This window comes from Carassius auratus, chromosome 15 (assembly GCF_003368295.1).
Source record: "Carassius auratus strain Wakin chromosome 15, ASM336829v1, whole genome shotgun sequence".
NCBI lineage: Eukaryota > Metazoa > Chordata > Actinopteri > Cypriniformes > Cyprinidae > Carassius > Carassius auratus.
This window is the reverse complement of record NC_039257.1, coordinates 23,044,192-23,116,280: the sequence shown is the minus strand read 5'-3', so window position 1 is coordinate 23,116,280 and position 72,089 is coordinate 23,044,192. Positions and strand designations below refer to the sequence as shown.

Sequence of the window (72,089 nt, the reverse complement as noted above, 5' to 3'; positions counted from 1 at the left end):
ACTCAAATGCCACTTAAGAAGTTTTTGACCATAGAAGGCTAAGCGTAGGGCTACGTAACAAGGTCTTCTGGGTCATAATTTGAATCAGTCTATCAACTGGTTTAATCAATCTGCCAGCCCTAGTTCTGACCGTGTGAGTCATATCAGACGAAGGCTGAACTACTTCTCCAGGAACTCCGTCAGTTGGTTTTGACTTTTCCATGTCACGTTCAACTTCCTCAACATTCATATCATGAGGGTCAGATGCGGGACTCTGAACTTTTTCCCAACTCACAATTTCATCATCTATTCCATCAAGGACATGCTCCGATCCTGATCTGAAATCTGAATCTCTGGTCTCCTCTCCCATTGAAGGGCTCAATTGACAAGCTGGAGGATGAACTGCTCCATTGGAAGTGTCAGATTCTGAACTCTGAACTTTTTCCTGAGTCTCACTTTCAACGTCCGTTCCATCAAGGACATGCTCCGATACTGGTCCGAAACTTAGACCTCTGGTTTCCCCTGCATTTGATGGGGTCGACAGACAAGCTGGAGAATGAACTGCTTCATCAATCTCGTTTCCAACATCCTCTAATTCATTTATAGCTTTGTCGTTCATAGAGTCATCGGTCTCAAAGTCCGACCCGGAGTCTTCGGAAGCTGGTTCAACACAATCCTTCCTCACGTCAACAGGTAAGAAATTTGCACGTAAAAGCAAGTTCCTATGAACCACCTTCTCCTGATTGGTCCTGGTGTTCCTTACACGGTAAGTATGACACCTTGTATCCACAGAAACCACAACATGCACAGTTGAGTCCCATTTGTCGGCCAGCTTGCGCCGTCCACGCTCTCCTTTATTGTCAAGCAACACATATTCTCCTTCCTCTATATCTCGGCCTTTGACGTCTTTGTTGTAGTGCTCAGATTGCCGTTGTTGACTCGCAATGTTGTTGGCCTGAGCAAGTAACATAGCTTCCCTCAGATCATCCTTCATTTTTTTACGTATTGGTCATAGTCTGTGACGATGTTATCCCGATCTACAGACTGGAACATCAAGTCAACGGGCAGCCTAGGAATTCGACCATACATGAGGAAAAATGGGGCAAAGCCAGTTGACTCATGGGCAGTACAGTTGTAAGCGAACGTCAGGGTTTGCAGCATTTGTGGCCAGTCCTGTTTGACTCTCGGAGGCAATGCCCTGATCATATTGCCCAAGGTGCGATTGAACCTCTCGACTTGGCCGTTACCCATCGGGTGATATGCCGTGGTTCGGGACTTCTGTACGCCAGCAATCTGCAACAGTTCCTTGATCAACCGGCTTTCAAAGTTAGCTCCTTGGTCCGAGTGGATTCTTAGTGGAAATCCATAAACACAGAAGAACTTGTCCCATAATTGACGAGCGACTTGGGATGCTGACTGGTTCCTGCACGGAAACGCATTAGCCATTTTCGTGAAGTGGTCTGTTACCACAAGTACATCAACACTCTTGCCAGAAGAATCCTCAGCAGACCAGAAGTCTATGCAGACTAGTTCTAGTGGATGGACAGTTCGGATGCTCTCTAAAGGGGCCCTTCCCTCAGGTTCAGGGGTTTTGCTGACCACACAACGTTGACAGCGTCTCACATAATCACGGGTGTCACTCTCCATTCCAACCCAAGAAAACCTCTGTCTAGCCAAAGACAACGTCCTTCCTTGACCTTGATGGCCTGCCTCATCGTGGATGCCGCGCAAGACTTCATTGACCAGTGAATCAGGGACTATGAACTGGTAACGTGTAAACTTAGTCACTGGATCCTTGCAGACACGGTATAGGATGCCATCCAACAGCTTCAACCTGTCCCATTGCTTCAACAGTTTCAAGGCCTTGAAAGGTTCCTTAGCTCTTTCTCTCCGAGACGGTCTCTTACCTCTGCATACATAGAAGAGAACTCTTGAGAGCACATGGTCACCTTCTTGCTTCTCCCGAAGCTCCTCTAGTGAGAAGACTGGTAAGGGGTTCTGACCAGCAGGCATAATTTGTTTTTTTCTTGAGCAAGCCAAGAAAGGACTCTCCCCTCTGCTCCCACATCCCACTTTGCATGAGCTTCGAAGATAGCAGAGACCTGATCAGAAGACAAGGAACATTGTTCTGACGAATGTCCAATACTTTGGCTATTTGCGCTGAGCCTAAAGGAATCCTGCACTGTGCCTTTCCTTATTTGTTCAGACTGTTCAAGCAAAAGGCTGTAGGGTTCTGTCACTAATCTATGGCTCACAAGACTGGGAACAAACGGCTGACGGCTCAGAGCATCGGCAACCACATTCTTTGTACCCGGTATGTACTGGATGTCAAAGGTGTACGGGGCCAACTTAGCTACCCACCTCTGTTCACATGCGTCTAATTTCGGCTTTGTTAAAATGTAGGTCAACGGATTGTTGTCCGTCCAGACTGTGAAAGTATTCCCCTTTAGCCAATGGCTAAATTTATCGCAGATGGACCATTTTAATGCCAGAAATTCAAGACGGTGTGCAGGGTAGTTGGACTGAGCTCGTGTAAGAGCCTTACTTGCAAAGGCAATAGGTCGTGCCTTGGACTCTCCTTCAAGGACTTGTGACAATACTGCCCCTATACCATCCAAGGAGGCATCTGTAGAGAGGATAAATGGCCGGGCGAAATCGGGGTGTGCTAACACTACAGAGTCCACAAGAGCCGACTTAAGCTGTTCAAAGGATAAGGCACATTCTCTAGTCCAATCTGACGGGCTGAGTTTTCTAAAGACAGCACGACCACTTGAAAATCCCTTTTTCCCTTTGGTTGCAGCGGTTAGTGTGAAGAGCGGTTTGGCGATGCTGGAACAGTTGGGGATGAAGCGTTGGTAATACAGGACCATACCCAAAAAGGACTTGATCTTTTTTTGGGAAGGCGAGACCCCATCATCCATCATGAGATCCTTTTCAGTGACAGCCGTAATGGCAGCAACTTTGTCAGGATCAGTCGCGACTCCATTCTCATTCACAACATGGCCAAGGAACCTGACGCTCCTTCTAAGGAAGTAGCATTTATTCGGTGCCAACTTCAACCCGTGAGCACTCAATCTCCCGAGGACCATCTCCAACCTTTCCAAGGCCTTTTCTTCAGTGGGAGCTACAACCAGAAGATCATCCAAATAACAAAGCAGAGTAAGGAAGTTTTGGTCACCAAATATACTCATCATAAGCCGCATGAAACTCGCTGGGCTGTTGCATAGTCCCTGTGGAAGACGATTGAACTCATAGAGCCCTAGAGGTGTGGTAAAGGCTGTAAGCGTCTTGTCTTCCTCACACATGGAGATGTTGTAGAAGCCGGACGTAAGGTCCATTGCGCTGAACAATGCATTCCCTCCCAAAGCAGCGAGGCAGTCGGCTTGATGAGGAAGAGGGTGTGCATCCTTAATAGTGCGTGAATTTAACCAACGGTAATCAACGCAGATACGTAGGTCTCCACTCTTCTTCCACACGAGAACCAAGGGGGAGGCCCACTCGCTGCTGGATTTACGAATGAGATCACGCTCTTCCATCTCTGACAGTACTTGCCGTAACTTCTGATAGTGCCCTGGCGGCACACGCCGATAGGGCAAACGGAAAGGCCTGTGGTCAGACAGGTGGATGCGATGCACAAAGTCTTTAGCTCTCCCGCAGTCTAGCTTGTGTTTTGAGAATACGTGTTCATACTTCTGGACCAAGCGCAATAGCTGAAATTTCCATTGAAGTGACGCTTCGCAAGAATCTATGTCCAAATCACTCAATCCCATTTTCTCTAAGACATGCTGGAAGTCTGGGTTGTGTGATCCGTCATGCACAGTTTGACTCTGGGCTGTAACAGTATCAAAGGGTTGCTCCCCATCCATTTCCAAATCTTCTAACGCCACACATGGAGAGACGTTGACTATTTTAGAATTCTTCCTCAAAGTGATTGACTTGTCGGTTGGGTTAAGCATCCTAACTGGCACCCACCTGTCAGCAGTCATAGAAACCACCACACGTCCCATGATGACATCCTTCTTATGGGTTGGTGACTTAGTCGGCTCAATCAACACCGCACTACCCTCTGAAATAGGTGTTGTAGGAGGGAGCTTGGCCCACACCAGGTGCTCCTGCCTTGGCAGCAACGTGACAGCTTGAACCAGTTTGGCCGTGCCAATGATGTCAGGCATCTCATCACCTCTCCATCTATTAAGACCAGAAAGTACATTAAGGAACTGCTCAACCTCAGCATCTTTTGTTGATTCAGGCCTATTTACGACACGCCAGTATGTGGGTCTCTGCTTAAACTGGCTCAAGATGAATTTAAGGACGTTGGTGCCCAGTATCAAATCTTCCCGCTGTCCTGTAACAACCAACGTGGGTACACTGACTTCATACTCGTACACTCTCATCTTCAGCTGATATATACATTTCGGCGTAACCTGAACACCACCACATCCAATCAGCATAATATTGGCCTGCATCTCACACTGATCCAGAGACATACCTGCATCCAATAAGCGAGCTTCTGCAACTTCACTGATGGTGCAAGCCATAGAGCCACTGTCTAACAATGCTCTCAGGGGAATGCTGTCATTGACTAGAACGTCGGTGTAGAAAAGGCTGTCTGCCCATGCCAGCTGCGTCACATTCTGAAACAGGACCATATTATCACTAGTAACTGTTTTACAAGTAGACTCATATATGTTTGATGCATCATCTTGGAGGGTCTGAACTTCTTCACCCACACTATCCCCTCCCAAGTGCAGGCGTGTCAGTTTCCCTGAATCTGGGAGCGACTCCCATACTCAGCACTTTTCTTAGGGCAATCCCTCCGCAGGTGACCAACTTCTAAGCAGTTTAGACATCTTTTCTCAGACATGCAGTGTGACCGTGTGGAATGGGTTCTCTCACCACAAACACGACATTTGGATGGACGAGACCAAGAAGGTATTTGCGGTCTATCAGAAGCAGCCTGCGCATTAGTGCGTTCGAGCACTCTTTCCAGCATGCTGAGCACTCGCTCTAATGTACCAGTGTCAGTCAAGGCTGTGTGTGGAGGCGCTGTGGCGATCTCAGGCTTTGTGGCATGGGTACCAGGGATACACGCTGCTGAGTTAACTGCAGTGTTGTCCCCTGTAGAGGCCTCTGTGTGCCTGACGGCGGCAGTTGCTACCTGAATCGAATTGCCAGGGAAAGAGTAAGGATGTGGATTCTTGGTTCTCAGCTCCCTTTGATGCTCGTCAATTGCTTCTTGCACCTCTGCTGATGACCACTTCGTGATAGGCTTGTACCTGAACATACTAGAAAGTTCAACATTAGGGCAGTTTCTAATGAACATCATTGCAATTTCCTGTGAAATGTTTTCTGTAGGTGATTATCAGCGATTTCGGCCGCATTATTGAGACGGACCCAATAGTCAACAGGGCTTTCTTTGTCATATGGCATTGTAGAATAGAAGTCTGCCAGTGGAAGACAAGATTCTGGGGTCTCACTGAAATAGCGTAAGAGCATTTTGTAAATGGTTTCAGGGGTAACAACCATGTCAGGTGAGTGATTACTTTTTAGCCCCACTTTTACAATGTTTTTAGCTCTACCCAAAAGGTGGTTCAAAATCTCAATGGAATGCTCTGCTTTCGGGCGATCACACTTATGTAAGTAAACCTCCATTAATTCTATCCACTCATGAACAGTATGTTTATCCGTACCATCACCACGGAAAATAGGAGGGCTTCTATTGTCAGAACGTACAATCTAGGGCTGCAACTAACGATTATTTTGATAATCGATTAATCTGTCGATTATTTTTACGATTAATCGATTAATCGGTTTATGTACTTATATTTTAGTTTTTTCCATTTTTTCCCCAAGTAAATTATTAATAAAGGGTCTTTATCATTCAGCATAGATCTTGAAGAGATTTTAACCATTTTGCATCATCATATCCTCATCAAAAATATACCTGGAGTTGTTTTATTATGTTAGTAATCCTTTGTCGAACTCTTCTGCAATCAAAACACTGACCCATACTCTAGCAAAATTCACAAGGAGATTTCAAATATTGTTTTCACCATGGCAGTCCTTAGAGCTCCTAAAGTAGTTTAACATCCCAAACAAAGCTTAAGGAATCTTTGAGAACATATTTTCAAGAAGTATAAGGATAAAACAGAATAAAATTGCAGTGCATTGTATTTTATTATTTACTGGGAAAAAGCTTCATAGCTTATGCTGTGAAATTGTAAACAATCCTTCGAAAAAAAAGTGCCAATGGCATGAAACCTGAATGGAACTCCCAATTTAAAGTAAAATCCATCAGAAGGTTGTCCAGAAAAAAAAATTGGGACACACAAAAAAACCTGCTGTGTGAAAAAGAGCAGTGAATACTTAGAAAAGAAGTGCATTTTAAATGTACTCAAACATTTACCTCTCTCATTCAGTCATAATTAGGCTGCAAGTCTGAATTATGAACTGGTAAACGACAAACTGATCACATAACGTTTGTAAAGCTTTAAATGTTAACTGTTAAAAAGCAATGTTATCAGCTTTTACGACTAAACCTTTGCAAACAACCTTGTACTGGAGAATCTGCACAAATAAAATTCTTAGGGGCCGTTCACATATCGCACCTAAAAACGCGTGGAAAACGCTAGTCGCGACGCTTTCTCCTTCTTTCCAAAGCGCTCGGGCAGAAGCGCCCCTGAGGCGTCTGCCTTTGCTAAGCAACCATGACGTGCCCTCTCCATGAAGACCCGGAAATTTCAGCAAAGGATAAATGGATGCGGTGTGGACGCGCCTGGAAAAACGGGCGCATCGCACCGCGTGCGTGTCGCGACCGCGTCGCTTCCATTATGAGAGTGCATACTGCGCGCCTACATAGGAAATAACGAACTTGAGCACGCAAAAGACACGATATGTGAACGGCCCCTTAAACAGTTCAGTAGTGCAGAGTTTACAGGTTACCCTTCATTTTGAAGGCTCAAAGTAAAGTACTCCCACTTCCCGCTGAATGCTGCAGAGACGCTGTTCGGGAAGCACGTGACATAAAACGAGGCCAGCTATTGGCTATTCGCTACTTCACCTGCTGTACTGGCTGAGTAAAACCTCCGGTGGCTCATTACTGCCACACTTTGGTCACCGCAGATTTGAAATATGCACCGCTTATGGCAAATAAAATTTATTTAGCGACGAATCGATTACTAAATTAGTTGACAACTATTTTAATAATCGATTTTAATCGATTAAATCGATTCGTTGTTTCAGCTCTAGTACAATCAGATTCAACCTGGATAAGTCAAGTGTAGTGCTAGCTAGATCGCTTTTAACTGGTTCGGGGGCAGTCCGATGCCCCAGAGCAGAAGCACTACGATCAGCTAAGAGCCGGTCCAAAATACTATCGCCAATTTGGCTACCAAGCTCTTCAAGTAGCTCTGTTATCTGCAAACGAGAATCATCACATATTGGGGCAGTTGTAAAAGATGAAGCACCAGCATTGACTTTTCCTTCCATCTGTGAAGAGCCTAAATTAATATCTCGAATCTGATCATTTTCTCTACGTCTCACAACACCATCTGAGCTGATGAAACTTCTTCCCCTCCCCAAGACTGGTGTAGACATATTGTACATCTTACTGTCCAAATTGGTCACTAACGCATAACAAAATAAATTGACTCGGTGTCTTAGTAATACAATGTTCGAAAGTCAATGTTAAGAATGTAAGAGAGCTGTATGCAACAAGGAAAGTTCATTAGCTGACACTGCTATGGACGCATGAGAAACAACAGGGGCGTAACCTGCTTGGGGCGTATATCTACCGGCTCAGTAGCTCTTCTGATTGGCTGAAATTCTGTAATCTCTAAACAGTCCCGCCCACTACCTCTACAGATGCACAAATCACTTTTGAACCAAATATCTCTGTGCAAAAGGGAGAGCGCGAAACTTGTCACTTGAAAGCGAAAAAACAGTGTTTGAGCTTCATCGCAGCAGATTCAAGAAGCTGTAGTTATGTACTTTGTGTTTGTGTTAGAAAAATATACAAGACATTTCTGAGAAAATATTCTACAAGTGTGCAACTCTCATTTGATGAATTCACGTACTGATTTGCGGATGTTCAACATTTCTCCACGACTGCACATTTCTTGATGCGGGTGTGTAAATGCGTTTTGCACCACATTCACTGCAGCAATTGTTTCTAAAATGTGAGCGTACGAGTTTCTAAATGTGTGATTTGTAGAATAGGATTTGTGCACCTGCAATGAAGAATTTGAGAAGGTGTAACTGTTGTGTTGTGTTTGTGGGAGAGAAAAAAAGTCTACAGGTTTGCAACTCTTAAAACATTTCACTCTGTGACTTCAAATTTACTGATACACATGTGTGGCTTTTCTTTACAACTACAAATCGCACTGCCACAGGTGCTCAGTTAATTTGAATCAAAAATACCTTCATACTTCTGGTATGTACAGTACTTGGGCTGTTCCTGAGCACACTCGGAAGGAGATGCTTACGTCATCAAGCTGGGGTTTCCCTACGTGGGCGTTGTACAGCTCAAAATGATGTGGCATAATACGGATTTATTAGTTTGCATTCCTGACATAAATTACTAAATAACTGTCACTGTAACAATGTTTTATCAAAACATTGGTCAAATATCGAAGCTAGGGTCTTTAAACTTTCAATTGATGCACGGTTTGTCCAGATCAAGTAAGAGAGTGATGTTTAACGTGCTGTCAAAGTGAAACCATAGTAAACTGAGGCGGTCGGCGATGCTTGCAAGCAAATGAGTTCATTTACATAACGATATGTACTGCGGTTTAATGTGCATAAAATTGCACTGTTTATTCATATCCAAAAGAAATCTAAATATATATGCGTGATGCAGCACACCAGGGCTAGTAGGGTGAAAAGAGCAATCTCAAACTTATGTAATATAATATTTTTTAGATATTTGTTTTTATTAGTAGGTGTAGGACACTATTTTGCTATACTCACTTTCATAAATGAAAAAGTCAAACTGTGACACATTATACCCAAAAATAAACTTTAATAATGTTAGAAATGTTGATGTCTGAATAGATTTTGGTTTGACTGTATATTTAATTTGTACAGTGAAGACTATGCAGTGCTATTTTACCTTTAATTGAAAATCTGAATCTAAAACTGTTAAACAGGAATAGTAAAACATTTAAAGAAGCACTTCAATACATTTCTCCTATAAAAAACATTAAAAACCATAAAACTCATATAAGCATTATCAAATAGAACACTGTCAACAAAACTAGCCGTTCAATCAAAAACCTCAAAAAACAGAAAATCTGAGAGCTGACACAGATCAAAATGAAGCACAAAATAATTCTTAGTACATATATATATTTTTTTTTTTAAATCAGATTTTTTTAACGTGTTAAGGGTTAGACTGCAAATATCCAGTTTTTATTTTATTTTTTATTTTTTTCAGCTTCAAGTGTTCAAGAAAAAGAATAAATTTGAAACATCAATATTCAAAATGTAATATGCAGACATTCTAATGGAGAAAGTAGGTCAGAGGTTATCCACAGGGAAGAGTAGCCCCTACATCAGGTGTGTTCAACTAAAATTTAAAGAGGTCCAGATAGAGAAAATATCTTGAAGCAAATGTCCAGAAGGTCATAATGCCTAGTGATTAGTGAGCCTGGGACGATATTTAGTTTTGATTATGTTCATTGTGGAGAAAGCTCATCAGCATTGGCGTCAACTTCGGAATTCCCGAAGTATGGGATGCTGGTAGGAAGAGGATGCTTTCTGGTCTGTTTTAAAAAAAATCTGACATAAACACACAACTGAACATTGTCACTACCTGTTTGTTAGTGAGTGATATATCAGAGAGATTTATTCTGTGTAGTGAATCTGTTGAGTGTCTGTCATTGTAAGTTCAAATACTGAATCTCCGTTTTCTCTGAACATTGCCTGTTTTGACTACAATTTGGATCTGATTCTGCTTTGTGTACGCCTAGAAACTTTATAAATAACTTTATTTCTGTAAATTATATTTTGCCATGCTATGGCATGTATGTATCTTTTTCTCACTTTGTTTATGGTTAAGGGATAAGTTGGTCTGTATTTTTGTTTTCTTTATTTCCATTTGAGGTTATTTAGTTTCGAAGCAAAGCTTTGTTTAATGTTTTGGCCTTGTCTAACCCTGAAAAGATTCCCGTTAAAATAAATTAAAAATTATTTATATGGCATCTCTCTGGTGTGATCTCAATTCTCTTTTTCTGTTACGGCAAACCCCTAGGAAACGATCTTTTCTTTGTGGTAGATGATGCTGATATGGGGTTTGTTTTTATCACATAGCTGTTGTTTTTGTTTTCCCTCAAGTAATGTTTCAGCTATTTATGCATTCATTGACAACTCCTCATGAGCTCTTAATTGTCTTATTGGCTGATAAAACCGCTTTATCAGATTTCTGATACACAGAGAGAGAGAGAAACAAACAAAATGAACCATACTACATACACAAAAGTGATTTCGTCACTGGACGTAACAATGCACATATATACAATCATGGCAGTAACACTTATGAGAACTTATGTTCAGCTGTTCAAACTATTTTGATATTTTTCAGGTCATCAGAGTCAATCAAGTTTAAATATTAGTCACAGACACAGGGATTTACTTTAAACTTCACCAAGCTGATTCACAAATCTGATAAAGCTGTTCTATTGTTATCATTGAGGGCGGTCTTGGGAGAGGAAATCCTGTTGTCGTGTCCATCAAACATGAAGATGCCACACAGAGCAAGACCCAGGTGAGAAATACTTCAGATGGTAATCAGACACCACACATACAGAAGCAATGGCTCAGTTTACTATAACTGTGATTATGAGGATGGTCGTGGCTTTCATAGAGGTCTCATCTTTGTGTAAGTGCATCTTTAATCTCTTTCCATCACCGGACTCATAATGAAGCTGTTTGCACAGTCATGGTTGAAGTTTTAGTGTTTTCTATATTATCTGAAATATCAAGGTTTCAGCTGTTTGCACTGTGCAGATCGATCGTTGTATGGCATTATTTCACGACAGCTTTAGAGCAGATCAGACGCTCCTTACTCTTCCGAAACACTCTGGAACGAACACGTGCGCGTGCATCACTTTGATCCTCCTCATCTTCTCACGCGCGCGCCACGATTGATCGATTATGAACAATAACTGCGTGTTATTGATCAATGGCGAAAGTACCATTTTTCAGAAAAACATAATTTTAAAAGATAATTTTGTAGACATGTCTGCTGTGGCCAGTAACTCAGAAGTGTGTCCTGGTCTATCAGCATTAGGAGGTATTTTGTAGAAATGTAGAAAGACTTCAGTATAATTTCACCTTGAACATAAGTTGCACATTGTTACTTTCGACCCCGTCGGTTGGGTTTCTGTTACTCTTATTTTTATTAAGTAAACATTAGGCCTATTCATGTTTCAATCAAGTTGTTTTTATGCATACACTCAAAATGTGCATTAAAACATCTGGAAACAGCAAATTCATAGGTGGAGGTGTAAAAGCTAAGGTATGGCTAAAACCTAAATATAACGGAGGTAAATGCCAAAAACGCCCTCTCATAAACATCTGGATAAAACCAGACCTCTGCTTTTCTGACCCTCACTCTACACATATTCTTATGGTATAATATGACATAAACATTTTTAATAAATGAAGACAAAGAAATGCCCATGCACCAGAACAAAATAAATAGGCCTACTTCTTGTCACTGTAGAGGGACAAAAGTAAAAATTTTTATTTTCGTCCCGACAGAAACTCCTCTGACATTTAAACCCGATTTACTTTTATTAAAAAAACTCTGAAAGTGCTAACTTTAGCATGTGTTAATGCAGTAAATAACCTGTAGATTGATCAATACTGTGACAAATGAAACAATAAAAACAATATAACTCAATTGAAAAAAGTACCGCTTCAATAATTTACTTTTTGTGCTTGAAAACAGCTTCACGGGATTACAGTTGACGAAATCACGTGATTTTCTCAGCTCCGTCAAGGGTTGCGTGTTGAACATTGTAGTAATAAGATATAAAGCGTAGGAGTGTTTTCCGCAGTTACAGCAACAGACATCAAACACTCCTACTCCTTCCACCTGGCACATCTTCTTCCACCCCTCTTTCCCAAAATAGAACCCAACAACTTAGATATACATATTCGCTTCTGACACTTTAAATCTGAGCGTGCAATGCAGAATTTTGTTAGAAATTAGATACGTTACGAACCGTCCGACAGAATCTGTTCGCGGAAATGAATCATAATTCCAGTCACTGTTTCATTGAGGCAAATTCATGATGAACTGTTGATCTGAATCTTACAAAGGAGTCGGTTCTGGTCGATGGAATCGATTTCCAGTCCTTGTCAGGCGCTCACTGTCAAAATACTAAGTTCAAGAAAAAGTAAAGAAGTTTGTCAGTCAAAGAGCAAGCGCACTATACTACAGCATTGTTTATTATGTTTCAAAATAGCTACCTCAACTCTCTGTATATCTTCTAAAAACGCAGAAGTTTAGCCTACATTTACTGCTCGATCATACTTAATTTTTTTCCGTTTTACAATCATAAATACTGTTGCCATATTTATTGAAAATAATTTTAAGCATATGAACAAGCACACCCGATACAGTTGAAGAAACGAACTAGACTTTTTATTTAGTAGTTTATTTCCATCACTTCCACTAGCAGCTGATTGGTATATATTCATATTAAACGTATTTCTCTACAAAACATTATGACATATTTAGTCTATCAAAAACAAAACTGTTCATTATTCCAAATAAGGGGTTAGTGTGTTACTATAAAGAAATTACTGAACAAATTACTGAATTTTTTTTAAATAATCCTGACTAATAAAACAAAAACTGTCATTAAATGAACATTAAGCAATGAGGAGTTTTTGTAATTAATTATTGTTTATATATATATATATATATATATATATATATTTTTATATATATATATATATATATATATATTTATTTATTTTTATATATATATATATATATATATATATATATATATATATATTATTATTTTTTTTTATTTTTTTTTTTACAGTGTAGAAAAACAAATTTAGCCTCTCTATTGACATTATTTGTTTTAAACATTACCTGTTGTAGGATCACTGATGAGGACTCGCACGGCAGATTTCTTATGAAGTACACAGCAAAATCCCCAGTGTTAATTTAACACTCTTGAGTGTGGACTCATATAAACACTGAAGCGGTGTTAAAAGTAACACTGAAGCAGAGTTGAAGTTAATGAGGTAATTAAGAAGTTAATTGAGTTGTGATTGACCATTATAGAAGACACCTGATGTTAACAAGCAGAATCACCAACTGAGAAAAATCACAATTTGTGTGTCACCATTATAGTGGTCATCAATATATATATATATATATATATATATATATATATATTTTTTGTGAAAATATGCATTGGCAGAATGTTTCAGAAAGCAGATGGTGTAAAATACCTCTATATCTCGCCTGTGTACTTACCTTTGGACAGAAATGATTATAAATAGGGCTTGGGCGCCGCGTTGTATTCTGGGACGTGGCGGTCCTGCTGGTAGCTTCGCGAATGTAAACATTCAGCAAGTCAAACGAGAAGATGCAGAGTTGGGAGAAAGAGAAAGGATGGTAAAATCGCGAAAAGGTTGTGGGATTTAAAGGGATACACAAAATAGGGATGTCAGGGACCGACCGGTATATGCAAAAAATCGGCACTATTAATGGTTTGGATCAATATGAAATTCCCAACAAAGAGTGGAGCACCGACGATTACTTGCTGCCACACTTTTGCATTTCAGATATCCTCGGCTACATTGTTTGTTTTATCAGAGCCTACAATTCATTAAAGTTCCGAAGCTACAAGTCATTGGAGTCTCATGTGCAGTTCACAAATGGATATGTTCAGGAGTTGCAGATCATAAAACCGGCAAACAGTATACGTTACAGTAATCTGGACAAAGGTAAGCTGCGCTACACCTTGCTGTTTGGTAAACGTTAGTGCTAACAACCATTCACACATGTACTTTTAACAAAAGTGTAGTTAGAAGCTGTCAACCCTCCCGTTTTTATCCGGGGTTCTCACGTATTTGAGCTCTTTTCCCACTGTCTTCCCGTTTTAGTATTTTCCTGTAAAATATCCCGCTAGCCCTTCGATCGGACCTGTCAGTCTCTGTACTGTTGTGCTGTTGCTACCCCTTGCCCTTCCAGCGAAACATATGTTTTCAAAGCATCGTTTTGCTCACTTGAAAGCAACCTTTAGCGTGATGTTGGGCTTTTTAAGATAGCTTGGTTGTTGTGAGAGCACAATTTCACGCAAATCTGCAACTAAAGTCACGTTAGACCTAGCTTCACAAATCGCTAGTCTATGCAGCAGTTTTGTTTTTGCTGTCAGCAGAGGGATAGCAACAAAAAGATGAATGTTGAAATTTCCCGTATTTTGGATAAGTAACCCGAGAAATTTCCCTTATCTTCAATGTTGACTTAAGCTATATAAATTAGTATTCAGATGTTATGGTCTCCGTTATCGCGCCTTCAAGCAGGAAAGTGGTGTAAAGTTAATCCATTCTCATTTTATTTTCCCCATGGCGATTATGTGTTGCGCTATTACACCTCACAATACAGCAACGGTTTACCATGGTTGAAATAGATTTTTAATTAATCAAATTAAGACACACGAATGAGAGGGAGTATGTCTAAACACTGCGCAGTAGACCGAGTAGCAGTAAAGGACGCTATCAACGTGGCGGCCACGCCAAGTAATGACGTCACGACGCCCAAGCCCTATTAGCTTAGTTACTCTTCTAATCTCAATTTATATACAGTGGGTATGGAAAGTATTTGTTATGTCTTCATGTAGACAAGAAGTACAAGACTGTGTATTTATCTTAGTAAACTTTAATAACTATGAACAAGCAGGTTAACATGCATGCACATGCTCAGCAGTCTTTCTTCCTCATCTCACTTACTATGTATAAATCTAACTCAAGAGGCTTGAGTTCCATCTAGTGGTGCATTAATGTGAGGACATCACATATTCCCCTCTTATGCTGTGTTCACACCAAACGCGAATAGAGCGTCAAATTCGCGTCTACCGCGTCTAGTTTGCCGCTTGACCATTTTGAGATCATTCGCTTCATTTGCACGTGAAATTAACTTCACAACAGAAGCGAATTCGCGTCATGGGGGGGCTTCTGCCAGCTGAGTTCACGCAGCATTTTCAACCGCCATTTTTATCCGGATAATTGTCAAAATATTACTTTTATCGTGTCATGATATGTCGTTTTAAAAATATTTCAGGCGAGAATGTAGTTGTTTTAAACTAAAATATGCAGTTTTATTTATAATGACAGCGTCTATTTAAAACGTGTTTCGCCGATCTCGGAGATGAGCTCCATGTGATCAGCGGGAGCTCTGTCATCATGTATCCGCCGAGAGTAGCCTTACCTCGGCTAGATCTTTTGACATTTGACGCTGGCTCTGATGTCTCTTTAGTGGTTCAAGATAAAATATAATTTGTTTGGGGTAAAACGAAACGTTTCTTATCTTTGGCCATTATTCAATTTATCTATTAATATGTTATATATTAACATTGGTTGACTGCTCACTGAAAACATCAGTCGTTCCTCCATGTTGAATGAGTGACTCCTAGATTTTGCCATGACATATAGTATCATATGCTGGTATGGCTTAATAAGTAAATAGAAACTATCAGAAATACAGCTCCGTGTTTTCTAATAATTTTCTACAGCTACTTCTAAATTCCAGATGCCCATTCACTGTCCCTCACGCCACCCAAAACTAAAGGATTGACATGTCTTCTGTATTCTTTAGTTTAGTCATTGTCTGGCCTAAATATACTCTAGAGACGGTACCCCCACCCTGAGTCTCCCTGAGCCATCAATTCAAGATTCCCTGATCAACCTGACCATCATCCCATTCCCTCGACCCCTTCATCCTCTTTCTACTCTTCCCCAGTTGCATAGCTGGTTTGTGGCGTGGTCCTAGCTAGTGAATTCAGGTTTGTTTATCAGAACCATAGCAATGCCAACTTCTGCTGGAATTGTCGGATAGGAACCGTCCGTAGCCTTTCGCAAGAGTTAATTTTTTGAACGCATCCGGATGACCAACGGACACGATTTTTTTGTAGGACACGGACACGACGTTTCGTAGCCGTATCGGAGCTGATTTCAACTGCCAGTGTGAAGGCGGCATCAGTTAAATGAATTATTTCTGTAACTAACAACAACTGGCATGAAATAGAAATAAAGAACATTAGTTCTGTAATGTATCAACAATTTTACATCTATATGAACTTGGAGGAAGTCAGTCACTGTTGTTTTCCATGGTGCTGATTGTAGGATTGCTGAATGAATTGTACTTTTAAAAACTCTGTGGAAGCGTTCAATAGCTCCATTTGCAGCAGGATGATACACTGATGTGGGAATATGCTTAATGTCTCTCTCTTTCAGGAATGCAGCAAACTCTGGGGAAGTGAACTGAGGCCCATTATCACTGACCAGAATCTCTGGTCTGGTCATTTTCTCTGCCACAAGTGTGTCCATTTTGGGCCACCAATACATTTCAAGCAGGCGTTGCTTTGTTCTAACAATTCCCTGATGGCCCTTATGTGCAAAGCGGACCAATGACTTCCCCAGGTCGAGGGAATCGAGACCCTCTAAACACAAAATCAGCTTGCACACTGAACTCATGTCTAAGTTACGCATGAAGAACAGGATCCAAAGCAGCAACAGAAGAAGGCCATCCAATTGCAATTTGTGTGCGCAGTGCAGAGAGTTCAGAACAGCGAGCAGAGGCAGCAGCGAACTCATCCTGGGATATAGCAGTCAGACCAGGGGACAGTAAAGCAACAAACTCAGGCTCTGTGTCCGACTCAGCATCTGAAGTAAGAGGCAGAGGCAAGCGAGACAAACAATCTGCTGTGTGGTTTTCAGATCCAGCACGATACTCAACTGTATAGTTGAAAAAGAGCAACCGAGCAGCCCACCGAGCTATGCGCATACCAGCTCTATCAGTCCCTTTTGTGGTCAGCAGCGTCGTTAAGGCTTGATGGTCAGTCCGCAGAGTAAATGTACGTCCCCACAAGTATGTCCTCCACCTTTCCACTGCCCAAATGCATGCCAGAGCCTCCTTTTCAACAGTGGAATATTTCTGTTCAGCTGAGGTGAGTGTTCTGAATGCGAAAGCAACAGTACGTTCTTGACCATCTGTGCATATTTATGCGAAGACAGCACCTAGTCCGTAAGCCGATGTATCAGTAGAAATTACCCCTGGCAGCTCCGGGTCAAATAGTGCAAGAGCAGGACTGTGTACAAGTAGCTTATTTACATCATCTAAGCTTTGTTGAGCTTCATTAGACCAACGAAATCCACTCTCATCTCTCAGGCATGCACGCAGGGGCATTACCACAGAGGCGAAATTAGGAATAAATTTGTTGTTCCATGAGAGGAGGCCTAGCAGAGAACGCAACTGAACAGCATCCGCTGGTGCAGGTGCATTGATTATTGCAGAGAGATGTTCCTGATACAGCTGAATACCCTGCCATGTCACCATGTGTCCTAAAAAACTTCAAGCTCTGTTTTCTGAATTGACATTTAGACTGATTCAGCACCAACCCGGCATCTTTGAGACGTTGCAGCACATTCTCTAGCACTTGATCATGCTCTTGTAGCGAGCATCCCTAAACGATGATATCGTCCAGATAATTTGCAACATTCTGGAGTCCTTTTAGAATGACAACCATCATCTTTTTTGGAATGCAGATGGAGCAGATGCCAAGCCGTAAGGTACCCTGCAGAACCTGAAGGATGCTGGCTGTCCTCGTGAAGAGGTACCTGATGGTATGCACTTTCCAAGTCAATAGTTGAAAATACAGATGCGCCTTGCAGTAATGTCATCATCTCCTCCATGTGTGGCAATGGGTAGCTATCTACTATAACTGCCTTGTTGGGCCCTCGCAGATCCACACACATGCGGATCCCCCCTGTTTTCTTCTGTACCACAACAATCGGAGAAACCCATGGAGAAGAGTCAATCTTTTGAATTACACCTGCATGCAAGAGTCATTCCAGTTCCGCAGAAACAGCATCTCTCACAGAGAAAGGTAAGCGAAGCAGTTTGTGTCTGACAGGAGGTACAGATTCAGAAATTTTAACCTTGTGTGTAAAAATTTTTACACTGCCCAATGTAGCACGCTGTGATGGAGGAGTGGAGAGGGCACAGACTGAAGCAGATTGTGGTGGTGGCAGCACAGTGTGTCCATCAAATCGAAGCTGGAGTCCCTAAATCAGGTCAATGCCTAGCAAACCTGTGTCATTGTCAACGATGAAGAAGTAAGACAGGTAAGGCCATATTTAGATACTGAAGCAGATAAATATCCTAGTACTGAAATTGGTTCTTTTAATTAAGTAACTAAACGGGCAGTAGGAGCATGTAACGGCACAGTGTGAAAATGCTGCTCATACAATTGTTTTGGCAGGATGGACACTGATGAACCAGTGTCCACTGTGAGCTGTAGAGACACAGGGATGGCAGCAGGTGTGGCATCTATGATCACATCAAACCGTCAGTTGCTCCAGGTAGATAGAGAATGCACACCACTGCTAATTCAACTGAATGCACTGAACGCGTAGGAGCAGAACGGCAGACTCTTGCAAAATGTCCAGTCTTATTGCAATTCTTAAATATAGCAGATGCAGCAGGGCAATTCTGTGCATTTGCAAGATGTCCAGCAGTGCCACAGCGAAAGCATGTCCGAGCTGACGAAGCAGGAGCAGAAGCAGAAGCAGAGGGTTTTGATGAGGTACGTGCCTTGAATTTGGTCTTTGAACGTCGCCGTCCAAAAGCAGGAGTGGAATGTACAGCTTGTACTGGAGCAGGGTTGCTTGTAGCCATTGATTGTGCCAGAATATCAGCGGCTTCTAGCTGTGTGGCAATTGTAATCGCAGTCTCTAGATATAATTTAGATTCCACTAATAATCTTTCACGAATGCGAGGGTTAGCAATGTTTTCAACAAGCTGGTCACGCAGCATATTGTCAAGATTGTCAGCAAATTCACAAGTAGTTGCCAAATCTCTCAGTGCAGCAATATATTGCCATTTCATCTGTCCACTGCACTTGTTTCCTGAAGGCATGTCTTTCCATTACCACATTTCTTTTTGGAATGAAGTGCTCTTCCAAAGCTTTAATAGCATACTGATACCATCTTCAGGAAATCTTGTAAAAAAAATCTTCCTTGTCGCCAATTTTGTTATGTCTTCATGAAGACAAGAAGTACAAGACTTAGTAAACTTTAATAACTACTATGAACAAGCAGTCTTTCTTCCTCATCTCACTTACTATGTATAAATCTAACTCAAGAGGCTTGAGTTCCATCTAGTGGTGCATTAATGTAAGGACATCACAGTATTCAGATCCCTTTAAATGTTTCACTCTTTGTTATATTGCAGCCATTTGCTTAAATCATTTAAGTTCATTTTTTTCCTCATTAATGTACACACAGCACCCCATATTGACAGAGAAACACAGAATTGTTGACATTTTTGTACATGTATTATAAAGGAAAAACTGAAATATCACATGGTCCTAAGTATTCAGACCCTTTGCTGTGACACTCATATATTTAACTCAGGTGCTGTCCATTTCTGCTGTCCAGACTGACACAGTAAGACAAACTCAGCTCCAGTACTGAGCTTGTGAAGCTGTCAGCTGTTTCTCAAGTGTGTGTCAGGCAGGTTTACACACACCACACACACACACAACCTCCACAGCATCCATCTCCAGCGCATGAGAAGAGCTGCATTCCAGCGCTGATACCTGATCTTAACTGATCGTCCGACACACTGAGATTTCTTTAAGCCTTCCAAGAAAAAAAAAATCAGAAATGATTTTAAACCTTTATTTTTGGACAAGTAGGTTGGAAAGTGCTTGTAAAACATAAACCTTTGCTGTTTTTTTAAAGGGACAATAAGTAACTTTTTAGGTATTTTATTATCTAAAATCAATATTTTTATTCATAAATATGCCCTCAATGGTGTACAAATACCTATGCCAATGTTTAAACTAATCCTCGTAAATGAAGAATTTATTATCTTTATATACATGGGACGGGTAGGTCGACGGAGGCTTCCATGTAGTTCCGCCATCTTGCAAAACTATAATAGCAGAGAGGGACAAAAAGTACTAAGCCAACGCGTTTCCACAACGCGTTTTCGGTCAGAGCCAGAAACGCAGGTGCAGAGCAGTGAGAGGCGCTTGAAACTGCACCGGCAAGTTTAAAAGTCTGGATTGCATTCTTATTATGGACCATACATATGCCGCGCCACAGGAGAAGAAAACATCGTCGCCAAAACAGTCAAAGATAGAACGTAAAAGGAAACGTGACCGTAGATTACAGAAAACAAGAGTTAATGTCGGGGAAGCTTTTTCTAGGTGGAAAGAGCTAATGCTGGATAAAGATTTCAAAAGAGACGCTGAAGTGGCCAGTTTTCTTCTCGACAGGTAAGTCAGTGTTACAATCTGTATTATAATATATTTTTTATATCTAACAATGCACATTATTCAGAAAATATAACGAATAAAGAAGACATAACTACTACAATATTTCACGTTTTCCACAGTCAGTAATTCATACTGTAACATTCGTTTGTTAGTTGTCATGTTGCAGTTTGTTTGAAATAACACACCTGTTCACCTGAAGGAAAACTCGACGAAGTGCTATTAGAAGACATCTCGTCAAAGCTTTTTGGTACATATCGCCTACCGTAGATGCAACGCGCATTTGAAAAAGCGAGGCGCTGGAGAGCAAAATTAGTTTGAATGCAAAATACAATTTCACCACTAGATGGGAGTAATTCCTACTTAGTGTCCCTTTAAATAAATAAAATCTTGTCTTGTCAACAATTTTCTAAGGAATGCTTTCTTATTGGAAAAAAACTCAACATGCTATTAAACATCAAACAAAACTATAAATCCTGGCAAAATTAACTTCTATAAATTATGTTCAAATATCCAAATGATACTGATTACCCTAACCTCACCCCTAAATCTAGCAATCACAGAAAACTTTCTGCAGTTTTAGATTTGAAAAACAAAACAAAACAAACAACAATAAAATCTGTTTAGAAAGAGTAAGTGTCCTCTTAAACAATGTTCATGTTGTAATTCCTGTCATCATTTATATGCGTCCTCATAAACAGTATAAACCTGCACACACACACACACACACATACACACTTGTTGACAGCACTAATATGTAACAGTTAGTCCAGTCACTTTACATGCATTCAGGCCAACATGACTCCATGTACACACTCGTCACAAAAATCACTTCTTCAGATATTATCTGCTGTTAACACAAATGTTTGTTTGGATGTGTGTTCATTTATTCTGTTCTGAATTCTTCCACCACAATCACAGACTTTTGTATGGAAGCTTGTGTCTACCACAGGTTTAAAAAAATCAATAATGGTAATTGCGAATTTCTATCTCACATTTCAGATTTTTTTTCCTTGCAATTCTGAGAAATTCTTAAGAAATGCAACTTGTAAACTCAGAATTGCTTATTTCCTCCTACAAATCTGAGAAAAATGGCAAGTGGAAAACTCACAATTGCGAGAAATAAGACAAAATTGCGGTCAGGAGGGGCTTTGAGATGAGCTTCTTTGATGCCATCACCATAGGTAAGAACAAGTCTTCTGTTTCTCACTGACATCAGTTTTCCTGGAGCTGTGTAAAGCGGTGTGTATCTATCTGCAGATGAGGATGGGACAGTGCTGGTGTTTCTGGACAGTGTCTAATGGCAGCGTGAGCTCTCCTCTTCCTCTTCAGTCGCGCTGGACAAAGCTGCCATTGGCTATTGAAGCAGCGGCTTTCCAATGCAATGTATTCAGTTTTAAATTCAAAATGACTTTTAAATTTGTTATAATTTCCAAGTGAAAAAAGGATATTCAACCAGAAAACATATAAGGCTGGACTTGATTCTGTGCATTGTGAAAAGTGTACATGTGTGATTGTGAGTTTTCCAAGTTATGTCAGGAGCAATGTAAAGAGTAAAGAAGAGCAAGTTTTACATGTAGTCGGTTATTAAGGAAAAATATTTTCTTTAAAATAACACACACTGATGGATTGTTCACAATAAGACCAGGATCCAGCCTTACAAAAGTAAAAAGGTATGTAAACAAGTTTCATTATTACGTTAAAGTGCTGTTCATTATGATGTTGCTGCTGTGAACAAGTTTTGCTTGTGAACTCATGTCTTAAGAGAATCTCTCCTGTAAATAACGCTGGTGATAACTTCTACTGTATATAGATGCTTTTATTCAAAGTGGCTTACAGATAAGTGATACAACAAAGCAATGCATCCGAAGGAGGCAATAACACAGAAAGCACTTAAAATACAGAGTTCAGGCATTGTCTTGAAGAATATAATACAGGCTAGAGCAGAGATATAGATTTATACAACTCTAGTTAGATAAAAATCTAGTTGAATTTGCTGTATAGTTTGTAACGAATACCTGAGTGCACTGCATGTGTTTGTGTAAAGTTGAACACACTTGCAACAGTTATGTAATATGATCATTATTAATGAATTAATAAAACTTGAGTGTGACTGAAAGATGACAGAATAGTTTTTAGGTACATCAATAAAAAACAAACAAATAAGTTAATAAAGTAAATCCCCAAAAAGTAATAGAAGATTATAATTATGAAAAATGCACATAAATACTCATTTTAAATGTTATATGAAATATATATTTTCCAAAACCCGTTTTACTCTAAAACTGCTAACCATTAGTTTCCAGTGCAGTCATTTTGACCTTTGCAAATCATGGCCAGGATTTTTATGTTGTTCACAAAGCAAGTGGTAAAAATGTACCAAGTTTTGTTTGATTCGGTAAAAAAAAATGAAAAGTGAAAATGAGGAACCAGCAGAGGGTTAAGCTGCATGTACTGCACTCATCTCCATGTTGTTTTCTCCTGTCAGGACGGCAGATCTGGCATCTCTCAGGCTCTGATCTGGACCCTGGGCCTGGGGTTGTGGAGGATGACAGACCGATGGCACACACTCACGCACCACTGACAGGACTGACTGGATTTAGGCTCGCACACTCCTGGAGAAAGGATCTTGACAGACAGGGATCGTCAGCGAATACTGGTAAGTAAACACAAGAAGATTTGATTAGTGACACTTGCAGAGAGAAGCACTATGAGTCCGCTTCGTACAAACGAGCCGGGACAATGAGAGGTGTGTGGTGTGTGCTTATAAAGCAGAGTGGCTGATGGAGTGCAGGTGTGTAGTGTCAGAACTCAGGTGACTGTGATCGCTGCGTGATTGTGGTGGAGGAACCTGGCCCATTAATGACATTACCCTCCTCCCCAGGGCCTGCTCCTGAGGGCCGAGATCTCCGGCGTCATGGTGGTCTCCCTCATCCACGAGGTGCAGGGTACTGAGGATGGTTGGAATGGAACTCCTCCATGAGTGTGGGATCTAGGATGTCGACTCAAGGGATCCACGATCTCTCCTCTGGTCCGTATCCTTCCCAATCTACAAGATAGGAGTAAACGGACCCTTCCTCCACCATCAAGGGGGGAGGGGGTTCCTCTTCGGGGCCAGGTTCTGTATATGGAATGAGAGGTTTGTGAAAGGGTTTGAGCAGAGATACGTGAAAAGTGGAGTGGATTCTGTATTGCGGTGGTAGCTGGAGTTTAAAGGTGACGGGATTGACCTGTTCCAGAATGGTAAAGGGGCCAAAAAACCTGGGACTGAGTTTTTTGGAGGGGAGTCGCAGACGAATGTCGCGAGTGGAGAGCCAAACCTTATCTCCCAGAACATAGACTGGGCCAGAAATCCTCCTCCGATCAGCGACTGTCTTGGATCTGCGAATTGCCCTCTGCAGATGGTGGTGAGCTTCGTCCCAGACTCTATCGCTCTCCCAAAACCAGTAATTCACTGCGGGGACCTCAGATGGTTCACCATCCCTGGGAAATAGATGGGGTTGGAATCCAAGGATACACTGGAATGGTATGAGGCCTGTCGTGGGTTGCCACAGTGAATTTTGGGCATACTCCGCCCAACCTAGAAACTGGTTCCAGGAGTTCTGCAGAAGGTCCTGAGGAACTGTCCCACTTCCTGGATTTTCCTCTCCTGGCCGTTGGTCTGAGGGTGATAGCCAGAGGAGAGGCTGACTGTCACACCTAGGAGTTTAAAAAACGATTTCCATACCCGAGATATGAATTGGGGTCCTCTGTCTGATACAATATCCTCTGGGATCCCATAATAGCGAAAGACGTGATTGAAAAGGAGTTTGGCGGTCTCCAGGGCAGTGGGGAGACATTTCAGTAGTAATAGTCTGCAGAACTTGGAGAATCTATCTACTATGACGAGGATGCAGGTATTTCCATCCGACTAAGGAAAGTCCGTCATGAAGTCAACTGCTAGGTGTGACCAGGGACGGTTAGGGATTAGCAAGGGATGGAGCTTTCCTGCAGGTAGGTGTCGGGGACTTTTGGACATTCTTGAGCCTCTTGAGCACACTCCTTACAGCCTAGGACATACATCCTCCATCCCTTGCCATGTTCGGCCACCAGAAGCATTCGGATAGCAGCGAGAGAGTGTTGTTGACCCCGGGATGCCCAGTGCCCAGGGAGGTGTGAACAGTGTGAATGAGATCTACCCGTTGTGTCCTAGGTATGAACTGGTGGTTAAGAGGGCAGCCCGGCGGAGGTTGGGGAACAGGGGTGGCAACGGCTGGACGAGCGGACCATTTGATGGGACTGACGATGATCTCTTCGGGTATTATGGTGGCCATGTTCTCTGGAGAATCATATAATCTGGATAAGGCATTGGCACGGACATTCTTAGGGCCAGGAACGGTAAGTAATGGAGAAGTGGAACCTTGAAAAAACAATGACCACCTAGCTTGACGGGGACAGAGTCGTGTGGCTTCACGGGGATACTGGAGGTTTTTATGGTCAGTGATCACCTGAAATGGATGGATAGCCCCTTCCAACCAATGTCGCCACTCCTCCAGAGCGAGCTTGATGGCCAGTAGTTCTCGATTTCTGAGATCATAATTCCTCTCCGCCGGGCTAAGCTTCCGTGAGAAGTAGGCACATGGATGGAGTAATTTGGGTGTCCCATGATGTTGAGAGAGAACGGCTTCCAGTCCAGAGGTTGAGGCGTCCACTTCCACGACGAAAGGGAGTTCTGGGTCTGGATGCGTCAGGAGTGGAGCTCGTGTGAAGGCGGATTTGAGGGATTGGAAGGCTGCGGCTGCTTCAGGGGTCCACAGAAGATTCTTCGGTTTACCTTTGAGTAAGTTGGTGATTGGAGTGGTGATGATACTGTAGGCTCGTATGAAACGTCTGTAAAAGTTGCCGAATCTAAGGAACCTCTGGAGTTTTTTAACCGTGGTGGGTTCTGGCCAGGTAATGACTGCAGCCATCTTCCTCTCATCCATGCGGACCCCGTCGGTCAGTGACGTAACCCAGGAACTGGACTGATGGGAGATGTAGAATGCCGAATATACCCTTGACTGAGAGCCTCCTGAATATATTCCTCCATGGCCTTGGTCTCCGGAAGTGACAATGGCAACTGGGCATTAGGAATCAGGTCAATGGCGCAGTCCCATGGCCGATGAGGTGGTAGCTGGGAAGCTCTCTTGGGGCAGAAGATGTCTTGAAAAGATGAGTAGATAACAGGAATCTTCGTGGACTGTTTATCGAGTGGACTTTCGACTGACGTGACATAGACTGGAACAGGATTCGGAATTGGTCGAGGAAGAATCGGGAAACATCTTGGTGAGCATTCCTTGCCCCGCTTTATCACCTCTCCGGAGCCCCAAGAGATGATGGGATCATGCTTCACCAGCCACGGCCACCCAAGTATGACATCAACGTTGGCTCCCTCCAGAACCAGCAGCTGAATATCTTCCTGGTGTAAGGCTCCAATTTGAAGTGTTATGGTCTCATTTTTCCGGTGAATACGTGGACGTGCTGTGATGAACTTGGTTATGGGTTGGACCTGGTAAATACTGGACGAGGCTCCGGTACGGAGCTGGAGCTGGCAACAGAGGGTCCTCGAGATTAAATTTCTTGCTGACCCGGAGTCGATGAGGGCGTAAACTGAAACAGAGGATGTGCGGGTGGTTAACTGGACACACACAGTGCCCCTCACTGTGTGTGTCCAGTTAACCACCCACACATCCTCTGTTTCAGTTTACGCATACTGATGATCTTTTCATCATCAGTATGGAAAACACTCACCGATGTTCGTATGGGACGGATTGGACAGTTCAACCGAACATGTCCACTGGCTCCACAATACATGCACAGACCCCGGGTCAGCCTCCTCTGTCGTTTAGCGGCGGTAATTTTGCCAGATTCAATAATCATGGGTTCTGGTTCTGGAGGGCTGACGGCTTCAGATGGGCGGAGGAGTGCATTAACATTAGAATGGGACTGATAAGATTGTATACGGTCTGAACATCTGATGGATTGCTGAATGAATTTTTACATTTTTCATGAATTTGTCATCCAACGCGGCCAGCTGTAGATGGAGTTGAGGTGCAAGACCCAGCCGGTAGTTGGTTATTAAGGATCGCTCGTTCTATCCGCTAGCTGCTGCTAGGGTGCGGAAACGAAGGGCGTATTCATGAGTAGACATCATACCTTGAGAGAAATGATAGAGTTGCTCACCGGCTGATATCTCTCCGAATACTTCCCTGAAGTGGGAGACGAATGCTTGTATAGAACTGATGGCTGGGCCGGCTTGTTTCCAGATTGTTTCGGCCCATTGGAGAGCTGGACCGGTGAGGAGAGATGTGATGAATGCTATTTTGGACTGGTCGGTAGGATATAGAGTTGGTTGCATCGTGAATATTAGGGAGCATTGAAGCAAAAATCTGTTGCACTCCTCCGCCCCACTAGAGTAGGGCGCCGGTTGGGCCATGGGACTGGAAGATGCGGTGGCCGAAGAAGTGCTCGGTGGTGGTGGTGCCGGTGGCGTGATGGGAGGAGAGGATGTTAAAACCCTCTTCAAAGTATCCACCAGCTCTTGGAAGGGATCTGTAACACTCATGCTGTTGTGCTGTCGTTTTTAGGTCCGGGCTTCTGTTAAGGAAGCAGACGGACAACCAGGTAAACACTAGTGAAGGTGGTTTATTTTGAACAGCTGAGTGGCAGATTGAAGGGACGTGAAGGAATGGGTGATTGTCCGAGTTCTGGTGTGAGGAATCCCTTGAGTTTGACCCGTGAATGGGTGACAGTACTTTCCGTAGAGGGAACAGCGAACGGCACTTGCCAGGATAGGTTAGGACTGGGGTTGTGGAGGATGACAGACCGATGGCACACACTCACGCACCACTGACATGACTGACTGGATTTAGGCTCGCACAACTCCTGGAGAAAGGATCTTGACAGACAGGGATCGTCAGCGAATACTGGTAAGTAAACACAAGAAGATTTGATTAGTGACACTCGCAGAGAGAAGCACTAAGAGTCCGCTTCGTACAAACGAGCCCGGACAATGAGAGGTGCGTGGTGTGTTTATTATTTTATTAAATCCTCTAAATTGAGTCGAATGCTATGACAAATATTATTTGATATTTTTGTTTTGGGTAATTTATTTAGAACAAAAAAATAATACAACTTATATGGCTAATATAGCTAATTTATGTTTTAATAAAGCAGTTACATGTTGACATAAGCATTGTCCATTAATTTTTCATTTAATACATCATGCATCTAGAGATTTGCATTAATTAAAGACATTAAAATAAAAGTGATGCGTCACTGAACACATATACACACACACGCACACACAAACACACACACATTTTTATTTTTATTTTAGTATGTCAGGTTAAATTAAATGAACATGTGAAATGCTGCCTTGGCAACTAGCTGAAATAAACCTTTTTATATTTGATTTCATGTTTTATTTCAAGAAACAATTTTTTTTATTATTCTTTTAGTTTGTTAACTGTAATTATCCTCACATGGAGTGAATATGAAGTGAGGGAACAGAACAGAAAAAAACACTCATGTATATACACGGAACAAAATTATAAACTAAACACTTTTGTTTTTGCCCCCGTTATTCATGAGCTGGACTCAAAGATCTAAGACATTTTCTATGTACATAGAAGGGCCTTTTTCTCTTAAATACTGTTCACAAATCTGTCTAAATCTGTGTTATTGAGCACTTCTCCTTTGCAGAGATATCCATCCACCTCACCGGTGTGGCATATCAAGATGCTGATTAGACAGTGTGATTATTACACAGGTGTGCCTTAGGCTGGCCACAATAAAAGACCACTGTAAATTGTGCAGTTTTACTGTCTTCCATCTGCAGTGTACAATGCCCTCCTCTGATGAGGAAGATGAGCAGCAGATGAACTTTCCTGAGACGGTTTCTGACAGTTTGTGCAGAAATTCTTTGTTTATGCAAACTGATTGTTGTAGCAACTGTCCGTGTGGCTGGTTTCAGACGATCTTGGAGGTGAAGATGCTGGATGTGGAGGTCCTGGGCTGGTGTGGTTACATGTGGTCTGTGGTTGGATGTACTGCCAAATTCTCTGAAACGCCTTTGGAGACAGCTTATGGTAGAGAAATGAACATTCAGTTCACGGGCAACCGCTCTGGTGGATATTCCTGCAGTCAGTATGTATGCTCTCTCAAAACTAGTGACATCTGTGGCATTGTGCTGGTGATAAAACTGCACTTTTAGAGTGGCCTTTTTTAGTATAGAGAAAAAGGACTTTTGTGTTAATAGAAAAAGTCTTAGATCTGAAACAGCCCTGCTTCTAAAGCTTTAAGATTCTAAACAAATAAAAACATGAATGTTTACATTTCCAAAACTACATTTCAATGAACTCTGGCTCAGTGCTAACACTCACATTATTTCTATTTATTGGAATGTGTGCAAAGGATTGTGGGTAATGAAAGAAAGTGAATGATACATTTTATGAATCAATCAAAATGAAGGCCACAAAATGAACGAAGGCTACTCCTCCAAACTGACAGAGGACTGATTTATTTCAAACATCCTTTCTTCATATTACTACATAATTATTAATTTAGATTATTATCAACCTATATGTCATTATTTTACAAATAATAATTGTACATACAAAGTACTATGTATTTATTACATTGTCAAAAGTCAAAATACTCAGACCGTCTCGGAAATTATGCTGAGTTGAACATTTTAGTACTAATAATTTAGTGGAAATACAATAAACGGTTCTGAGACAAATACAGTGCTTTCTTGAAATCAATTTGACATCAAGTATTAGTCGAGATTTGATCAAGATGCTGTAACATCATTTTTAATTCAGTTTTAAAGTCAAATTGTTCCAGTGGTATTTGGGTGCAAATAGGATGTTAATCCCACACTGAAATATGTTTGATGTTCAAAATACCTCAAATCAACATCTGATTTGCATATTTGACCTGTTTTGTTTTTAGACATGTCAATTTGATTTGAACCAGACCCACTGGTTGTGTCTGGAATAACATATACATCGGGTTTACTAGTATTCATCAACTGCACTCATTATCTTTGCCTGTTTAAAATGTACTGTGTAACATATTAATCATTTGGCTCATGCTACACTGTAAGAAGATGTGTGCTCAGAATACAGTTCTAGCATTACTTCTATTTCTGTAGGTGTTCAAGAGAAATACTTTAAACAGAAAGTTCATTCCAAATGCTGCATCATCAGACAATACCAAAGTCACTAAAAGACTATCCACAAAACACTCATTGGTGTGTCTCATTCTGAATGAAGAGTCAGATGAAGAACTCGTCTTGTGTCTCTGCTAGGACACTCTTCACGCTCTCGTCAGGCTCATCCAGACCGTGTCTCAGCAGAGCAGACGCTCCTACAGCGGCCTGCAGCTTCACAGCACAACCTGTGTCCACATCCGTCTCCGGCTCCTCCTCTTCCAGCCGGAGGCGTGACAGGGAGGTTTCGGAGGTGAGCGCTGGCTCGTACCAGTTGACAGACAGGCCTGCGGGGCTGCTGCGCAGGGACGAGTAACAGGAGGACCCCGGAGGAGAGCTGCGGGTGTTGTCTGAGCCGGCGCTCTCTCTGCCTGACCCCACGCCGCGGGGACAGCGGTCCTCGGCCTGCTCCTTCAGATGGGACGTCCTCCTGCAGGGAGCGGTGGAAGGGGGTCTGGCAGCTCCACAGCTCCTCAGCAGCATCCTGGGACAGCTCAGAGGAAACGCAGACCTCAGGAAGCCTTGGGCTTGTGCTGGAGCTTTAACCTGTAAAGACCAGACTTATCAGTTCAACAGTCATTTAGAAAACTGCAGTTATCCCTCATAAATCTGTGTGGTGTTTGAGCATTCTGGGTCCATTTGGACCCGATTAATCATTATTTTATCAAACATTTTCAACTAAAACTATATTGTATCTGATAAGGAACATCATTAATAAGTTTGAATGCTACCATTTTATTACTGCATTATTCAACCTGAATTTGTAGCACATGCATTTATGAAAAGTCTATAAAACTGTGTGATTGAAAGGACAAAAACACAGATGTTAAAGAAAAAAAGTCCCCATCAAGACCACCAGTCTCCCTTAGTTTGCAGTGATGATCCGTCACTTTTTCATTATTTTTATTTTTTTAGTTTCAGGTTTTCTTAGATTTATTTGGAAACATAAATGCATGCATAAATAAATAAAATGTAAATAAATATAATGAAATTTAAAATTGCAATTCAGCGAAAGAAATTCAAAATTGTGACAAATGCAGAAAAGGTCATAGTTTGAATTTCTGGTGGAAATGGTCATCCTTTTTTTGTTTTGTTTCTCTTCACTTAAAATATACTGTATAATGGAGACAAATACACATTACGGCCTCCAGCTCATGCTAACGCCTGTAGCCAGTGATGATATTCACTTTACCATCCTCACATTCACACTAGCTCTCATGTTGTAGTTAACAAATAACAATCTGCTCCAATCTCCTGATGAATATTAAAGAGTGTCTGCTGAATGCAGCTGAACTGTTATTAGATGCAGGATCTGTGGAAACATTCTGCGGATCGTTCTCAGATTCCAGCAGTATAAAGTCATGTGGTGGAAAAGATGCGGTCATCTCCTCCAAAAACATGTTCATTCCCACTTGGAGGTCCAACACAGAGACATCAAGGGCCCATCCAGCAGAGCTGTGGTAATGAGATCATTAGATCATAAAGCCTCCATCTCATCATTACAGTGATGTAGCTCCAACATCATAACTGATGCATTTTTGCAATTGTTATTTTTCCTTTTTTTTTATGCAGAGCTGTAAAACACTGTAGAAATAAAGGTGACTTGCCTTATCTAATATGCAAAAGTTCAACCACAAGGAAAACAGAATTTGCTTTAAAAATGGACAGTGGGAGACCACTTTATAGTAAATTCATGGAAAATGGCTTAAAACATTTGAAACACAGCCTATTTATATTTCATAGAAAAACCATATGTTAAAAAGTGTAATAACACAGTCATAATCTGAGGATGTTTTTTCCAGTGTATTCAGAGTTTCTTCTGCTCTTGTGAAGGTAAAGCAAGACTTTTAAAGACCCATTAAAGACAATTTAATCATAAACTCAAACTTTTAATCTATTTCTCAGACTCGTCTCTTCATTTTGCATCTCAAGTAAATGTATGTTGATAAAATGATGTTCAGATATTTATACTGGAAAACGAAACAAATAATCCTAAACTATCCTTTTTTTGCAATTCATTTGCAATTCATGCAACTTTTAATGTTATGGCTTTAAGATGTTCTGCTCCAATTTAAGAGTTTTTTAAGGGCTTAGTTTGTGCAAGGAGTGAAATGAGACTTTTTAAAACCTTTTTAAGACCAAGTAAAGATAATTTAAGAAAACTAAATGGAAGGGGAGACAAATAAATGCATCAAAATGAACTGAGTTTATGATGTTAACATGTATCTGCCATAAGGGAAAGAAAAACTACATTTTAAAGGGACAATAAGTAACTTTTTAGGTATTTTATTATCTAAAATCAATATTTTTATTCATAAATATGCCCTCAATGGTGTACAAATACCTATGCCAATGTTTAAACTAATCCTCGTAAATGAAGAATTTATTATCTTTATATACATGGGACGGGTAGGTCGACGGAGGCTTCCATGTAGTTCCGCCATCTTGCAAAACTATAATAGCAGAGAGGGACAAAAAGTACTAAGCCAACGTGTTTCCACAACGCGTTTTCGGTCAGAGCCAGAAACGCAAGTGCAGAGCAGTGAGAGGCGCTTGAAACTGCACCGGCTAGTTTAAAAGTCTGGATTGCATTCTTATTATGGACCATACATATGCCGCGCCACAGGAGAAGAAAACATCGTCGCCAAAACAGTCAAAAATAGAACGTAAAAGGAAACGTGACCGTAGATTACAGAAAACAAGAGTTAATGTCGGGGAAGCTTTTTCTAGGTGGAAAGAGCTAATGCTTGATAAAGATTTCAAAAGAGACGCTGAAGTGGCCAGTTTTCTTCTCGACAGGTAAGTCAGTGTTACAATCTATATTACAATATTTTTTTTTATATCTAACAATGCATATAATTCAGAAAATATAACGAATAAATTAGACATAACTACTAATTACAATATTTCATGTTTTCCACAGTCAGTAATTCATACTGTAACATTCGTTTGTTTATGGTCATGTTGCAGTTTGTTTGAAATAACACACCTGTTCACCTGAAGGAAAACTCGACGAAGTGCTATTAGAAGACATCCCGTCAAAGCTTTTTGGTACATATCGCCTACCGTAGATGCAACGCGCATTTGAAAAAGCGAGGCGCTGGAGAGCAAAATTAGTTTGAATGCAAAATACAATTTCACCACTAGATGGGAGTAATTCCTACTTAGTGTCCCTTTAAAAGAGAAAATACGTTTATTTCTCGGACTCCAGATATTTCTTTTTGTTTAAAGCATAAACTCCATTATGTTCATTTCTGCCTGAAAACAAAACGTCATTATCTTTATTTTGCATTTCAAGTAAATGTTTCTAGATTTAAGGATGTTTAGATATTCGAACTGGAAAATAAGTGAAATAATGAGGAAGAATTTTTTTTTTTTTTTTTGGTAATGCATGCAACATTTGATGCCTGATTTTAGACTTTCTGCTCGTATACGGGCTTCATTTGTGGAAGGGTGAAATTGACACTTTAAAGACACTTTTTAAGAAATTCATCAAAATGAAGTGAGCTTATGAATAAAACAAGAACAAACGTCTGTGAGTAAGGTCTGAAAAATGACAAAAACACTGAGGAAGATTCCATTTGTGCAGTGCATGCAACATTTAATGCAATGACTCTACAAAGACCATCTGCTCTGATTTGAGACCCTTTTAAGGCCTACGTTTGTGAAAAATGTGAATTAAGACTTTTTAAGACCTGCAGAAACCCTACTATGACTGTACACTGAAAGTGCACACAGAAACCAGAGCATGTTTGCAGTGACCTACCTGGAAGAGGATCTTGTTGCGGTCCAGGTCTTCGGTGTGCCATCGGCTGGCGCTGATGGGCGAGCAGGTGTTGGGCAGTAAGGGCACGAGCTGTCCGATCTCCCCCACCCTGAACTGCAGCACGGTGGAGGAACACGGCTCCGGCCGCACCCCGGGCGAGAGCTGCTTGATGGCCAGCTGCAGACTGAACCCTGCTTCTGTGAGCAGCGTGAACCAGCAGAAGCCCGTCTTCTGCTCCTCCACCCTCCTCTGCAGCACCGTCTCATATAAACGCACCGTGTCCTCGAAGTTATCATAGGAGCTGTGTAAAGTCACCCGCACCACCTCCCCTCCGTAGTGCACCGGCCGGACGCCCCACACCGGCATCCCCACACCCAGGCTGTAGAAGTCCCGGCTGGGCAGGAGATAAGGCCTCAGTAGGGCGCTGGACGGGACACTAGGGTGACCCCTGGGCTCTCCAGCACCGCAGCTCTCCGTATGGTGATACTGCCACGGCGGACGCTGCAGGAAGTCCAGCACTCGGAGAATACGCTCCTCTCCGTAGCACTCGTGTAGGAATATGGTGACGGCGTGTGAGGGGTGTCCGGCCGCGGGCCGCTGGGCGTGTACAGGACAGGCCCGCTCGGACACGTGGAAGAGGCGTAGGCCGGGACGGACCCGTTTGAGCAGGCGGTCCAGAGTGTGCTGGAGGAGCAGAGACGCACCGGGGTCGGTCAGCAGGTGCACCGTCAGCACAGGCTCCTGACCCGGGACGCATGAGAGGTCCGCTGGACAAACGACAGAGGAACCGACACACACAGAGCAGTGAGGACCAATCAAAGCACAAGCCTGGCTGTTGATGTGATGGTAAATGACGAAATGAAAGTGGACTTACTGCTGCTGCAGGACATTTTACTGCAGTCAGATCTAAAGAAAAGATGAGTTTAATGCTGTTCATATGATATCCATCCACCAGCAAATAACAAATCAGTTCTTTATAAATAATAAAGCGAGAGAGGTATTGGATTTCAAATGAGGTGAATCTTTTTTTTATATTCAAGAATATATGTGATGGACGTCTCTGACTAGAATGTTCTGAATAGTAATACAGATTGAGCTGTATGGTGTTTTTCTATTTTCTTTTTTTGCACAAGACACCATCCATTCAAAAAGTTATATTTATTTGTATTTTTCATGGACAAATAAAATCACACTCAATGCTAAGCTTAATTGTGAACAATTTATAAATGAAGTAAAAAATATGGCACTACTTTTGATAATATACATATATATATATATATATATATATATATATATATATATATATATATATATATAAGATGCACTGTTATATATATATATATATATATATATATATATATATATATATATATAAGGCATATTACATGTAAGTAAAATGCTTTAATGTTTCAGATAACTTCTGTGAAAAAAAATGTCAAAATGAAATAATGTTCCATCATCATTCATAATAACATTTCTGTAAACTATGTATGTATAAATGAAACAAAACTTATTCTGATCTGTCACAATAGATAAAAGGCAGCGATCATCATACTAAATTCCATTGTATTTAAAATGATTGAATAAACTTATTGCTGATAAATAGGTAAAACATTGGTTTGAATGATGTTGGCAAATATGGTAAATATTTCAATTTTTTTTTTTTTTGGTATAAAAACATCCACATATTTATCAGCAGAAGAAAGACATATTCTACAAACAAAAGTGCTATTGTAAGTAACCAAACATCCTGCAATTATGGTTGCATTTTCATGAATGTCCCTAAACAAAGTTTAATTCATGGCCGTTGAACACTTGGTAGGTCGCGTGCATACACATGGATAATAAATAGTTGCCTGATTTAGATTACCTTCATCCACATTCATCGGCGCGCATTTGAAGATCAAACGCTGTTTGTAATGTTACAGTGTGTCGTTTGTTGCTTACGTCATACAGCGCTCGGCTCTGTCCGTTACTGTGTCGCTCCTCGCTTAGAGACGCAAACAAAAGTGAGCTGTTGTTTAGTTTTCTCATCCTCAGTCCTGCTGCTCGTGAAGCGACGCGGTTCTCGGAGCATATCTGCTGCTAACTGCGTGCGAAAACCGCCTCAGACACGCGTAAAGATCTCTGCTTTGTCTCGCCTTGTGAAACCCGTTTGTGTTCGCAGGAGTCGAGTTCACGGTGACGTCACTTCAGCCTGTATAATTCATGATGACGATCAGAGGCACCCTGATAACTGAAAAGTGAAATATCAATGGGAAGAGCTTTCGGAGAACAGCTGGGGGAAGGGCTTTCTGCTCTCTTTGAGAAGAGGCCTGGACCCCAGCAGATGGCTGTCACCGGACCTGTGTGGGACACACACTTTAAACGAGCATCTTCTCAAGTGTGCACTCCTGAACAATGGAGATTTGGAATGTATGAAAACTGAGGAATGTATCCTTCGATTAACCAATAAATCATACATAAAATAATTTTGTATCAAAACAAAGCACAATCCTTTCTAACTAGTGTTTTTCTGTCATTTTTTAAAGGACCGATCTTCATGCTACACTACACAATGGCATCTAGAAATGTCACCCTTGTGCAACTTTAGGGACATTTTTGTCTTTCAGGCAAAAAAAAAAATTACAATTTATCTAAAATGTAATATTTCAAACTCATTTCCTTCCGTACATTTATTTTACTCTTGGTGCAAAAATATAGATACACAAGACTTTACAGACAAAATGTGGCATTGAAACTCTACAGATTATTTGAACTGTACTGAAACTCTTTTAATCTCTCTGCTATTTAATAATACAATCATTCATTCTTTGTTAATAGGCTTTCATTCTGTCAGCAAAGCTAAAACATTTTTACTATTTATCAAATAGTATTTTTTATTTTTTTATTAATGCTAAGTATTTAGTCTGTGGAAAAGTGTCCTGACAGAAATAACTGAACAGACAAACTTTTAATAGAAGGTATTTTGGGGATTTTGGTCAGGTTTGGAATAATCTATTCTTGTGCTTCATGAGCTAATGGTAGTTTTTCACATTCAGGAGTCTGAGATATTTTGTGTTACTTAATAAAAAAGAAAAAGAAAAAAAAAAAAGTAATTTGCTCATCCCCTCTCATAATTTTTGTCCCAAACAGATCATAAATATATATTTTTAATTTGTGGCAGAAGCAGGCTTCCATTGACCAGTGCTTGACACAAGAGAACAGATATCACTGGTTGAATACAGTCATTTTTTGTTTTTGTGCACAAAAAGTATTCTCAGAGCTTTGTAAAATTGCAGTTGAACCGCTGATGTCACATAGATTTTTTTACTGCTACCCTTGCTACATTTCTAGACGTTGATCGTGTAAGGACCCTTTCTGTTTATGGGAGAAGAAACCTAAATACATTTCAGCAGCTTCACAGAGGCTCACAGGGAGCCTAATAACCTGCCGTATCTAGATCAGTGTCCAAGGACAAAGCCCTGTTCAGCACTCACTAAAGCGAGAGGAGTCCTAACTACACCCTACGCACTAGTGACATCCATAGCTGCTTGCCTAGACACACCACAAACAAACGGCTGCTGGAGACAAAGAAGAGGATGATGTGTTTTACAGGTGACCCTTTATACTCACGCTTGCACTAGTAGGAACATCATAGACTGTCGCCCACCAACAAGTTCATTGTTGTATTTAGACATTGCTCATAGTGTCCTCTAGAGAGATCCTCCACCGGGAAATCAGAACAAGACTAAAGTCTGACCCAAAACGGCCAATCCTTTTATTGTGTTTTTTCTGTATTTTTCTACATTTAATGATGAAAACAAGGCCCTGTACAGTTCACTTCAGCATCGAGTACAATAACAATTATTTTACAATTTATACACATTGAAATATAATAATGCTGAAAAAACACAAACTGCGCCCCATCCATTTAAACTGCTTTCAGAGAGGACCCTTCAAAATAAAACGCTTTTAAGTCATCTTTTACGATTGGCCATGTTAGACATGAAAAAGAAAGAAAAAACGGGGCAAGGGGACAAAAGACATCCAAACCACCATTTATATGCTGTGTAAGTGTTACTCCATCAGTCTTTAGTAAAAGCATGCTTTGAACCAAACGCTACACTCCTACTCAGACACACATTTGACAAGCTTACAGGTAAAGCACTGATGGCGAATACCTGTACATCCAGATCACTTACACAGATATAAGAGAACAACTCGGAAGGGATTTCATGATATGAATGGGTCGTACTGATATCTAATGCTGGGAAACTGTGTGGCTTACTGTATTTATTCTGTTGTAGGATTGTGAAGACACTCAAAGATAACCTCTCTCACAGAGACCAAGTGTTGAATCTAATCCAGTGGAAAGCCTCATGGGAATCGAAAAGAACAATTTAAAGGTTTCTTCTCAGTTTATTCCCAGTACGAATGACGACAAAGGCAAAAAAATGCATAAAATAAAAATAACATCCCGTGTGAGGTGTGTAACAAAGTCCCAAAACAATGCTCGCTCGCTCGCTCACTCATGCCAGATTTAATAGCGCTCCGTGTTCATGCTACGTATGTGTACACTTTGCGATCTTCTGGTGTTCTTGCCAAGTATTCTCTCTCGATAAGTCCTTCAATACGCTTTTTAATGACCACAGGACTGGGGAGGAACCGTGCCTTCAGCTGCTGTGTCACCTACAGACAGAAACACACAGGATCAAACTGAAGCTCTAGAAACAACGGTTCAAACGATGACATCACACGGTCATTCTCAAATAACAGCTTTTGGATATCTGAAGTATTCCCACAAGAAGTCTCCACACCTCTGCTACTAGAACATTGTGCTGCATCTTCTTTCTGGACTTCATGATTCGGACGATAGCCGCCTCGATCTCGTGTTTCCTGTCATCGTCCACTTTCTGCCGCGTCTCCTTCCTCTCGGGGTCAGATTCTCCCTGCTTGGCTGCGACTGAAGAGACGTGACACACCGGTTACAGAAAAACACTTTCCAAACGATTAACTAGCAGAGCTGCTGAAAAGTAGCACGGGTGTAGCTCTAAACGATGCGTGTATAACGATACTCATTATCCTGAAATACTGTATTTGTGAGGAACACCACAATACAGTCATAATGTGACATTCATAAGGGATGAGCGACATGGATGTAACAATGATCTTGCAATTTCGGTCATTTAACAGTATAGATAAATAATGGAATGTGCCAATAACAATAATTAACAGATGGTTATGAACAATGCTGAATATGAATCCATTGGTTACAAAAACAGTCAATACATTGTCATTTAACACCAAGATTGAAAAAGCCGAAGCTAATTCAGGCTTGAACGCTAGAGGGCACAACACGAACATGAGCAGGACACTACAGGAGCATGTTCAACACTGCAGGAATCAGCACATGCATCGTACGGAGCACAATCACAATTATTAGATATTCTCCTATTGTAATCCAATGCAAAGAGAGTGAGTGGTAAATGTAAAAGCTGTTATCTGAAGCTGTAGAATGATTTTTGTAAGATCATGTGACACTGGAGTGATGGAGCTTTGCCTTCACAATAATAAATATAAATTTAATATACATCAAAATAACAACACTGTTATTTCAAATTGTATTTGTATGGGTTTTCATCCTTGCTGAATCTCTGAGTCTCAGGCTGGCCGTTACCTGTCTGAATCTTGACTCTGTGCAGTCTGGAGGTGAACTGGTCATTGACAGTGAAGACGTGGCCGCTCTCGATCTCTTTAGACTTGGGCTCTTTGGTGAGGACTCGCTGTGTGGGCTTCCCACAGGCCAGAGACTGCAGCGCCCGCACCAGCTCTCTCTCGGGGATATCCGTCTCCTGCTGGATCTCCTGCCAAAACAACAGGGACGTGTGGGAAAATACAGCAATGCCTTTTAATTCCACCTACAGGCTGATGAATGAGCTCTATGAGTGCAGGCCAGGACAACAAGTAACCAGTGCCTACATTCTTACAGGAGTTATTATAGCCATTCAACATTATAGAAAAAACATTATATAAAAGCCGTCACAGTAGGTGCACCTTTATATCCTATTTACTCCTAAAGACTGCATGTCATCACCTAAACAATACAGTTGAGCACCTTCTGAAAGGGTACGGCACGGTGTATAACTGCAAACTGCAACTGATCAACAACTTTAAACTTAAGCAGTCTCTAAATGAACGTTTACATAAACCTGTTCTAATGAAAGTCACGTTTAGCTGTGCCTTGTATATCAAGTGAGTCTGGGGATGTTTCTGAACAGTGCTCACAGTTATTATTCCTCACAGTTTCATTATAAATTTAGGAGTAATAAAAAAAAAAAAGATAGTTTAAAATAAAATTTTAGGACTTTCTAAGGCTTTTCAAGCACTACTTTTGGATTCTTAAAGGCTATAAATCGCATCACATTTCTAAAAAAAATAGTACTTAAAATATACTAATAAAGGTGGTCCAAAACATGTGCAGCACTATTGTTGAATACATTAACAGAGAGCTTCAGCACTGGAACCAGTTAACTAGGTCATTATTATAATATAATCTCACGACTCGTTCGCACTAACACTTTTGAAATAGCCCAAGCTTTGCAAAATGTGTCCTGAGTGCAGTACCTCGAATGTGGATTTCTCTCGGTTGTTGAAAAGCATGAGGATTGTCATCTGGAATGTGGAAACCTGCAGGATGTGCTTCCTGGCGTTAGATCCTGTGACCTGAGCCCCTCCGACCATATCTGAGCCATCCTCCTGAAGAACACACAAAACTATAATCATCACAGCTTCCATTAAGAGACTGCTTCCATTAGTGACTGCTGCTTACTTTTTTGACGGGGCCATAGAAGGTGGCGTTGAGGTCTGCTGACCCCATGTGATGCTGTAATGTGAGCTGCCTGCCGCTGTGCTTCGCCAAATAAAACCTGCAATCAAAGAGTTAAATTAAACTTCCTTTCTTCTAAAGGCAAAGTTCTTGCCAAATGAGTTAAAAACTGAAACAAAGCTATGGTGAAATACAACAATCAACACCTTCTAAAGACCTCGAAGGCATGTCTCGGTGAAGGGGGGATGCTACATTTGGGAGTCGCTGACTGGGTCGGCCAGTATCCCGTCGTTAGCACCCTCACTGTGAGGTCGACACCACCTAAAGACACCTGAGAAGAAAACACCGTTCAATCTCCATCCGCTCGGTCTCACTGTGCAACCGAGGCGTTTATCCATCTGCAGCTCACCCCTGTCGACGTGAGGTGCTGCCGAAACTCATCCATGGTGGTGTTAGAGATGCTCATGTCCCTGAACATGCCTTCCAGTTTAGACGTGAACTGACAGCCACACTCCGTCTGAGGGAAGAGAAACGTCAGGTGAGACACACACACACACACACTGTTAGGACAGCAGCACATCTTACCTTCAGCTTGGAGATCATGTTCTTCTCCGAGTCGTCAGACACGCTCTTGTTGGTGAGGAGTCTTCTGGCCAGGTGCTGCTTGTAGTAGCGCTCAAACACGTCCTTCTCCTGCATGAACCTGAACAACACCATGGCTTTATCCAAGATGGACTCCACCTCCTGCTCCGTCAGCTAAAGTACAGACAACAGAAAAACACTGTGGATTAACCACTGACTTCACATACCTAAAACTGCTATGCACTCATGGACAGAGGTTTTAGAAATGAAGGTTTAGTGTTTAAACTACTGATCTACACTAAACGATCGGATTCAGGATTTAAGACGTGACTAGAGAAACTCACTCCTTTCACTCCTTTCTTCAGCTTGTCGTCGATGAAGAGCGAGAGGTACTCGGGCGAGCGAGAGTTGAGGTTCAAGAAGTACTCGAAGTCTCCTGCGATAGTCTGCTTGAATAAACGGTCGTTGTTAAAGGACTCTTGCAGGAAGCGATCGAAGCGTGACTTCAAATCCAGAAGACCCTAAGAAAGGAAGAGAGGAAGGATATAGAGGTCTTGCGCACATCTCGCGTGTTCTGGGATCGTGTTAGAGATCATCTCTGGTACCTGGATGTAGTCGACGGGGTTCTTGCCTTCTCCTTCCTCAGACACCAGAGCTTTGCCCTGCTCCCTCAGATAGGAGCTCATACACTCACACATGGTCTTCAGGCCATTCGGCACTCTGCTGAACAACTTGTACATACAGGCCAGGTCTGCGCGCACACACACACACACACACACACACACACACACACACACACACACACACACACACGGATATTAATTATCTCTATAATCTCATAACAGCTTCCTAACCACTGATGATCAGTTCATGTTAATCTTCTATTTAACGCTCACTGTGTGTTTCATTCAAGATCATTAAATGTTCCAATTTAGTTTTTCTTTGCTTGTGATAAATCTCAATTCTTTCGACCATTAAGCTGCACAGACACTTCTTTCAAAACTGTGTTACATAGAAGAAACCATGCAAAAACGTCATATTCCCATGATGGTCACGGGGTGAAAGCTTCTGGCTTTGATTTAACAAAACATTTATTGTTAATAATAGTCTACTGGTGTTGAACTTTTAGTCACTCTGAATTTGAATTGCCTTGAGCTTTTGAGTTGACCTGTAAAACGCCAAAAGTTTAAATTTTTTTTTGAGAAATATTTAGCCTTTTTTTTTTCTTATTTTGTATTACTTCTGAACATCAGTGTCAATTCTAGGAAATTGAGATTAATGCATCGTCTGAAAGCTGAATAAATGATCTCTCCATTGATGTGTGGTTTGTTCGGAGGACAATATTTGTCTGAGATACAACTATTAGAAAATCTGGAATCTGAGGGAGCAAACAAATCTAAATATTGAGAAAATCATCTTTAAAGTTGTTCAGATGAAGTTCTTAGCAATGCATATTACTAATCAAAAATTAAGTTTTGATATATCTACGGTAGGGAATGTACAAAATATCTTCACGGAACACAATCTTAATATCCTAATAATTTTTTGTCATAAAGGACAAATAATGATTTTGACTCACACAATGTGTTGTTGTCTATTGCTACAAATACACCCCAGAGACTTCAGACTGCTTTTGTGCTGCAGGGTCAAAATTGGTCATTTTTTAGACAAGTTTGGACAATATTTGTCTTCATATTTCATGCATATTTTCTGCAAAGAGTGAATTTGTTTAACATTAACACTGTTGAACATCATGTGTGCTGCGCTTGGAACAGAACTTTCTTTATCCAGATTATTAATAAAGTTAATGTTACCTGAATCATGTTGCAAGTTAAGTTTGCAATTTGACTAGTTATATTTTTTTCATTAGAATCAAATTCATTATCTTGAATCAGTCAGACTCAGAAATTGTGTAAAATGGTGATAAAACGGACAGCTAACACTATAAGAGTCTTTAGCAGTGATAATAAATGACTGAGATGAGGACAGCGCACCTTCTGTCTTTCCATTCTTGAGCATGTGCACCAGGCCCGAGTTCTCCATCTCTACGATGGTCTTCATGTGTTTGGAGATCAGCTCTCTCTCCACCACCTTCACGATCGGCTCCTCTGTCGTTTTATCCAGACAGTGGATCACTCGCTCGATCTCCTCGTTTATACGTGCCTCCACTTTCTTTATGTACACGCTCGCACTGTTCTCAGCTAAAAACTTCTGACTCTCCATCTGAAAAACATTGATAGAGTTAAAACAAATGAACAGGGTTAAAGCATATTGAGAAGCAAACAGAAAACATCACATTAATGAAGAAATCATGACATATTCAGTCATTATTTACTCCCATTAATGTCATTCTAAACCCAATTGTTTCCAAAATACATTTGAGGCATCAAGTCTGGTCACTTCAACATTCAGTTTAGTTCAACAGTAGTTGATAAGCAGACAGCATGTTTATTCTTTGGGTCAGGTTTCACTTTAAAATGCTAATATACACACTCACTGTGATACCAACTACAGCCCATCTGATAGAGAAATAATAATGCAATAAAATGCAACAAACCTGAAAGAATTCAGCAGACATTTCTAAGAATGGGGCTTCGAAATCCTCTTCATAGACGGACCGTCCTTCCAAGCCCAAAATCATCAGCATCTGACAAGCATTACGAATGGCCCCCCTGAATGAAGACAAGCACTGATTACATATTTCATCTCCCTCATCTCTTTAAATCTGGCATTATTGTGTGCACATTAGCAAAAGTATAGTTTAATTGATTCAAAATAGTGCCTTAATAGTGATTAATCGTGATTAATAACGTACAAAATAAAAGTTTTTGTTTACATAATATATGTGTGTGTACTGTGTAATTACGTATATATAAATACAAAACACATACAGTATCTATTTTGAAAATATTTACATGCCTTTATTTATATTCATATAATTTATATTAGAAATAAATGTATTTTATATAAAAACAAAAAAATTCTGAAATATATACATGTATGTGTTTGTATATATACATATATATATATATATATATATATATATATATATAAAATAAATATACAAAGTACACACACATACATTATGCAAACAAAAACTTATCTTGGATGTGATTAATCGTTTGACAGCACTAATTCAAAATAAAGTGTTTGTGTGGTAACAAAAGGCCATATTATGATGACTCTCACACAGTTTTCTGCATGATCTTAATGTTTGATGCTTGATACTCAGACTAAACACAGACGCCCACCTGTCCACCACCTCTCCTTTCCTCTCACGGGCGATCATGTCCAGTAAGGTCTGCTTCAGATGGTCCCGAATGCAGCCGTAACGCACCACCTGATCTCTGAAGATGATGAGACCCAGATTATAGACGTTCTCCACGTTGTTCTGCTGAACATACACCCGGTCCTGAACAAAGACAGAAGAGGAGAGAGGCAGAGAAGAATGAAGCGAATGCAGAGGATAAAGCTCTTCCAAGCAACATCAATTTGGTTGGAAACCTAATACACAACTATCTAGATTTCTTCCTTTAGCACAGCTTCTGGAGCCATATCTGGGTTCCAGCAGTGTTCACACATTTAAAGGAAACAGTCTGTTCAAATTTAAGGATGCTCCTTAGTAACCTCCATCACCCAAATATCGCAGTACAGCTGTATAACTGTAGGAAAGATTAAAGTTGTTTAAAAAACAGTGGTCAATTATGTATTTAGTAAAGGTTGACCGATGTATCGGTTTTGCCGATTAATCGGCACCGATAATTGATTGCTTGAACAATCTGCAAAAATCCATGCCGATAGTTTCCTGGGTTGTGTCCGTTTCTGGAGCGGCGTTTGTCTTTCTGTGGCTCTAATAAAGTCTGTATGCTTAATTCAGATCGCTCTTTCTGTTTGCTCCGTTTTGTTTTAAACACTGAACTTCAAACTTATCTTTGCCTCATTGTTCATTCTTGAAGTAAACTCATGTCCATTTGGTGAATAAATAAACAGTTTTAGACTGCTGCTGGAGTTGAACGCGATGTGTCCGGTGTGTGTGTGATACCGGTGAGTTCTCCTAGACTCAGCACTAGGGATGGGTACAGAGAACCGGTATTTTTTGGATGGTTAGTAACTGGGTCGATACCAGAGTACCGATAAGCTTCAGGACAAATGATACTGTTATCGATACTTGTGTTGTTTTATCTCTGTGTACTTCAATGTTAACGAAGAATTATAAGATGTTGTCATTTCCCTACACTGAAATATGTGGCCAAAGTTTGCTCGACGTGCGTGTTATCCAGCACATGTGCTGTGTGTGTGTGTGTGTGCAGTCAGTCATCACGACAAGAGTGAAACATTCAAAAGTGTGGGCTCTCGTTACAAATCTAAGTGACACCGGTGTCAGATGCAATATATGCAGTAGTGTAATAGTGAATGAAAGAGGCAACACAATTAATATAATGAAACATTTACTAACAAAAACACAGCATATACCTCAAGCAATGTGCTGTATTATGATTCGTGACTCTAGCTCCGTCTACAACTTGTAAGACACATTCACATCAAATGTCAATTCAGCAGTAGTTAAACTCATGAGACACTGCACTTATTCGATATTTTAACTTTTCTGTTCCTGCGTTCCTCTGAATTATTACTGTTCCGAAACCAGTTCGGGTGGAAAACATACCGGTTAATAACGCTATTTAAAAAAAAAAACAATATTATGCGTCTATAATTTGCCTAATAATAATGTAAAGCGCTTCGTTTTATATGCAGGCATTACAGTTCTTACCGTGCGCTCGCTCGTTGGCTTTGTTGGAAGGAGGACACCGACAGGGAGCTCGGCAGATCATAACACTTGATTTATTAAACATGAAGAGGTGAACATTAGGAATTAGCCACATCTGATCACACAGTGTGCGTCATCTCTCTCTCTCTCTACCTCTCATAATTCTCATAACTCTAATCGCGGGTCTCTGTTCTCGCGATATTACCTTTATATCTTATTTAAAGTTATAGAACATTAATTTTAACCTTAATTTTCACTCCCAACAATAAAAATAATGTAATAATAATAAAGTACAGCGTTTTATTTCCTCAAAAATAAAAAGAAAAAATAGAGATCTAATGTCAGTCAATAGCACGATGAGGTTAGTCATCTTTTCTAGATTTTGGCCAAATGTAGGCTACTAAAAAAAAAAAAAAATCGATCAACACTTTAAAGACATCAAAGTTTTTTAAAGATATTTAAAAATATTTTCTGCATTGTAATAAAATAAATTTAAAAAACAAAATAAAAAACAAGGATGAAAGATTGCGATTTGCTTTACCAAATAATGAAGGCTAAAACGCCTGTAGTCTAAAGCAAAATGTTTACAAACATTATAAAAACAACTATTAGTTTCTCTCGAAAACAAAACAAGTTTATGCAATAAAAACATATCTACATAAAACATCCTCCTTCAAATTGGCTTTCCATGAAATCCATGAAGTGAGCCAACATTTAGATGAGATAACTGCAATGAGAGTCTGCTAAATTTAGATGAATTTCAGGCCTTGGAAAAAATGAGAGATTTCTCAAAATGACTGTTACGCTGCAAAGAAGAAAGTCAGTTTTGAAATAACATGAGAGTGAGAGTATTGTGACATAAGTAGTATTTTTAGGTGAACTACTCCTTAAACGCCCCCAAAATCATTTCCCATTTCCCAAAAGCATTGTTTGTGAGCTATGGTGGTTTGTTCCACTGAACAAATGATTGAACAAGCATCAATAGTTGCTTTTGGGAAACAAGCCTCAGAATGACACAGCAATGCTGTGCTAGCTCTGTAATAAGCAAACACACACGAAGAAGCATCTTCAAGACAAAATCAATCAACATGCAATGAAAGCTCGTCAGGGACCCACCATGTACATCAAGATGTCTCTGATCATCACCATAGCTGTCTGATGGTCATTCCAGGCTTGATTCAGTGTTTGCAGGAAGTTGTTATTCAGGGAGTTTAACACATCTTCTCGCACCTTTAAACAGACAAAAACTGGACATGAGTACAGCATAAACATGTCTTCCTGCTGATTCATATCAGCGAGTAGAAACAACTCTGTGTAATCAGTCAATGAAGCACTCGTCTCACATGAGGTGAACATCACACCTTGAACCCTCTTAAAAGAGCGGATCTCACATCATCAAACCAACACTTCCTGTTACACACCAAGACAAACGAACAGCTGTTAATGAGATTGTGCAGACACATGCTTTCACTATTTTAATCTTTTTTGTCCAGGGACAGTGAATAGCAGAAGACAAATATTGAACCGGCCTATTGTGATTAATTTATAAATCATTTTAAGAAGTGAGTGTCAGAAACAGCTGATACTGACAGTTCAATGGTAATGTTGTGCTGTATGGTTTAAGTTTTCTTAAGCTGTCAAATGCTTGAGATGCAGTATGATACCCGTCTCAGAAAACATGAAACATGTACACAACTGGACTCAATACGAATTCATCTGAAACTATTTCAGGCAAAAAAAACTCTCACAACTGACACTGTAAACTAATTCAGTCCACTACTAGAAAACAGAAAGGCTGAAACTAATAACACAACTCAAACTATTATATTATAACTGATATTTCGCTTCAGATATAATAACCCTCAAATAAATAAAAAATTCAATTGAACATAAGACACTTCATAACTCTGTGTGTCAGATCTGCTCAATTATACTATTAACAGTAAATAAGCTCTTCTCTAGAGTTTCCCTTTTATAACTAACTAACTGACTAACTGTGAACACTGCACAACTTTCTTGAGGTAAATGTAATGTTAATTGACTTACTGTTCACAAGCTGTTTTAATTGTTGAAACTCTGGTTGAGTGATTACTTGAGGCTTGCAGTATCTCAGTAGTGTTCTGTACTCTCAACATTCATTCACATGTATTTAGTGCTTTAACTTTTATTAAAGTGAAAGAGCTGATGCCAGTTGAACTGAAGCAGCTAAAGCCATCCGTCACTCCACATTTAAGAGCTTCAAAACGGCATTTACGGTTTGATTTTCATAAAAAAAACGGTTGAATTTGAAAGCTGAGACGTTGTTTCTTATCAGAATGCTAGATAAAAGGGAAAAACCTGCATTAACAGCACCTTTTTACATTAATGTGTTATTATTGCATTATTATTACCTAAATTCTACAGGTAGTCTGCATGCTGTCTGACACGTTTCCACTGCCTTTTAATTGACAAGACATAATAATCTCTGATCATCAGTTGATTTAAACGAGTTTAGTGCTGATAATTACTTTTATCGGCCAATACATCGGTGCATCAGAAACAAAAGAAGCTGTGAACTTGCGGTCAAAGAGTGAAATTGCATTTTAATTCAGACCAACTTTCTTTTTTCACATTGGTCTAATCAGACAAACTGAACGAGAAAATCTGAGTACTTGTAGTCAGGCTCGCAGGATATGATCCTCTGTGCATGCATGAACTTCAAACAATAGCATCTACCAAACACATAAGAGTACATGCATCGTTTCTCGTGCCAGATCTGGTACTCGGCCAGAAGATCTGCTCCAGGTTAGACACAATCACCCTCGCCGTGGAGAAGAAGCACAGAGACGTCTGGCTCTTACTTTATTAATGAGATGTTCGGTGACCACCTCCCTGAGGCCCGTGTAGAGCTTCTCCCCGTGCTTGTGCAGGACCATGGTGTAGGCGTTCCTGTAGAGCTCCTCGAAGCTCAGCCCACTGTTGTTCTTCCTCTGAATCTCCTGGATGGCATTTTTCAGGAGATCCCAGATGTTGTTGACATACTTCTCATCCATGGTCATCTGAGACGAATCAGAGAGAAGAAGGGAAGCCATCAGGAGAGAAAAGGTGATACATGAAGCTACCTAATGTTTGAGGGTTACCAAATCCAAAGGTTGTGCAATCTTTCACCCTTCCTTTGAAAGACATCGTTCAACCAAAAATTTAAACCCGTCATGATTTACTCACCTTCATGTTGTTCTAAATCATTAAGAATTTAATTCTTCTGTTGAACACAACAGAAGGTATTTGGTAACCAAAATGTTGCTAGTAGCCATTGAGTTTTTTTTTTCTTTCTATAAAAGTCACGAAGGTGAGTAAATTAAGATAAAACTTTACTTTTTGAGTGAACTATCCCTTTAAGGTTGTTCAATCCAAGAATGGCATCTATAATCATAACTGTAACATTATAATGATCATCCCACTTCTAGAAGAGTCCACACAACACAAGGGTAATGACACAGAAAAATGTCAGAATCACTTTAATTTTTACTACTAATGACAGTCAATTAGAATCTATTCTGCTTTAAAGAGCTCATGTGGATGCCAATGTAGTTCTTACTGTTGGTATGAATGTGTGAACGTGATGGCATTTCATAAGATATTATCAGTATCAGACAGTATCAGAACAATGGCATTTATTGTGAAGAAAGAAAGCAGAGTCAAAAAGAAACATTCCACAAAAATGTAAAATAAAAAAAAGTTCAACAGGTCAAAATGCAGATTGGGTTACTGTGTGATTTTGAGCTTATAAGTTGCCCATAGTTAATAAAACTAACAGCAGCTGATGATCCAAGCAAGAAAATGTACAGCATCATTCTGTATTTGTTTGACCATACAGCACTCTGTTTGTTGTTTTATGACACGCATACATGGTTGTTTACCATATCCACAGTCTACTGAGGCAAAGCAAGCTAAACACACAAGTCTTCTTGGCTGAGATGATATAATAAAAGGGAGTCGTCTCAGTTTTGATTATCTTAATAAAGCTCTTCTTCCCATGTGTTCTGGGTAGTCTTGACATAAAGCTGTCAAGTAAAATCATTTGATTCTGGATAAGGGTTGTCTGATGGCAGGAATGATTCATCATTTTCTCAATTTACAAATACCCCATCATCTGACGTCACGGCCATTAACAGTCATGAGTTTACAGCTTAAAGCGGATCTCAATGCATCTGGGGTTTACAGTATATTGACTGTTTAGATCGAGAATACTGTACAGATCCACATAGGACACTATAGCAGCGTAACGTCAATGCGTATGACGTCACACCCGCATCAAACTGTACATGTATGACGCCAAACCTCGTCACAGACAAACCGACCTCCCACAAACAACATTACTAGAACTAATGTTTTGATTAGTGACACACTTACTGTTGATTGAATGAGTTCACCGAGAAAACGTATGCAATAAAACCAGTGTATTTGTGTCACTGCGTAATTAGTTGTGATCATCTGCTGCTGATAAACAGGTTAGCCAGCTAACGTTAGCAGGCTCGCTAACTTGTGTCAGTAGTTATTAGCTTGACATAAAAACAACGCAAGAGCTTGTAACCCAAGACCAGAGTGACGCCTCCCTCATGAAGGTTATTGGACTATTTGTTGGATTTGGGTGAACACAGAGGTCGGTGTGAAGGGATTTGTTCACACAGGCCTGCTCGCTCGGATCCCCGCAGCTCGAGTGGTTGCTCTCGCCGGCTCTGAGCGCTCATACTCACGGGAAAGGCTCGTATCCTCATCTTGGTGTCTTTTTTAGTCCCCCCTTTGCTGAGATTTGACATGTCTGGCTTATTCCCCGCCGTTGTTTCCTTTCACATGAAGGTCTTCTCTAACAAAAGACGGGGAGCAGGTATAAAGATCCCCGCTTGACCTTCTTTATGAGTCTGGCTCCTCGGACTTGTTGACAGGCGCCTCTTCGCTCCGAGAGATGGCGGACGCGCAAATCTCGCAGACTCTCGTCTCACCGTTGAGGAAACTCTCGCGAGATCTCTCACCATGTACTGCAGACCATTAAATAAATTTAGCCTTGAAAACGAGTTAGAAACGTGTAATTTGGTTAATAACTGTATTGCTGATAACGTTAGTGTTATTAGCTAAAAACTGTTGTTTTACAAAAAAAAACTCGATGGCTCAGAAAACCTTTTTTTTATTTAAAATGTATTTATTTATTTAAAAAATAACACTTTTAACGTTGTAAATGCATTTACTGTCATTTTTGATGAATAGGCTACATATTTTATTAGTATAATTAAAGTTCATAATTTCAAAGCCCCATTTTTTTTTTTATTATTATTATTATTATTATTATTATTATTTTTGACAAAACATATAAAGATACAGAAGAGTACAGAAACCTGGATAATCCATCTTGGATACACACACACACACACACATACACACACACACAAATGTAATGTTTAATTTTTCAATTTAATTATTCCATTATTAATTATTCTTATGTTACTTATTCTATGTCCTTTTAGAAACTAATTTGTATCATCCACTGATAAGTGAACTTAAAAAACATTATTATTATTATTCATGATTGCATAGAATCCACTATTGACTAATACTGATCAAGAAATCACCACTTTGCCAGATTTTTTTTGTGCATTGTAGCTATACAGTGGTTCTGTTTTTGCACTCAGATTCTTGCTCAACTTTTATTCAAATTTATGGACAAATACTCTTATACATACTTTTTGATTTGTAGGGTCTTTACACCAATCTGTATATATTTAAATAAAATGTCTTATTCAGGAATGCATTTACCATATTCTCATATATATGTCTCTCTCCAGTGCTGCTGTTTTTGTAATAAACCTCCATCCTCCACTGTGTTCCAGGGTGGACCGCACACACAGCTTGTCAGCACTGCTCACCTTTCAGCAATTACACAAAACATATATGACTATTAATGCAAATGAATCAAATGAATTTATTTAATAATTAAAAGAGCTCAAATTAAAATGCAAGTTTATATTTTTTTTTGTCTCTTTGTATGCGTGCATTTATATTTATTTAAATATGTTACTAAGTTGAATATTAGGCAATTGATAATTGTCAGAATCATTTCTTAACGTGTTATGCCTGTCACCTGATTTGACTGCTGATTGGTGCAGTTTGCGATCTCTTACCCAGATTAAAACCTGCAAGGCACATTTTTTAATGAGCAAAAGCTGATCTGAAATGTAAAAATCTACTGCGCGCTCTCATTCACGCGGCTCGCGCTGCACAGGACGTCACGGTCGTGCACGCGCCGGACTCTCTTGATGGAATTCTCGTTTATTTGTGGATAGAGCGTTGTATTGTGTTTCTTTCTTAAGTTGAGCACGATGGGTATGGAGGTGAATGGTTAATCAATGGACTGTAAAAAGAGAAACTAATTGACCTTTCAAGTGCCCAAGGAAAACAACCCTGACAGAGAAATGGTGAGGAAATGGCATTTTTATTTATCTACATGTTCTGTATGCTCTTTATTTAACTTTATTGCATTTTTATTGGTGTGTAGCTATACAGCTGGGTGCATAAATAGCTTAACTACACTTCCTAACAATATACAATGCATGGGCTAATTCAATATGGAGAAAACACCTGAAATAAAATGTGCAGCACCTGGAGGATTTTCGGTTTTCTGTTTATTTTTTGTCAATTCAGTTATTATTTATGCGAAAAAGCATAGTCAGGATTGTAAAGAACAAGCAAAATGCACTTTTCATGATCCAAGTGTTTTTTGTTTTGTTTTGTTAGCTTTTTTGTGCAATATCTATGCAAACATATGCACTCAACTGTATAAAACATACTAATGATTAAAAAAAATGAAAAATATTAATTGTTGTATACCATTGCCTGAATATGACCTGAATATGAGTTATGAAAGACACATTTTTTTGAATTGAATGTTTGAAACCAACATACAAATCCACTTCAAAAAACTAAACCTTTGGACTTCAAAACTGAAACATAGCCCTTCTGAACTAGCATGGGTCTTATAAAATATAATTGCAAATGTTAATTGAATTTTCAGTATTGGCCACTGACCATCAAATGTCTAAATGCGTTTCCCTCTAATGTCCAGTATGGATTCATCAACACATGTCTGAAGTCTCTAGTGATCGACAGATTTGGAGAAGAGATGTGGGACAAACTCAGGTGAGTGTCCATAACACTGAATTATTTGATAATTTTTCACAGATTTTTCAAGAGATTGTTTAATGTCTGTGAAATGCCTTATAAAATCAGATTTGATGGGATTTTCACAGGGACTCAGCAAGGGTTCAAGACACTTTCATGACTTATGAAGTGTACGCAGATAACATCACCATGCAGTTAGTGAGCGAGGCCTGCAGGATGCTCGGTAAAGCATTTCACTTCTTAAGACTTGGGTTGATTTGTAGAGCAGCCAGTATTTATTAAAAGTGCATTGGTTGTTAATTGATGTACAATTTTCTTTGTTTATCCAAAGACCTTGAGCAAAGTGTGGTGCTGGGGCAGTTTGGAGAATATTTTTTTGAGTTCTGCAAAAGGGCTGGATATGATCATATGCTGCGCACTCTTGGAGGAAATCTGTTTGAGTTTATGGAGAATCTGGACGCGCTGCACGGCTTTCTCTCGCTTTCCTACAAGGTCGAGTGAGCAGGACATTAGTATTCTCATAAACACCTTGAGGAGAATTTCGATCAAAGACACTGCTTCATAATTTATTTGTCAATCCAGAATGAATAGCCACTTTTGATGTCCCAAATAAGACCTTTTTTTCCCTTAATAATTCTTTTCCTGAATTTGTGATTCATTCAATCATTCATTCATTCAGAGTCATGCATTCAGAATTTCTTATAAATATTTATTCTTGTGTTTATTATCTTGTGAGAAGAGCTACAAACAATCTAGAGTGATCCATTGTATGTGCAAAATGTCTATAGTAAATCTCTGTTGCCTTTATTTTATTTTAGGAAATGAATGCACCATCATTCCGTGTAGAAAAAAACAATGATGGGTCTTTGCTGTTACACTACTACTCAGACCGACGCGGTCTTTGTCATATCGTCCCTGGTAAACAATTACTGATATCTGTCTATCTACAAACCAGATTCCAAAAAAGTTGGGACACTGTACAAATTGTGAATAAAAACAGAATGCAATGATGTGGAAGTTTCAAATTTCATTTTTCTATTCAGAATTTAGCATAGATGACATATCAAATGTTTAAACTGGGAAAATCTATAATTTTAAGCGAAGAATAAGTTGATTTTAAATTTCATGTCATCAACACATCTCAGAAAAGTTGGGACATGGGCATGTTTAGCACTGTGTGGCATCCCCTCTTCTTTTTATAACAGTCTGCAAATGTCTGGGGACTGAGGAGACAAGTTGCTCAAGTTTAGGAATAGGAATGTTGTCCCATTCTTGTCTAATACAGGCTTCTAGTTGCTTAATTGTCTTAGGTCTTCTTTGTCACATCTTCCTCTTTATGATGCAACAAATGTTTTCTATGGGTGAAAGATCTGGACTGCAGGCTGGCCATTTCAGTACCCGGATCCTTCTTCTACACAGCCATGATGTTGTAATTGATGCAGTATGTGGTCTGGCATTGTCTTGTTGGAAAATGCAAGGTCTTCCCTTAAAGAGACGACGTCTGGATTGGAGCATATGTTGTTCTAGAACTTCGATATACCTTTAAGCATTGATGGTGCCTTTCCAGATGTGTAAGCTGCCCATGCCAGACGCACTCATGCAACCCCATACCATCAGAGATACAGGCTTCTGAACTGAGCGCTGATTTAGATTAGATTAGATTCAACTTTATTGTCACTGCACATGTAGGTACAAGGCAACGAAACGCAGTTAGCATCTAACCAGAAGTGCAATAAGCAGTAAGTACAGAATAAAGCTCTATAATATGTACAATAACTATACAGGTAAGTATTATGGACATAATTTACAGATATTAAATACTATAAGCACGATATACAGATAGGTTTACTATGAACATACTATACAGATGGGCTATGTAAAAGTGTATGTACACTATAGGCAGAACTATGAACATAATGTACAGTATTGCAATGGACAGTACAGTGCATAGAAAATATTTCAGTGTGCAAATGGATTATACAGTGTTCCTGGATGAACAGGCAGTAGTGTAAGTAATAACAAGTTACTGTTTTTTGCTTGTTGTGAATAAATAAATCAGAGTGTTGAAGAGGGGGAGGAGTCTATGTGTGGTGTGGGGGGTGTTGAGGGGTGTCAGAGGGCAGAATCAAAAGCTGTTCCTGAATCTTGTGGTCCTTGTCCCGAGGCTCCTGAAACGCCTCCCAGAGGGGAGGAGGTTAAACAGTCCATGGTCAGGGTGAGAGGAGTCCTTGAGAATGCTGCGAGCTCGACGTAGACAGCGTTTCCTCTGGATGTCCTCAAGAGCAGGAAGTGGTGTCCCTGTGATTCGTTGGGCAGTTTTCACCACCCTCTGCAGTGCCTTGCGGTCAGCCACTGAGCAGTTCCCATACCAGACTGTGATGCAACTGGTCAGGATGCTCTCGATCGCACACCGGTAGAAGTTCACCAGGATGGATGAAGACAGCTGGTTCTTCTTCAGTGTCCTGAGGAAGAAAAGGTGCTGGTGAGCCTTCTTGACCAGGCTGGAGGTGTTTGTGGCCCAGGACAGTTCCTCCGAGATGGTGGTTCCCAGGAACTTGAAGCTGGAGACACGTTCAACAACCATCCCGTTAATGTGGATGGGGTCATGAGTGTTTCCTTTCTTCTTCCTGAAGTCCACAATGAGCTCCTTGGTCTTATTTGTGTTAAGGAGCAGGTTATTGTCAGCGCACCATGTGGCCAGGTGCTGTATCTCTTCCCTGTAGGCAGTCTCATCGTTGTCACTGATGAGGCCAATCACCGTGGTGTCATCTGCAAACTTAATGATGGAGTTGGATCCATGCACAGGCTTGCAGTCGTGGGTGTAAAGGGAGTAGAGGAATGGGCTCAGCACACAGCCCTGTGGTACGCCAGTGTTAAGTGTGATGGTGGTGGAGTGGGCGTGGCCTGACCTAACATGCTGAGGCCTGTTGGTCAGAAAGTCCATAATCCAGTTGCAGAGGGAGTTGTTAATGTCCAGGTCTCCAAATTTTGTGGTCAGCTTGGAGGGAATGACGGTGTTAAATGCTGAACTGAACATACGTGTTGTTATGGTCCAGGTGTGTGAGTGCAGAGTGCAGCACTGTGCATACTGCATCCTCTGTGCTCCCATTTCTGCGGTAGGCAAATTGGTGTGGGTCCAGTGTGGGTGGGAGGCAGTCTTTGAGGTGTGCTAGGACCAGTCGCTCGAAGCACATCATAATGATGGGTGTGAGTGCTATGGGGCGATAGTCATTGAGGCACGTTGGGGAGGAGTGTTTCGGTACTGGCACAATGGATGTGGACTTAAAACATGTTGGCACAGTTGCTTGGGTGAGGGACAGGTTGAAAATGTCTGTGAAGACCCCCGCAAGCTGCTCTGCACATGCCCTAAGCACACACCCAGGAATGCCATCAGGGCCAGCAGCCTTGTGTGCGTTGATCCGGCTCAGTCAGTACAGTGTGGACATCTGTGGAGGTGAGTTTGGTGGTTTGCTGAGGCTGAGATTTTGGTGGCCGTCTCCTTGCTGTCGCTGTTGAAGCGAGCATAAAAGTAATTTAGCTCGTTAAGGAAGGAGATGTCCGTGACCATTGGTGTGGAGTTGCTTGACTTGTAGTCACTGATGATCTGGATGCCTTGCCACATGCGTCGGGGGTCAGAGTTGGAAAAGTGTTCCTCTACCTTTAGCTTATAGCAGTACTTGGCCTTTTTGATGCCCATTTTCAGGTTAGCCCTGGATTTACTGTAGGCCTGAGCGTCGTCTGAACTGAAGGCAGAGTTGCGGGCTTTCAGCAGAAGTCAAACCTCCTTGTTCATCCATGGCTTCTGATAAGGGTGTTATCTGTTTTTCTGTTGTTACACTGTCATTGGTGGAGTTGATGTGATCCAGTACAGAGGAGGTGTAGATATCAATGTCCGTGTGAGAGCCACAGGCAGCCTATGAAGCAAACATACTCCAGTCATTGTGTTGAAACCTGTCTTGAAGTAAAGAGTCTGCTCCAGTTGGCCACACTTTGATGGTCCTCACTGATGGCTTTACACGGTTGAATACTTAGGGGTGAGAAACAAAGAAAGGTGATCAGACTGTCCGAGGTGGGGGAGGGGGCTCGCGATGTAAGCTCCATTAATGTTTGCATAAACATGACCCAAAGTTTTGTCTCCTCTGGTGTGGCAGGAAACATGCTGGTGAAATTTGGGGAGTACTGTTTTTAATTTGCAGTGATTAAAATCACCCGCGACAATAAAAGCAGCCTCCGGGTGAGCAGTCTGTTGGTTACTAATGGCTGCATGAAGTTCGTTCAAAGCAAGTTTGGCATTCCGGTGGAATATAGACTGCGGTTATTATGGTGGAAGTGAACTCCCGTGGCAGATAAAAAGGTCTACATTTAACCATGAGAAACTCTAGGTTAGCTGAGCAGTGTCTGCCAACAATGACAGTGTTCCTACACTAAGCTTTGTTGACATAAATGCACAATCCACCACCTCTTGTCTTGCCGGAGTCATCTGCCGTTCTATCTGCCCGGAGCGTGTAGCGTCCGGCTAGCTCAATAGCATTGTTGGGTACGTCACTGTGTAGCCATGTTTCTGTGAAATCCATGACATTGCAGTCCAGAAGTCTCTTACTGTGGGTGATGCGGAGTCGTAACTCATCCATTTTGTTCACCAGTGACCGCACATTAGCGAGGAAAATGCTGGGTAAAGAGAGCCGGAGCGGTGTTAGCTTTAGCTTGACTCTTAGACCTCCGCGCTTCCCCGGCCTTTGTTTTGCGATCTCGACGCCGCCTGCGAGCACTTCCGCCCGGCCGGGTAGAGTGCGTAGCCTCGGGTGTTCTAGCGATCTCAGGGATGAGTCGAAGATTGGTGATAAAACTGCTGGTAAAGTCCTCACCGATATCCAAAAGCTCCTGTCAGGTGTATGATGTTAAAGCAAAGCTGTTCAGTACGAACAGACCCGAGATGAGCAGGAATAATACTGCAAAATTGCAAAAACTGGAGAGACGCTGAGCCTCGCGATGTGTTCGCGCCGCCATCTTGGTCTTGGTCTGATAACAACTTACTGTATTTTTTGGACTGTAAGTCGCACCTGAGTATGAGTCGCATCAGTCCAAAAATACGTCATGATAAGGAAAAAAACATATATAAGTCGCACTGGACTATAAGTCGCCTTTATTTAGAACCAAGAGAAAACATTACCGTCTACAGCCGCGGGAGGGCGCTCTATGTCTTCTATGCTGCTCTGTGCTCCTGTAGTCTACACTGAAGACATAGAGCGCCCTCTCGCGTCTGGAGACGGTAATGTTTTCTATTGGTTCATTTCTTTTGGTTCATTTCTCTTGGTTCATGTCAAATTAATTTTGATAAATAAGTCTCACCTGACTATAAGTCGCAGGACCACCCAAACTATGAAAAAAAGGGCGACTTATAGTCCAGAAAATATGGTAGGTTGTCCTTGTCCTCTTTAGTCCATGTGAAAAGGTGTCCCAGTTTTCCAAAATGAAATTCAAATTTTGATTTGTCTGACCACAGAACAGTTTTCCACTTTGCCACAGTCCATTTTAAATGAGCCTTTGCCCAGAGAAAACACCTGCACTTTTGGATCATGTTTAGATATGGCTTCTTTTCTGACCTATAGAGTTTTGGCTGGCAATGGCGAATGGCACGGTGGATTGTGTTCATCCAGAATGGTTTTTCATCCTTGACCCTTATACGCAGAGATTGTTCCAGATTCTCTGAATCTTTCAATGATAATATGCACTGTAGATGATGATAACTTCAAACTCTTTGCAGTTTTTCTCTGAGAAACTCCTTTCTGATATTGCTCCACTATTTGACTGCAATATTGGGGGAACTGGTGATCCTCTGCCCATTTTGACTTCTGAGAGACACTGGCACTCTGAGAGGCTCTTTTTATACCCAATTATGTTGCCAATTAACCTATTAAGTTGCAAATTGTTCCTCCAGCTGTTCCATATGTGTACATTTAACTTTTCCGGCCTCTTACCTGTCCCAACTTTTTTGGAATGTGTAGCTCTCATGAAATCCAAAATGAGCCAATATTTGGCATGCCATTTCAAAATGTCTCACTTTCAACATTTGATATGTTATTTATATTCTATCTATTAAACCATATATACAGTGGTGGCCAAAATTATTGAGTCTGTCTCAGTTTGTTCATGTCATTCCAGACAGACTGGATGATGATCAGATCAGATCAGATAGAAAAGATAGACATAACTAACTTAAAATCATTTGTAGCTGGTGATAATACCAGTGTTCTGATGATTTTGGCCACCACTGTATATAATAAATAATCAGGAAGTAATTCGATTTCCTGGATGACTGATTTCTAATGCTGTAGGTATCATCGGAGCTGTAGCCAAAGACTTCTTTAACAGCAAGATAAAGATGGAAATTGTGAACCAGATCGAGGAAGTTGAGAGCATGGGAAAAAAAGAGCATGTTGTTTTCCTCATCACCCAAAGCCCAGCGTTCTTAGACAAAGTATGCACTGACAATTCTTTTAAAGTATATATTTAAGTATTTGTATCCTCATGCTTCAATGATTTCACAGTTATTTACAACCTTCTACAGTATGTACAGTACTGTTGAGAATTAGTTATTTATAGAAAAATACACCTTTGTTGTCTTTTCCAGGACTTTCCAGAAAGGTCCCTGCAGACGAAATCTCTAAATCATGTAGAAAAAAATGACACAGTCAGAAACTTGGAGTATCCACAAAAGGGTAAAGATGGTTTACAATTTTTATTTATTATTTGAATTCTACAGTACAAGATAACTCTTAACTGAGCAGTCAGTAATGCTACATTATTTTTTCATTTATTTTTCAGTTTTCTGATGTGGTCTGACATGTTATCAGCAATATTCAATTTTCTTTGTAACAAATATATAAGTAAATGTAGTTTAATATTTTGTATTTCTAGGTGTATGTATTTGGGATTAATTTTGTTTTATTTGTTGAACCTCAGGTATAACTTTAAGGGCATTTGAGCCTGTGTATCCAGATAACCTGTGCATCGATCTGAAGACATTTTGCAATGCCTTTCCTTTCCACATTGTGTTTGATGAAGAAGTAAGGGCTGATTGAGGACATTGTTTCTTTAAAATCTGAAGTCATTACATTTATTGCATATTTAAATATGGGACATTGCCAGCTGATCAGTGACAGAGGTGTTGATAATATGAGTGTGGATTAACCCCTCTGCTTTCACATAGTTTGAAAGCATTGTATTAAAAAATGTCTGCGTTCTGAGCACTAAATAGTTGGAACATTGTTATATCATTGCTCTTTTGTTCTTTTACTCAATGCATCTATTCAGCTCCAGGTCAGACAGGCAGGGGTAACTGTTCAGAGAATCGTGCCAGGGTTACAGAGCAGGTGCAGCCAGCTGGATCAGTATTTCAACATCCAGCATCCACAGGTGACTTTCAACATCTGCAGCATCCGCAAGTTCATTAATAGCCATTTTGTTTTGCGGACACGAAGAGACAGAATGCCTATGGCTTGGAGAGAGAGACCCATGCTAGAACTGAGAGGTGAGAATTCTATAAAAGGTGAAGACTTGATGTATGTGTCACACGTTGGTTTCCGTTTGTTCCCATCTGTCTTTGTTTTGGTTCATTTCCTGTTCTCTTCCTTAGTTAATTATCATTCATTGGTTTCCACCTGTATTTGTTAATCATCTTGTTCACTTTTTTTTGTTCTCTTTCTTTAAAAGGCTTCAGTTTTATTCAGTTTTTGTACTGGATTGATATTCATTTTGAATGTTTAATGTTGTTTATGGTTATTAAAAGATTCTTTACTCCTACTCCTTCTTCATGTGTTTCACTAAAACCACGTACCACATGACAGTATCATCACGTATGTCTTTCATTACTCTTGAACGTTTTAAATTTAGCAGTTTTGAAAAGAACTATGAAATGAACCAGCTGATTCATTCATAAATGAAGGAAGTGACCACTGTATTTATGAAACAGTCATTGAATGATTTGATGAAAAACTGTGGGTTGTTGTGAGATGCAACTTCTTCCTTGTTTGGAATTGATTTTTATTAGCAAAATAGATAAAAAAAACAGTCAGAATTGAGAATATAAAATAAGTAATTTTATATAGTTAAAGGGTTAGTTCGCCCAAAAATGAAAATTATGTCATTAATAACTCACCCTTATGCTGTTCCAAACATGTAAGACCTCCTTTTATCTTCGGAACACAGTTTAAGATATTTTAGATTTAGTCCGAGAGCTCTCAGTCCCTCCATTGAAGCTGTGTGTACGGTCTACTGTCCATGTCCATAAAGGTAAGAAAAACATCATCAAAGTAGTCCATGTGACATCCGAGGGTCAGTGGGAATTTTTGGAAGCATCGAAAATACATTTTGGTCCAAAAATAGCAAAAACGACGACTTTATTCAGCATTGTCTTCTCTTCCGTGTCTGTGTGAGAGAGAGTTCAAATCAAAGCAGTCTGGATATCCGGTTCGCGAACGAATCATTCAGTTCACCAAATCGAACTGAATCGTTTTAAACGGTTCACATCTCTAATACGCATTAATCCACAAATGTCTTAAGCTGTTAGCTTTTTTAATGTTGCTGACACTCCCTCTGAGTTCACACAAACCAATATCCCGTCCTCCCCGTCTCAAGCTCCGGCTCCACCACTACCTGCTCCGCTGACTATGGTCGGCCCCCAGAGTCATCAGCCCTTCCTCCTACCATGGCTCTTCCCTCCATCTCTACCCTGGATTCTGTTTGTTGTCGTCCTCATCCAGTATGGCATATCTGCCATATCCAGTCCAGTCTACTACGTTCCTTCATGTGCATCCTGCCTGTCCATCTTGTGTTTGCCCTTATTAAAGACTGTTTGCATTGCACATCCACTTCCTTGTGTGTTTCATTCCACCGTAGCATGACCGAAATGGAGGGCTATTGCCTGATTGACTTGTTAATTTTGGTTGCTGTGGCAAGGAATCTTAAAGAGAGGCAGAAATTCTTAAGCTATCACAGAATTAGAACTTAAATACAACTGTCAAGCACTTACTTAATTGAGAATTGATTCCACTCTGACTAAATTTGAATAAATTGTCATTGTGTTCACCTCACATATTTTTGTACCTATAGGGAATATCAAATAAGCTTTTTCATACTTCCTTCTCCCAGGACAAATGTTATGGATGCCTCCATTGCGTTCCATGCTGTACCTAGCATCACCATTACTTCGCAGCTTGCAGGAGCTGGAGGAGCACGGCATGCACCTCTCTGATATTGCTCCACATGATGCTACACGTGACCTAATCCTGCTCAACCAGCAGCGACTGGCAGAGATTGAGCTCTCCAACCAGCTAGAACGAAAAAAGGAAGAGCTTCATCAGCTCTCAAAACACCTCGAAGAGGAAAAGCAGAAGACGGATAATCTATTGTATGCCATGTTGCCCAAACATGTGGCCAACCAGCTGAAAGAGGGCAAGAGAGTAGAGGCAGGTGAATCAAATAGAAAGATGGATGGTTAGGAGAGCAGACAATGCAAAACATATGGTTTCTGTGAGACAACAAGTGTGCCTTATAGAGTAAAGCTCAACTCTGTCCCTCAAGGTCCACTTTCCTGCACAGTTTAGCTCCAACCATAATCATACACACCTGAACAAACTAATCAAGGTCTTCATGATCACTAGAAAGTAGCAGGTAAGTTAGTTTGATTAAAGGAGCTATGTGGAGGTTTTTACTTAAAAAAATCTTGAAGATAGAGTTTTCATTTGTACACGTATGAGCCACCCATGATGTAAAAAAAGAACGACACCTAGACTGTCCACCACAGTTGCCTCTATCAGCCTGTAGGTTGATGTGGTCGTGCTCGTACGAGTGTTCGCACTGAGAACGAGCATCCTTTTAAATTCTTAGGACTAAAGTATCCTTCAGCTGTTCACATTCACTACACTCCGATTTAGTTGTGTATGTGTGGATGATGTGCATACAACAATTCATAAACAAGGTTTGGAATGTTAAGAAGAGTTCACTAGGTACTGTGCAAAATGTTAAGTGTGGTTTGGCGGTCGAAGTCATTATGTCCCTCACTGGTTGCCATAGAAACATGACGCGCTTAAAACTACAAATGCATACTAGCTGTATCAACCTAAAACATGCATTTTAACACAATTTGAGTGTCATAGAAAACATATGAGTGTGTCAAGTCTGCAAGCTTTATTACCGTGCATGAACTTGCATTAACTCTGAGTATGCTCTACTTCTAATGGCAGACAGAGAGAGAGAGATCGCTTTTTTTTTTTGGCTCACACTTTTCTTTTCCTAATTTTACAAGCATTGTCTGATCACGGCCGGGTGTTCTCCGAGTCCGATGACTCCGATCACACGGGTATTACACACAATGTTGAACAGACCCGGGACCTGAAGTAAATAGATTTGGACCTGACCCGGACCCGGTCCCGGACCCGGCTGATCATTTAAAATATAGCCTCGAACCCGTACGGGTCCCGGGTCGGGTCGACGGGTCTTGGGTGCACTGTGAAGACCTCTAATCAGGAGTGTTAAATGAGGGGGACATACAGCATATGCAGTGGTTGGGGGTCCCCTGAGATTTGAGAAGCACTGCTCTAAGGCATCTTTGGCTCAGGGTTCAGTCCAAGGTTCTGAAGCTTTTTGCGAATTTGTGACAAGATAATAGCGTTGTAACCAGAGATGTAATCTACAAACAGCATCTGCATGTAGTTCTCTTTCCTCTGATCAAGCTGGGAAAGGGAAACGTGTAAGGTGTGGTTAATAGTGTCATCTGTGGACCTGTTGGATCAGTATGCAAACTGTAATGGGTCCAGGCAGCTGGTAAGGGAGGAGCAGATTTTGCTCTATTCAGTTTTTTTCAAAGTGCTTCACTTTAAAAGTAAGTGCTACATGACAACAGAGTCCAAATAGAAAGGACAGGGGTTTTGGGGACAAGAATCATGAGGGATTATTTAAAACATGGGAACAACACATCCGTTGAGGAAGAGGGTAAAAATTGTTGTAAAAAGTTGTTGTCTTTTTTGTAATAAAAAGTCCCACATAATTCATAAAGTCACAATAAACTGTTTATTACTTTTCATTAATCAAATAGACCCAAAGATAGACAGATCTTGGAATAATAACTTAATAAATTTTTCCATACCAAGGATTACTTTTTAATGTTACATTGATTTTCTTTCAGGTGAGTTTGAAGAATGCACCGTTCTCTTCAGCGATGTGGTGACCTTCACCACCATCTGCTCTGAGTGTGAACCCATCCAGATTGTTTCCATGCTCAATTCCATGTATCTGAAGTTTGACCGTCTTACCACTGTACACAATATTTACAAGGTGAGCATTAGTTTTGCAGATTCTTCTTAAATGTAAGACTTGATTTTTATTGTGTAGCATCATGTGTTCTGCAGGTTGAAACAATTGGAGATGCTTACATGGTTGTCGGTGGCGTTCCCATCCCAATGTCAAGTCACACTGAGCGTGTGGCCAACTTTGCCTTGGGCATGATCATATCTGCAAAAGAGGTCACTAACCCTGTGACTGGTGGCCCTATTCAGGTGATTGAGGGCTATCTTTGATTAATACTTCAGCTTTAAGATCATTCTTTTAGCCTGTAACCTCAAACTGTCATGCTTTCCTGTAATTGACATTACATCCCCAGTTGTTTTGGGGATTTAGAAAAGAGTTTTGTGTCCCAGATTCGAGTGGGCTTGCACAGCGGACCAGTCTTGGCAGGGGTGGTTGGTGAGAAGATGCCTCGGTATTGTTTGTTTGGAGACACAGTTAATACAGCCTCCCGAATGGAGAGTCATGGATTGCCTGACAAAATCCACCTCAGTCCCCGTGTTTATCAGTGAGAAGCACAAAAATATGTCCTCTGTCTTAGTAACTTCAAATAATCTCTGTTTGGACCTGTAAAGATGCAGTATATATAAACATTAAAATAGACTGATAGATGACTTTAGATGAGAATCTTGACTTTAATCTCTTTCCCGATTTCTTCTTACCAGTGCTCTAAGAAATAAAGGCTATCAGATGGAGGAACGTGGAGAGATAGAGGTAAAAGGTAAAGGAAGAATGCGCACCTACTTCCTGCAGAGGAACCTTAAAGTCACAGAGAGTGAGATCATGGGGCTTTTGGCGCCCAACGCTGACTCAGACAGGATGATGAATCATTCTACACAAGCGTCACAGCTACTTCACTATAGACCAGAATTAAAAGGTCTGTTGAATGTCTCTTAATTATTTGTTTACCAGTCATAAGCGACAATATATGACCAGTCACGGAAATTAGGGACACAAGTAGGTTTGGTGCATTTTGAGTTATTCACAAATTCTGAAAGTGTAGTCTCCAAGCTTTGCAACGATGTGTAACACGTGGAAATTTTGTATTACTTGGAGAAGTTGTGGTCATTTGAAGGTAGTTACTCACAAAAGCTCAAAAGTAAGAAAATGGCCTCTAAAAGATTGTGCAGGTCTCACCTGTTCTCACTGGGAGTGACAATAGAGCTCATTTACATCTCATTAAGATAAGCCATACCCCCTGTAAAGGTCCCCCCTGTAAAGTTGCATGTTTGCATAGCAACGACTGACGAAATTGGAAAAATCGGACTGCACACTATTAATAATAAAGGATAATGTGCATTGTAATGTCAGTAATTTATCTTTTTTGACTTTTTATAAAAATGATTTAGAAGCTGAAATATGTGAGTTTTATCTTTTTATAAAACCTTTTTTGTCAAAACTCTATTTGAACTTGTGCATTGTAGATAAAGTTGCATACAACTGAAGAATATTTGGTACATCCTATTCTGTATTCTAAAATTATCTGATATTAACTTTTGCATTGATTTTATTGAAAAGAGCTTAGGCTCATGTAACCAGTCATTTAAAGTGTGTCTGTGAAACGCTGAGGTACCGTAGTAGTTTTGAGCACGTGTGAAAATCATGGCAATGTACAACAAGAAATTACCTCATGCAGGAAACACTTAACATAACACGTAAATGCAAGTAGCTAACGTAAGGTCTAAACATGGACTAAACATGAAACGTGTATGTGTTTTTAAAATGAACACAAAACGACAAACTTTGATGTTTATTGACAGGGGCGTAGCACCAAATTTTGGGCTCTGGGTACAAACCATCTTGCTGGGCCCTCGTACCAAATACCATAATGATACCAATGGGTGGGATATTTTGAAGAAAGTCGGTGACCAAACGACTGATGGACCCCATTGAATTCCATAGTAGAAAAAAAAAATACTATGGAATTCAAAGGGGACCAGCAACTGTTCAATTAACATCTTTCTTTAAAATATCTTCTTTTGTGTTTAGCAGAAGAAAGGAAATCATACAGGTTTGGAACAACTTGAGGGAGACTAAATGATGTTTGCATGTCCTGCCACTCTTTTTCCACAGCTAAAGAATCCAGCTGTATGTTGTACATAATGTTTGGAGAAAGCTTCTGGCTACAGGACTGTCTCCCATGTAGTTCTCTTTTTTCCTCATATAGCATTTACAGTCAAAGTTACGGATTTTCCCCATTTCTCTGTCTTTATCCCCATCAAATGTTACTATCGATATAGCCTCTGATATCTTACGGTCCAACTCGTCGTACGCCAGTCCAATACATTCTCGTCTGCGATAATCTTAGCGGCGTCCATTTTCATTTCATTTTGATATCAGCTAGAGCCGGCCAGAGCGCTGCATAATAAGTAGCCACGCTTCCCTCGGAGGGCAGGGGCAATAACAAAAGAAACAAAAGTGGTTTATCCAGTATGGAAATACACAGACAATGACACGCCCCTACTGCATGCTCTGAAAAACAAGCCGATTTCAACCTCAAAATGTACGCTTTTAAATATACTAATACTGCTATCTTAAACACAAAGAGGCATCTTTGTGATCTCAACTAACATATTCTGCAAAAACACGAAAATCACAAATTTTGAAAAAAAAACTTCTTTCTCATTTTGCTCGAAAGTTGTGCTGCCGACTTGTGTCACTGGTTTTTCATGACGGGTCACATATATATATTGTTGACCCACTATACATTCTTAACCCTTGTGCATTGTTCACAAATTCACTGCCCTTTCGGTATGTTTGGGATAAAAACATCCACTCAATTAAACTGCTGTAAAAATGTATCAGCTATATATATATATATATTGCATAAATCTATTAATCAACCTCAATCCTCATCAAAACTAGCAAATGTAAAAAAAAAAAAAAAAAAAAATCCAAGATTTAACTCTTTAATTGCCAAGTTCATAAATGATGTCACTGATTTGGGAGAAAAAACAAACAACATGACTTATTTTCAATATAAAATAATTGTGGCTGGATATTTTATTTTTATTTTTTATACCTTTTATCACAGTCTTGAGCATGTCAAAGATTAGTAACAACACTGGCTTTGACGAGTTTTTAGTTTTTCTGCAGCATTAGATTTAAATTTTTTGTCCCTAATTTATTGTTTGTGGCTGTTTTTATATATAAAACGACATTTTTTGATTGCAAAGCCATGACACCATATAATCATGCATTCTTGATGGTTTGTAGTTTTCCCTGTTGGGAAGAGGAAAAATTTGTTATTTTTACAGTTGATGACTAGGTGGGAGAATTAACCCCTCAAGATAGGCCTGTGCAAAAAAAAAGCTTAGTTTCTGACTTGTATATGGAGCTATATGGAGTATAACAGCATATTATATTGTGTAAGAGGTGGTGTTGGCGCAGTGGATAAGACGCATGCCATTGGTGTGAGAGACCCGGGAGGCATCAATGTGTCCCTGAGCAAGACGAGGTGTGCGACCTCTGACATATATAGCAATTGTAAGTCGCTTTGGATAAAAGCGTCAGCTAAATGAATGTGTGTGTGTGTGTGTGTGTGTGTGTGTTATGCACCTACTTCCTTGGTGGTGACAAGTACAGACTAAAAAAAAGCAAAGTACGTGGATTTAAACACTTGCATGCCATCGTGCTGGTCATTTACTGATGAGAAGAGCAGCAAGCAACACGAGAAAGGGCTTGACTTGTACCAAAGTTTTAGAAATGATTATGCAGCTTGACCCCTCCAGCGTGCTGCAGCTTATTTGAAGTTGGTGTTGCAATTTGGTTCATAATAAATTAAGTTCGTAAATATTTTTTTATATTTCTATATGGTGTCATGGATTTGCAATCAAAAAATGTAATTATATTGGAAGTCAATGGGGCAAAAACAGCCACAAACAATAAATGAGGGAGAAAAAATAAAAATCTAATGCTGCACAAAAACAAACGATGCATCAAAGCCAATGTTGTTACTAATCTTTGACATGCCTAAGACTGTGATAAAAGGTAAAAAAAAATATCCAGTCCACAATCACTTTTTATATTGAAAATAAGTCATTTTGTGTGGGTCCCCCCCCTCCCAATCATTGACATCATTTATGAACTTGGTAATTAAAGAGTTAAAATCTTGGATTTTTTTTTTACATTTGGCAGTTTTGATCAGGACTGAGGTTGATTAATAGATTTATGCAAAAAAAATAAAATAGAAAAAAATATTTATCTGAGACATTTTTACAGCAGTTTCATTTAGTGGATGTTTTCATCCACGAACATAACAAAAGGGAAGTGAATTTGGCCACAGTGTACCATTAAGTTTTTGAAAAATTTCAAAATAAGATTTGTCACCAAAAATCATTCAATTTGCTAAAACAGAGCTGTGGCCAAAATAAGACTCAACTTTACCCCCTAGTTGACGAAAATGTCCCCAACAACGCATAAGGGTTAAAGTGTTAGTTCATCCAAAAATGAAAATAAGGATGTGTTTTATTCACCCCAGAGGTGTATTTGACTTCCTTTTTTCAGACCAATCCAGTAAGAGTTATATTAAAAATTGTCTTTGATCTTTCAATCTCTATTATTGCAGTCAGCAGGTGTTGCATTGCTTCAGTCCAAAAGAAGTGAAATAAAAAGAAAAAAAAGCGCCCATCCATTAAAAAAAGTCGCTATCACGGCTCCGGGGGGTGAAGAAAGGCCTCCTGTTGCGAATCAATGCATTTTTCTTAAAAAAATATGTTACACTATCTAACCCTTTAAGCCCAAAGTATACTTTCGTTTTTGTGCGAGGGTGCACACAGAATTTGTCACAAGACTATTTTGTGGGTATTGTACGTGCACCACCTGATTTTTTTAACTACGCATTCTTTGTATGCACAGACCACACATGCACATTGGCTTAGTTTTGCACTAATCAGTTGTTCTACAAGGTGGCAGCACTGGTCCAAGCTGTTTTATCAAAGTAAACACAGTACACAAGTGTAACAAAAACAAAATATACTTTGGGCTTTAATGAGGACAGAAATCCCATAATTTAGTGGGAGAACTTTATATGTTAGATAAACTATTTTATGTTGTATTAAATATATCTGATTATTTTATGTATTGGAACACATGACAGATCTGAAAACACTTACCCTTTTTGCCTCCAAAACATGGTTCCATTTCATAATGTTCATGAAACATACAGATGGTTGCTCTGAGCACAACAAATATCAGATGAAGTGAGTTGTACTGTTTATACACTTTTAACTTTAATATTTGGAATGTCCACTGTTTTACAGCAATCACCGCAGCTCATCTTTCTGGCATAGTGTCAGTGCATTTCCTTCAACACTAATATTATCCCATGCCTTCTGCAACTAAGGCCAAAGGCTTTTCTTTCAAAGTACAAAAGATCTTTCCAGTTTATTTTCCAACTCGCCACAAATTTGCTCGATGGGGTTGAGGTCCAGACTTTGTGGGGGCCAGCCCATCACTTTCAATGTTCCAGCAGATTGCTTTCATCAAAGGTAGTTCCAGGAATAGTTTGTTTTATGCTGTAATAGCCAATACGTACAACAAAACCAACTGGAACCTCTTAAATTCTGCCAAGTGCTTTAATAATTTTGGCCACCACTGTATATTATTATTTATAACAGTATTAACAGTAACTAGTTTGAATCACATCACTGTACATCAGGGTAACCTGCATTCAAGATTTGGTATCAGGGTTGCAAAGTTAAAGCGATAGTTCATCCAAAAATCAACTCACCCTTAAGTTGTTCCAAACCTGTTTGAATTTCTTTTCTCTGCTGAACACAAAATAAGATATTTGGAAAATATGTTGGTAAACAAACATTTGCTGGTCCCCACTGACTTCCATTGCATGAAAAAATCTGCAACTGCAATTGTTTGGTTACCTACATTCTTCAAAATATCTTTTTGTTTAAAATTTTGGGTGAATTGTCCCTTTAAAATAAAATAAACATAAAAAAGCACATAATATTTAGTTTAACCCCATTTCTGTCAAGTACCTGCTTTCACAGACCCTTTGTTGAGAAAAACAAGTGGCACATTTGTATGACCCGTTTTGTTACAAATATACAGTATGTTCTGTAAATGCTTTCTGTCAACATTTTTAGATTGACAGAATAATTTTAGATTCATTTTATTATTAAAAAATATTGCGTACATAAAACATAAATGATGTTATGATTTTCTATTTGTTATTGTCCTCTGTTTTCTTCCTCATCTATCTCTCCCTCAAAGCTACCCAGAGACTGCAGAAAGCAGACAGTTTTCCAATGGTACCAATGAAATATGGAGATAGTCCAACAGAGAGCAAACCTCCCACACGATTTACTGAACCTGAGCATAGCACTATAACAGGTATCACCATACAGTACAGTAGAAATAACACTATTTAATACAACGGTTTTAAAAAAAGTAAGTTTTATTGATAACAAAAGGGTGCACTGACATTGCTTTTTCACTTTGACTACTTTATTCGCTAATAGGTAAGCCACGAGATTCTGAGAGTTACGGGAGTCTTTACAGTGAGGACGAGCCCTCGGAGCTCACGAAGGACAACACACACAACAAGACAGAGAATAAGAAACCTTCAGCTGATAAACCCAGCAAACATGTTCACACTAGGTTCTGCTTGTTATTCTGACCCGTTTCTGGAGCCCAGATGTTTCCAATACTCTACAGAGTCTAATATAATGACATAAGCTGTTAATATGGAAAATGTATGTCAGAGACAAGTTCATGGTCATATACTAAATTATTATTGAAGTGTTTTCTACACCTCAAATAGTCTATGAGATAAATATTTCTGTTTTTAGGCTTTAGGTATGAATATTTTCTCTTTATTAATTTCACTAATAAGTGGCTTTGTTTTACCTTTGGGTTAAACAGAAGTGAAATCTAAAAGAGATGTAAACCCCTGAGCAATAATTGATTTCAGGAGTGTAATAAAGGAGCCTTTGGACTGTCACAGCTGATTTTTCCTTATCTTAACTAAATAATAGTAATAATAATAATGTATAAACCTTCCTTTGGCCTTCTCTTCCTTGTAGCAAAAGTGTCACTGCTTTAATACATTTTAACATGATTAAATAACTCTTTTATTTAGAGGGATATTTCACCCAAAAATTAAAATTCTATCATCAATTACTCAGCCTGAACAAATTTCTATTTTCTTATGGTGAACACAAAAGAAGATATTTTAGAAAGATATTGTTAATCAAACAGTTGAGCCACTGACTTCTGTAGTTTGGGGAAGAAGATACTGTGGAAGTCAAAGTTATCGTTAACTGTCTGGTTACCAACATTCTTCAAAATATCTTCCTTTGCTTTGGTACAACTTGAGAATGATTAAATATAAAAGACTTTTAATTTCCATTTTTGGGAGAACCATTAATTTTAAACATGGTTTTAAGTAAACTGTTATGTTAAAGTTGAACATGCTAACGCTGAATAAAATAGTGGGAGATTTTGTGGAAAACAAATTGTTGTAAATATTGTTCATCATTCAAAGAACTAACAATTGCACCAAACTCAGTATAGTGAGCGGTTCTTCACAGCAGACACCCGATCCAAACGACAGAGTGGGACTGACAGGTCATCGGATGAGACCATGGGATGACTTGAGTTTCTTTAGCTGGATGAATTTGAGAAACCAAATCTGTAACAGGAGTCAAAGCATTGAGGTCAGGTGTGGGTATTAATTCACCGCAGGATGCATTGACCGCAATACTGCACTTCCTCTTTGTCAGCTTCGCAAGCCTCAGTTTTGTGGGTGTTTCGGTTTTTCCCGCCATTAGTTTGGGCTTCACGAGTCTGTTTCTGCTATTGTTTGGAGTTCACATGTGCTTCTTTCCGACAGGTGTTCAGCCAGTACAGGTCTATTTGTGTAAATATCATCCACCGGCAACAGGAAAGTTACCGTCTTGACTTTGGCTCTAAAA

The 72,089-nt window shown here is 40.1% G+C and overlaps 3 protein-coding genes and 2 long non-coding RNA genes across 8 annotated transcripts in view; 2 read left to right on the top strand and 3 right to left on the bottom strand.

Annotated features, from left to right (window-relative positions):
- Window positions 1–826, bottom strand: part of LOC113115405 (uncharacterized) — a 2,069-nt gene extending 1,243 nt beyond the window's left edge. Inside the window, exon 1 of the long non-coding RNA XR_003293883.1 lies at window positions 1–826. This exon is cut by the window's left edge and continues 492 nt beyond it. This is a non-coding gene — a long non-coding RNA (uncharacterized LOC113115405).
- A 17,369-nt stretch (window positions 827–18,195) lies between these two features.
- Window positions 18,196–19,507, top strand: LOC113115404 (uncharacterized). The gene is made up of 3 exons (XR_003293882.1): window positions 18,196–18,351; window positions 18,489–18,588; window positions 18,703–19,507. It is a non-coding gene; the product is annotated as an uncharacterized LOC113115404 (long non-coding RNA).
- Window positions 19,508–29,314: 9,807 nt separating this feature from the next.
- On the bottom strand, window positions 29,315–36,004 carry LOC113115403 (protein FAM124B-like). Of its 4 annotated transcripts, none has more exons than XM_026282939.1 (4): window positions 35,376–36,003; window positions 34,380–34,477; window positions 33,506–34,272; window positions 29,315–30,285 (listed from the first exon to the last, which is right to left on the bottom strand). In XM_026282939.1, exons 2-4 carry the CDS (start codon window positions 34,393–34,395, stop codon window positions 29,806–29,808), a joined length of 1,263 nt encoding a protein of 420 aa, XP_026138724.1. In that variant the 5' UTR covers window positions 34,396–34,477; window positions 35,376–36,003; the 3' UTR covers window positions 29,315–29,805. The 4 variants fall into 4 exon arrangements, with proteins under 4 accessions (XP_026138724.1, XP_026138723.1, XP_026138722.1 ...); XM_026282938.1 differs by having other exon boundaries at window positions 34,380–34,411; XM_026282937.1 differs by having other exon boundaries at window positions 34,380–34,411; window positions 35,453–36,003.
- A 1,232-nt stretch (window positions 36,005–37,236) lies between these two features.
- LOC113115400 (cullin-3) lies at window positions 37,237–50,636 on the bottom strand. The gene is made up of 16 exons (XM_026282935.1): window positions 50,400–50,636; window positions 48,504–48,701; window positions 46,780–46,893; window positions 44,147–44,307; window positions 43,453–43,567; window positions 42,890–43,118; window positions 41,501–41,646; window positions 41,240–41,416; window positions 40,899–41,069; window positions 40,723–40,830; window positions 40,520–40,644; window positions 40,317–40,413; window positions 40,112–40,243; window positions 39,165–39,351; window positions 38,305–38,450; window positions 37,237–38,176 (listed from the first exon to the last, which is right to left on the bottom strand). Exons 1-16 carry the CDS (start codon window positions 50,460–50,462, stop codon window positions 38,045–38,047), a joined length of 2,301 nt encoding a protein of 766 aa, XP_026138720.1. The 5' UTR covers window positions 50,463–50,636; the 3' UTR covers window positions 37,237–38,044.
- Window positions 50,637–51,024: 388 nt separating this feature from the next.
- Window positions 51,025–70,579, top strand: LOC113115402 (guanylate cyclase soluble subunit beta-2-like). The gene is made up of 15 exons (XM_026282936.1): window positions 51,025–52,112; window positions 52,760–52,833; window positions 52,944–53,038; window positions 53,147–53,307; window positions 53,634–53,733; window positions 59,151–59,293; window positions 59,447–59,534; window positions 59,779–59,882; window positions 60,130–60,346; window positions 61,966–62,286; window positions 64,001–64,149; window positions 64,224–64,370; window positions 64,512–64,666; window positions 64,824–65,035; window positions 70,387–70,579. Exons 1-15 carry the CDS (start codon window positions 52,110–52,112, stop codon window positions 70,542–70,544), a joined length of 2,127 nt encoding a protein of 708 aa, XP_026138721.1. The 5' UTR covers window positions 51,025–52,109; the 3' UTR covers window positions 70,545–70,579.
- The last annotated feature ends 1,510 nt before the right edge of the window (window positions 70,580–72,089 follow it).

Coding starts and splice junctions, on each gene's coding strand:
- LOC113115402 (XM_026282936.1), top strand. Junction 60,347..61,965: donor ACCCATGCTAGAACTGAGAG/GTGAGAATTCTA, acceptor TCCTTCTCCCAG/GACAAATGTTATGGATGCCT. Junction 62,287..64,000: donor GGGCAAGAGAGTAGAGGCAG/GTGAATCAAATA, acceptor ATTTTCTTTCAG/GTGAGTTTGAAGAATGCACC.
- LOC113115400 (XM_026282935.1), bottom strand. CDS start 50,462: ATGTCAAATCTCAGCAAAGGGGGGACTAAAAAAGACACCAAGATGAGG. Junction 40,831..40,898: donor ACATGATCTCCAAGCTGAAG/GTAAGATGTGCT, acceptor CTCTTCCCTCAG/ACGGAGTGTGGCTGTCAGTT. Junction 38,177..38,304: donor ACAATGTTCTAGTAGCAGAG/GTGTGGAGACTT, acceptor TTCTGTCTGTAG/GTGACACAGCAGCTGAAGGC.
- LOC113115403 (XM_026282937.1), bottom strand. Junction 34,273..34,379: donor TAAAATGTCCTGCAGCAGCA/GTAAGTCCACTT, acceptor TCGTTTGTCCAG/CGGACCTCTCATGCGTCCCG. Junction 30,286..33,505: donor GCAACAAGATCCTCTTCCAG/GTAGGTCACTGC, acceptor TGGTCTTTACAG/GTTAAAGCTCCAGCACAAGC.